This window comes from Eublepharis macularius, chromosome 1 (assembly GCF_028583425.1).
Source record: "Eublepharis macularius isolate TG4126 chromosome 1, MPM_Emac_v1.0, whole genome shotgun sequence".
Classification (NCBI taxonomy): domain Eukaryota; kingdom Metazoa; phylum Chordata; class Lepidosauria; order Squamata; family Eublepharidae; genus Eublepharis; species Eublepharis macularius.
Genome location: NC_072790.1, coordinates 34,039,403 through 34,111,491, shown reverse-complemented (window position 1 = coordinate 34,111,491; position 72,089 = coordinate 34,039,403). Strand labels below are relative to the sequence as shown.

Below are 72,089 nucleotides of genomic sequence, written 5' to 3'. Positions count from 1 at the left end.
GAAGTGTGTCATTAGCATAACTGATTTGCATATGCCACACCCCCTGACATCACTTATCCTGGCTGTTATGGACTCAATCCTGGCCATTCAGGGCCTAAATTGGACCCAAAATGGCAAAAAAGGGCTGAAAATGGTTGAAAAGAGGCCCCAAATGGTCAGGATCGGGCCGCTGCTGAGTGTGGAAGAGTGATCCACCACCCATCAGAGGCCTGATCTGGGCTGCTCCGGCCCCAACCCAGGCCGAAATGGGCCCAAAATGGCCGAGAGTCAGGTGGGCAGGGCCACCTGATATGTGACCTCTTTGGGGAACTGCCGGAACTGCATTCCTGCACGTTCCCCCTCAAAATGTGCCCTTCTTCTACATAACATTTACTGGTCCACCCCCCAAAGTATTAGCCAACCAATCATTCACAGTCTTCAGAGTCATTTTGTGGTAGCATGAAAGGCTGGGAATAAGATTGCCAGGTCCCCTTGCCCTCCTGGCAGGAGGCAGGGGCCGGGCACTCACCATGGTTGATTTTCTTGCGTGCACGCAAGGCACCCAGTGTACATTGGCCTGGGAGGTTTTTTGCCTCCCAGGTCCGTTCCCCAGACCTTTCTCCCCTACTAGCCAGGAGAGTAGTGTTGGGGGACAGAGGCTGGGAGCGGGGGATCCCCCACCCCCACTGGGGGACCAAGCTGGAAACTACCCACAATGATCTCTGCAGAGGTTAGAAGCAGGGTTGCCAGCGTCCAGGTGGTAGCTCTCCTGGAATTACAGCTGCTCTCCAGGCAACAGAGATCAGTTCCCCTGGAGAAAATGGCTGCCTTGGAAAGGTGAACTCTATGGCATTATACCACATTGAGGCCCTTCCCCTCCCCAAATCCTGCCCTCTCCTGGCTCCACCCCTAAAATCTCCAGGAATTTTTCAACCTGGACCTGGCAACCCTAGTTAGAGGAAATAAGCAAGACTTTTTTTTTTTTAAAGAGAGAGAGAAACCAGGGAAACAGGAACGTTATTTTCACTTTCCATTTAGGAGAGAAGGAACTGTTCCAAGGACTGCTCTGCCACCATAAAAGGGTAATAGGAAGGGCAAAAGGTGAGAAAAAGGTTTCTGGCGAGTCAAGGCAGGACATTTGATAGCTCACGAGGGAACAGAGTCAGGTTTAATAATGTCTCTGCTAAACACAGTTAATAATTGAGGTCAGCACTCTTGGCAAGGAGAACAAGAAGACAGTGTCCCCAAGTGTGGAGTGATGGTGCGAAGGCCACGCTGTTCAAAAAACACAGGTGGCACTTATAACGTTTGCCCAGGTATTTTGTTCTAAAGACAGCTGGGTCACAGGGCAGGCTTAGGAGGAGCGCATCGCTGTTAGGCCATTCCCTTGTCTTACTTTGGGAATGGAGAGATGATAAAGAGACAAAATTGCATTTAAACCTGAGCCTGAATGGGCTTGCAGTCTAATTTGTATCTTTATTAGAGGCAAATCTTTGAATCAAACAAAGTAACTTAGATCCTGGGAGATCTGGAGGTAAAGACTGGGGAGGGGAGGGAGCTCAGTAGAGACATGATACCAGTGCAGCCATTTTCATCCAGAGGAACTGATCTTTGTCATCTGGAGATCAGGAGTAATTCCAGGAGCTCTCCAGTCCCTGTCTGGAGGTTGGCAACGCTACCTAGACCCCTTCCAGCCATTACAACTTGCCAGGGCTACTCGACGGGCAAGAGAATCAGGGTTTGGGATGTCTCACAGTTTCATGTTCAGTCTGAAAAGTTGCGAGTTTCTGTTATGGTTTTTCCACACTCCAACAAAACTGTAGTCTTCCTCCACCCCCTCCCTCCCGAACAAGTTAATGAAATTCAACAGAAATAAAAATGGAAGAGTTGCAAAACAAGATATGTCGGATAAAAAATGGTCCCTGCAACCATGCGTTGAAATTCTGTTATGTGCACTGGGTTGGATGGATCCTGCCAGCTTTTTCATCCAATCTCACTTAATTCTTTTCCTTGCCACAGCCCCAATCTTAAATGTCTTCTATCCATGTAGATATCACAATCCCCAGTATAACCTTTGGGGGGAGTCAAAAGGGAACTCCCTTCTTCCTGTTTTGCCGGCAAGAAAGGTGGTTGGATCCAGCCCTTTGATTTCACAACTTTAGATACCAGAAGTTGAAAAAAATTTCCACTAGAATAGTTAAGGGCAGTTCTTTTTAAACAGGCAAGCAAGACCTCCAAGCAAACAGTCTAAGAAGTTTTCCAGCTGTAGTACGGCATGATCATATTTCAGGCATCATTTCATTTGTTACAAGGAGTTTAATTTCAGCCAAAATTAATCAAGGTCAAGATCTCAGAGTATTTTCCTTTCCAGCTTCTGTCTGGCCCAGAGAGATCCACTGGATAACTCGTTGGACCTGGAAGTGGGTTCCATCAGCCTTCTGCAGAAATACACGAATACACAAGATTGTTTATAAAGTCCTTGCTGCACTGTGTTGAAAAATGAAATACTTGAAGAATTATTGTACCAACTATGCTAAATGCCTGTGTCAATATGTTTTGGCTAATAAAAATATTTAATTGTGAAGTTCTTGTCTTGAAGGAGGGTTTAAACTAGATTACTCCTCAAGTTTATTAATGTATCACTAGTTCAAAACAATATCTGTAGGAGACCCTATCACTCATAAACTCTAAATTACATCAGTGGTAGCTACATTGATCACACTGGATAAACATTAAAAAGGCCAACCCCTACTGATCTGAAACAAACTACAGAGTTTATACTTGCTGCGTCCCTCTTTTATCTGCATAACTGAATGGCAAGTAAATAACTGCCCCTATTATTGTTTCTTTTATGCTAGCTCCTTACACTACATGGCTTAATAAATACCAATATTCATTGCCCACATAGCCAGAAGCCCAATATTGCCAGTGTTAATACCATTTCAGGTGGGTGGCCATGTTGGTCTGCAGAAGAGCAAGTTTTGAATCCACTAGTACCCTAAATAGCAACAAGATTTCCAGGGCATAGGCTTTCAAGACTCAAGCTCCCTTTCCAACTGATAAAGGGACTGTGACTCTCGAAACCTTGGCCATTTTCACACTACTAACCTGTTTCCGTAATGTTGCGAAACGTTACGCAAAAACTGCGGAAGATAGCGTCTTCTCGCGAGAGTTTTGCATGACATCGGGAGAGTTTTGCGCGACATCGCACAAAACTCTCACGAGAAGACGCTATCTTCTGCGTTTTTTGCACGATGTTTCGCAACATTACGGAAGCAGGTTAGTAGTGTGAAAACAGCCCTTATACCATGGAAATTTTATTGGTCTTTAAGGTGTTACTAGACTCAAAACTTACAGTGTCAGTACAGGAATCCCAAATGGATGATTGACCCAAATTGCCCCCGTTTGTTGTCTACTTTATCACAGCAAAGGCTTAAGAGCAAAGTGTTTAAATTGTGGAGCCATTCCAAAGTGTGTCTCACAGAAAGATCAGATTCAGGTTCGAACTACGCATAACTGCAGAATTCCAAGTACTTTCCCCCTCTTTTCACTAGTTGTGAAAAAGTGATTTGGGGAGTATAATTGGAACCAGAAAAGAACCAAGCAGCCCCATCACTCACTCTTCTCCCAGAGATTCTTCAGATTTTATAAAATTGAGGATGAAAGAATCAGAGAACCAACTGACGGGGTAGCTTGAGCCTCTGATTTTCATTTCTGGAAATGGTCAGGTACCCAGAGGGGAAGGGTAGCTGAAGGAAAGTAACAGTGGGCTGAGGGGGAGCAGCCGGGATGGGTGGAGTCAGCAAGGAAACACAAAACGGGATCTAAAGAAACACAAGTGGAAGGAAAATAGCCACTGTTTCCCCACAAAATCTTGCACAGCAACTTGCAGGCTTTTCCAATGTTCTTTTGCTTATTAGATTCCACTTTTCCTGGCCAGATAACACATTTCCTATACGGCACTGCACTTTAAAATTTATATCTAATGATTAAGAAGGGAGTGACCAAGGAGAAAGAAAACAGAGACAGAAGCAATAGATGTTACTCTAGTTATACAGCACTGAAGTCAATGTTTGCTGGCTTTCTATGAGCCATTCATATTATTTGCATAAACTGTGACAAGAAAAGTTATTCAGTTTCTAGTTTTCAGCTTGCAGATTCCATCTGTAATGGAGCAGGCTGCAGTCCTAAGCACACCTATCAGGAAGTAAGCCCCATTGAACATAGTAGGATTTACTTCTGAGTAGACATGCATACACCACCTGCGCCAGGGTTTCTGGTGCCTGCGGCCACCCCCAGGTGCGAGCGTGCACAGCGTGCGAGCCCCCCCCGGACCGTGTGATGATGTCACCATGTGATGATGTCATCACGCAGCGAAGCCGGGCTCATTGGCCGGCGGGTGGCTGGGGCGGCGCACGGAGGCTGCCCACACTCCGCACGCTGCCCCAGCCACCTGCCGTGCCTGGCCCGTGGCTGCTGCACCCGGCCAGGGGCGTGTGGTGGTGGCGGAGTGGGGCTGGCTGGCTGCAGCAGCTGCGGGCCAGGCACGCCAGCTCCATGGCACGTGCCTCTGCCCCAGCACCCCCTCTGGCGCCCCCTCTGGGGCCCCAGCACCCATGGCGGCCACTTCACTGTCTCAATGGTGGCGCCAGCCCTGCATGCATAGGATTGCTGAACCAAGGGATCAGGACTGAAGATGCTGGTAATGGTTCTTCCAACCTACAAAAGAAGTACTGGATGATGCTCACTCATAGCTGCATAAATGCCAGTCCAGAAAAAGGAAGTCATAAGAAAAAAAATTAGCAACTTCTCCAGGAAGTTGTAACCAACTTTTTTGGAGAGTTGCCATGCCATAATATAGAGACAAATATATATTGGCTGCATTGTTTCCAATATGATGAAGCTTGCAAATATTTAGGTTTGTCAAACCTTCAACAAAAGTGATTGTTCTGAACAGAACCATAATTTCCTGTTTAAAGTCTAGAAATGGCAGCACACTAGGGCATCTTATCTGATATTCAGTTGATTTTAAAACTGTGGCACATTTGGAAAATATTTTTATATCTTTGGAGCAAGCAGCTCTAATAACATCTCAAATCCTGTCTTTAGAGAGCATCCTCTTGTAACCTACTGAAGCTATTAGCATCATATCTCTCCGTGGGGAAACATGGGAGAATTGTACCAAGAACCTGGCCTGACAATGTAGAATGGGATCCAAAAGGATTTCCATTTTGGATTTCAAGAAACAGAATGGATAGATTATTCTAGTGAGATGCATGGCGCTAATTGGAACAGTGTCTTTTTTTTGCTGTTTAAAAAAACGTGTTATAAAGGAAACATAGAAGGGATATCTTACTATTTTATTTTATTATTTTATATTGTTTATTTTATTTTATAGGCAAGCTCTGTTATTTTATAGGCAAGTTCTGCTAGCCTATTTTATTTTATAGGCAAGTTCTGCTAGCACCTCAGGATACAGATGCTTTGAGACTACAAAAACCTTAACCATCAGGTGAAGATTTACAGTTGCCAACTGTGGCCTGGGGAGGGGAGAATTTGGGGAGAGATTTCACCTAGAATCTATGGTAAAGCATAGAGATTGCCCTCTGAAGCTGCCATTTTCGCCAGGAGAACTGGTCTCGGTAGTCTGGAGATCAGCTGTAACTCCAGGAGAACTCTAGATCCCATGTACAGGCTGGCAACCCTATGAAAATTTGTACAGGTGAAAATCTTCACATGACATAGAGTTGTCAGCTCCAGGTTGGAAAATTCCTAGAGATTTGAGGGATGGAGTCTGGAGAGGGTGGGATTTGGGGAGGAGAGAGACCTCAGTAGGGCATAATTCCAGAGAGTCCAACTGCTTAGGCTGCTAGGGGAACTGATTTCTGTGGCCCAGAGATCAGTTGTAATTCCAGGAGATCTCCAGCCATCATCTAAAGTCTGGCAACCCTATGATTGTGACTCAAAATAAGGTGGTATAAATAACAAGAGCTGCCTGCACTCCGCACGCACAGTGGTTGAGTGGCTGGGCTGTAAATCAGCATTCTGCTAGTTTGACTCCATCTACTTCCATGAACTCTGCAGGTGGTCTTTTTCAGCTCCAGCTGTATTGTGGAGATAATAACAACACTGACTTTCTTCACCGCTCTGAGTGTGGCACTAACCTGTCCAGAAGGGCGTTATATAGGCATCTTGTTGTTATTATTGAGCTTGCCCTTTCCCACTTTAGATTAAACATGTGTGTGGGTGGAGATTTTTTAAACTATGTAAAAAGTTTACAGCACATAAAAACTCGTCCATCAGGGAGGCTGCTACATAAATATCACGGTGTAAATCTTTCAAAAGATAAATTTCAATAATGCACAACTGTCCTAGATAAACAATATGAGCCTACCTAGGAGATTTGGGATTTTTTCCTCCTGGAGCATACTCACCCATCGTTGGATATCAGCGGAAATCCTGCCTAAAAACAGAAAAACATATCAAAGAGACGATTATTGAAATCAACAGATGATTGATACTTACCTGAAAGGGGTATTGTGACAATTGACTAGTAATGTGATTTCTCCTAAGGCTCTGGTTGTGATATGAACAAACCATTGCTCAATTGTAGTAGGAGGATATTACATTATTATGTATGTTTGGACCAAAATATTGCTATACTTGGTTTGACCTATAAATTGTATTTATTTATACTGAGACAATCTTCATCATTGTATTAGTGATCTCTTAGGAATTTCCTCCTTTGTTTAGTGTGTATTGGGGACCACTTGCCCTCATTGTTATTATACTAAGAAAAGAAGAAAGCCAATACAAAACTCCCAATGCCATTACTCCTGCAAAATGCAGTCGTCCTAAATGTTCAAAATGAAACAAAGAAACAAAGTGCCGACAAGCTCAGCTGCCTTAACAATACTGACTACGGTGCAAAGGCTAAGCTAACCTCTCAGAAGCACATTTGATCCTCTTGCTCAAGCCTTGTTTCGGTAACACACCTCAGGCAGGACGTGCTGTTAAATGATTCAGGCCAGGAGAGATTTGAAGCACTGGAAAAGTAAAGCTCATGTGTGCGCGCATGAGAAAACACCACGGGGGGAGGGATGGGGGGTGGAATTTGTCGTGAAAAACAAAATCATCAGCGTGAACTACGCCCTTCACCAGCGAATGGAAATTGCAGCAGTAGCAGGACAAGCAGCTGATCTCAGGAGCTCTATCTGTAATTTGTCCCACTCCTAAATTATGTATCACAATATATATGGAAATGAAACCCTCAAGTATGACATGCAATCAATAATTTAGAACGCTGCTTTCATCAAGTGCGAGCTGGCTTCGAAGACATGGAGGCTGCATTTTAGTCCCAACATACAAAACGTTCACAGCCTGCTGCCATGCGGAATGCCCCGTTTAATGACACCAGGGCATCCATTGGAACGGCTACAATACCCCTTAACTACTTTCCAGTTGTTTGAAGCAGAATGGGATTGTTTCCAAAGAGAGAGGCTCGCTTAAAGCCACAGTTCCCAGACACCCCAGGATTAGCACTACCTTGCTAACTTCCTAGTTAAGGACAGTTGTTCCAAGCCAAGGAAAATGTGCAAACATCACCAATTTTTTTCTTGGCAAAGGGTGGAACTGCAGTTCTCTAGCTGCCCTGATCAGTGCGGGTGGGGGAGTTCTAAGGGCCAAGCTAGAAGTGACGAGTTACACTTGAATGGCAAGTGAACAGACTCACATGTATTCCTCCCTGTTTACTTGCACTCCACTCGATTACATAGTGAGAGCAGCTGCATTAGCCATCAAGCAATAAATGCCTTCAGACATCACATGAGAGGAAGAACATGTCAGAGTACTTAGCAAGAGAAGGTGGCTTGCAGAGTTTAGAAGCAGGGGAAGGATGTTTCATATCCGTGCACTAAATGAAGTTGTAACCCCAGGTATTTTTGTGCCCTTCATGAATACTCCCAATAAATAAAAGGCAAGCCCCTTTATTAAGAACTTGCTTAAAGGCCAGAATCAAGTCCTCTAGCAATAAGGTGTGACACCCCTCCCCACCAACCGGGAGAGAAAGAGAAAGCAAAACCTGCTCCATTTACACAATTATGGTTTTTTGTATCTCTTTAACTGAATCCATTAATACCATGTGCAGCAGAGAAGAGCTTCAAAGCCACAGAATGCTGGTAGAGCCTAGGCTTTGCAAAATGATCTTTAGAATATAGATGTGAGAAGACCTGGCCCCTCTTCTTTTGCAAAATGTTAGGAAGGTATGAGCACACATGCAGTCAAGATCCAGATATTAAAGCCTTAAACGGACTCAATGAAAATTGTTCCTGTTTCCAAGTCCCATTCATCGTAAACCAATGAATCAATCAATTAAAAACCTGTACCCTGAATTGCATTTAAAGCTGTGGGGAGGGGGGGGACAGCTTTCAGAGAAAGTGTAACCATTATTCAAATAAGGGCTACATTGGGCATGTTACCCAGATGTGGGTAACTGGTGTGATCAGTCACCCCTGACTCTTATCTCCTTAAGGAAAACAGCACTCATGCCCAAGGTAAAGAGGCAGGACATGATAACCAAGGGTCGCACTACAAGTGATGAATGACATTTGCCTGGCAAGTGAACAGATTCACGTGTATTCCTCCCTGTTCACTTGCCATTCACTTACTCTCCACTTGATCAAATGGAGTGCAAGTGAATGGCAAGTGAACAGGGAGGAATACATGTGAGTCTGTTCACTTGCCAGGCAAATGTCATTTGTCACTTGTAGTGCGACCCCAAGACCATAACTTTAACTTCTGCAGTTTAATGATTGCAAGATACCAAGGCATGGTTTAATGTAGGGCAGTTAATGGAAGCAACAGTCTGGTGATGCAAATGGGCAGGTTCTTTGTAAATGTGAGTTAACTTAAATCAAGCTTACCACATGGGCCATTTTCATACGTCTTACTGGCCATGCAAAATCACGCAAAACTCCTGGAATGACGGCGTCTTCCTGGCACGATTTCCCATCATGACTCTGAAACTGCACCAGGAAGATGCCGTCATTCTGGGAGTTTTGCGCTATTTTGTGCAGCCAGTAAGACATGTGAAAACGGCCATGGTTAGGAGAAAAAGCTATCGTGACAATTCTCTCTTCATCACGAGATATGGGGAGCCATATTATACTATGTCAATATAAAGGTTAAAATGCCTTATAATAAAAACCAAATAAGTTTATATTCCATCACTATCATGGAAGATGCCCACATTAGTTTCGACAGAGATTCTTACTGCCATAAAGGAAGCCATGAGATAACAAAGAAAACCAGTGTGGAATATAGCGCTACCCAAATACAGACAAATAGAAAATAGTGTATACTGAAAATATTCTTTATAGTATATTAGTTACTCTTAATAAACTATGTGTGTCAGTTAGTACAAAGATACAAAAGTCTCAATACAATATTAAAAGAATCCTCGGGTGGCGGGGAGCCCACAACATCAAATCTGAGGGTCTCTCTACAAGAGACATCTGATACGTGAAGAACACGTGTCAAGAGATGCAGTGTTAGCTGGGAAGGGTAGTTTAAATAGACAGAGCTGGCAGCAGGGCAAAGGTTTTGCTGTACATTGGAGCTGTGTGAAGGGGCTGTGAATTGCAGGAAGGGAAACTTCAGCCCATTATAACCTCTCCAGGTCCAAGCCTGGCTCTGGAAGGCAGCTCCAGCTGCCCTCTGGTTGCGATCCCACACAGTTTTAGACTGGAGAAGAGAAATTGACAGAGCCTTCAGAGAGGCACAGATGAAATTAACAAACCCTTTGAGGAGCCTATATTGTTGAAGACTTTCACGGCCAGAGAACGTCAGTTGTTGTAGATTTTCTGGGCTGTATGGCCGTGGTCTTGGCATTGTAGTTCCTGACATTTCACTGTGCTGTGACTGGCATCTTCAGAGGTGTAGCACCGAAAGACAGAGATTTCTCAGTGTCAATGTGTGGAGATGTTAGCAGGTAATTTATATCTACTCAGGAAGGTTGGTTTGGGCTGAGTCATCCTGTAAGAGTTTCCCAGGGTGTGGAATGCTAATGGGGGGAAGCTTCACTGTATCCTGACGAGGTTCTTTTGCATATGGATTGGTGGTTGATATGCTAATCTTATCTGCAGGGCTATTGTAAGATGTAGAATATTTTGTTAGTCTGGTGTTTTTCAGGACTGGAAACCATGTCCTATTAATTCTTAAACTCTCTTCTTTTCTATTGAAATTGTGCCTATGGTTATGAATTTCAATGGCTTCCCTGTGCAATCTGACAAAATAGTTGGATGTGTTGTCCAGTATTTTAGTGTCCTGGAATAATATACTGTGTCCTGCTTGAGTTAGGCTATGTTCAGCCACTGCTGATTTTTCAGGTTGTCCAAGTCTGCAGTGTCTTTCATGTTCTTTTATTCTTGTCTGGATGCTACGCTGTGTAGCCCTGATGTAAACTTGTCCACAGCTGCAGGGTATGCGGTATACTCCTGCAGAGGTGAGGGGATCTCTACTGTCTTTTGCTGATTGTAGCATCAATGATAAAGATGCCTGCCTTTAACTGATAGAGTACCTGGAAACATAACAAAAGGATGCTAAGATCTGGAACTCTTATACAATCTCTAGAAACGGCTTCTAATAGAACTGCAGGGAGGATTAATTCTAGGAAAAAATGTTTAGTATGGATAGGAAACTCTCCCCTCACTGGTTATGTCACGTCTCGAATAAGATGTCCAACACTGGTTATCTATATTCAAGGAAGATCTTTTTTATATATATAATTGAGAAAAGGCCTCCAGTCTCAGGACCGAGTCCAGTGCAAGGCTTGTCACATCCATGCTGGGTCTTTGAAATGAGCCTGTAAGTCCACACATGTGGAAGCCAACATTATAACTATCAATGTATCCTTTCCAGAGCCATTCCTAGGCTCTTACCCACAGGATTATCCATCGGGAGAAAAAGACTTATCTGAATAACTTTAAACACTTCATAAGGTCATGTGGTCACCCACCATTTGAAGAACCAGTCCTGAAACTTCAGATGCCTACGGTTTATTTCTTTAGTTGGCTTTGAGATCTGAATATCCTCATGCAAGTTCCAAACTTCCTTATTGCCGCTGCTTCTCAGATGTTCAAAATCCTCAGCCGTAGACCTCAGACTGAGATACAAAATGTGACACCCTCTGGAAATCCAATTACTACTTAATCATGGAGACAGCAAGACAAGCTTGACTGTGTTTCTCAGTGAGAAGCCAGTGAGTTAAAGACCTACTTGAGATTTCAAGTGGGGTGCAAATTATGTAACTGAACCCTCCTCTGTAGGAAGAAAAAATCCAGAAGTTGAAGTTGACAGATCCTTCAGAGAGGCGAAGATGAAATTAATAAACCCACTGAAGAGCGATTGGCTCCGTCTTTTTAAACTATGCTTCCCAACACTGTTTTAGACTGGAGAGGTGAAACTGACAGAGCCTTCAGGGAGGTGAAGATGAAATTAACAAACCCTCTGAGGTGCGATCTCTTCAGCTCAGTCTTTTTAAACTATGCTTCCCGGCTAACATTGCATCTCCCTGCACTTGTCCTCATGTAAGAGGTCTTGTGTAGAGAGACTCTGTACAGACAGCTAGTACATTAGGGATCCTTTCCTAGCTCAAACTTCTTCCCAATGTGCAACTTTTCTATATGGAGAAATGTTGTGCAGGGGAGTGTTCAACCACATGAACACATTTCACTCAACCTCAACCTGTATGAGAACTAGGTCTTTAAAGGAATGGGAACTTCAACAAAGAAATGAAAGGTTAACTCAGCCCGGAGTCCTTGGCAATTCTGCATGCCTTGCAGCTTGCTACTGAGACACCCAGCTTCCTATGAAAACAAGATTCCAATGAGCCTATATTGACAGTGGACTCCTCACAGTGGTATTCAGCCCCTCTGCAGCCAAAAAGATTTTCCTGTAGTGGAAGCTCCCCTCACCCCTAAAATCCCACTTCCCTCTTCATCACACTGTGATCCAGGCCCATACTGGGTGGCAATAGAACATCACCTTGCAAGTGAGTTTGGGACAACCAGGGGAAGACTGGCCATTTTACTTATAGGGAAGTTTCCCTGTGGGCCGCTGCCCTAGAGGGCCACTGGTCAGTAGGAGCCAGCACAGCCAAGCCCCAGCAGCTTTGCTTGGGCCTCAGGGGCCAGTTGGCTCAGGACTCCTCAGGAATAGCAGCTCACAAATTGCCTCCTCATGCACTGCTTCCATTTGAGGGAGATGATGCCATGGGTGAGCTAATGCCCATAGTTGGGCATACTGCACTGAGTGCCTGTGCAGTGCTGGCTTATAGCATAGCAGGAGCTGCTCAGCTTGGCTTGCTCCAGGCCTGCTTTCATTCCCCAGTCTGGCTCCTGGGGCCAGCCAATGTCCTTGTTAAGGATCACCTTTATCCTGTAGGACCCAATCCTGTAGCTGGTGTTATTCCTGCCTTGGTCTACTATTACTACATGAACTTTACAGGCAATCTCCAAACCATGGCAGCTAAAAGCACATCCAGAGCTTGCAAGCATTCAGAGTCACATATAGGAATGCAACAGGACAAAAGGATTACTTAGAACAAAATGGATTACTCCAAAGTTTGGATAATGGTCCCTGAGCAGATCCGTCTTAAATGGTACACACAAGGCTTACTATTCCTCTAGTTGGGTGGAGGATCCCTCACTGCCAGCAGGCAATTACAACCATCACTCAGTTGGCCAGCAGGGAGGAAATGGCAGGAAATGGGAGGGGGGACATCAGCAGCGTCCCAATGCACTGATGTCACTTCCTGTAGGCCCAGAAGTTACATCAGTGCATCATCAGATGATGCTGGGAACACACTGGTATTTGGGCAAATATCTGTGGTTTAATCAAATACCAGAGAGTTTCCAGCATCCCCCAGTGGTGTGCTGACATCACTTCCAGGCACACAGAAGTGACATCAGTATGCTTCTGGCGACATGATGATGTCACCACCAAGCTCTCTCCATGACCCAGTCAGTCCTCACCTCACACCCCCTGCCGGTTGCCTAATAGACACATACTCACACACAACCATGCAAAGGAACAAGCAAATCTGGGCGCTGTTCCTTGTAGCCTTTGTCTTGAGTGCACAGCTTAATTGTGGGAAGAACCCAATCCATTTGCATGAAGTCACAGAAGCTAAGCTAAATTGTGAAACAAAACAGAACAGTACGTTAATATTTGTTGCTATCTCTTACTGCAATTAACTCTAGCACAAAACGGCATGGCCGCACAGAAACACAAAGGAATATGTGTCTTTACCTTGTGCATTCAGTACATAAATTGAATGAACTTTACAATAGTCAGCATTCAGAAGTACTGAGGAGACTACAGATACAGGGTGCTTCTTATAAATAGCCACATAGGGACTGAAATAGAGCCAGGCTCAATGGACTTCTTCCTTCCATATCATCCTTTTATGCAGGGCTTTTTTTTCAGCGGGAACGTGGTGGAATGGAGTTCCGGAACCTCTTGAAAATGGTCACATGGCTGGTGGCCCTGCCCCCTGATCTCCAGACAGAGGGGAGTTTAGATTGCCCTCCGTGCCGCCAAGTGGCATGGAGGGCAATCTAAACTCCCCTCTGCCTGGAGATCAGGGGGTGGGGCCACCAGCCATGTGACCATTTTCTCCAAGGGCAACCCACTGAGTTCCACCACCTCTTTTCCCGGAAAAAAGCCCTGCTTTTATGGAACCCAAGAGCAGCCATTTCTTTAAAAAATTACCTCAGAACTGGAGCGCTCGCTGTCGTATCTTGACTGCTCTGATTCTGGCAGGCATCGCATGTGAAATTTGAAGCTGTTTAACTGTCAAATGTTGATTAAAACATATCAAATACGGCCTCTCACCAAATACTGAAGTCAAATATCATTGCATATCAAATATCACAACACAAGAGATATCTGGTGAGGTGGCAGCAGTGCTGAAAAGGGCTTACAGAGGCCCTTGTGAACAGAAAGCTGGATTTGAGCTTGTAGTGTGATATTTTGGCCAAAAAATGGCCAACATTGTGTTACTTCAAGAGAAACAGTGTTTCAGGCTCAGGATGCAAGGAACATGGACCACGCTCAAAGCACTGTGCTAAGATCTGAGACTTAGACATTTGAGAATGATTCAGTCCAACTGGAAAGGGTACAAAAAGGACTATGGACCAAGCTACACATGACGAATGACACTTGAACGGCAAGTGTATTTCTCCCTGTTCACTTGCCCTCCACTCAATCCACTTGCCGTTCAAGTGCCATTCGTCATGTGTAGCTTGGCCCTATGTCAGCCTCTTTCAGGCTAATTTAACACATGGGGTTCTTCTGTGGATAACATGGAGGAAGGCTGAACAATATTGTTGTCCTAAGCTCCTTGGAGAAAGAGAGAGAGACAAAGATGTACTTAATACATTTATAACACTTGGTCAATAAGTAAAAAGTCCAGTAGTACCTTTAAGATTAACCAACTTTATTGTAGCATAAGCTTTCGAGAGCCACAGCTCTTTTCATCAGATGAAAGCTGTGGCTCGTTACTATTTTGCTACTTCAGACTAACACAGCTAACTCTTCTGGATCTATGACTTGGTCAATATTTGGCTTCCAAACAAATGAGTAAGGATCTAGCTATATTCGTCCTGAAACAGCAAGTGGATAGCCAAATCCAGATTTCACCAAAATAGGCACTCCCAAGCAAATTTTTACCTCAGAATTCGAGTGCTTGTAGCATCTCTTGACTGCTTTGATAAATGTAATTTAGTGTCGACAAACACCAAGTCTTCAGTGAATATTCAGCAAGCAATCAAGTATTCAAAGCATACTAACAGTGCAATCCTATGCAGAGTTACACCGGTCTAAGCCCATTGAAATCAATGGCCTTAGACTGGAGTAACTCTCCATAGGATTGCACTGTAAATATCAGAAGTTTGCCAAGAAGAATTCCAAGGAGTGTTTTAGGGAGCAACTCCACTTCAGCTCTAGGGAAAACATGTGTCCTGTCGACCGAAAGGAGAGATGGCTGCAAGCAGTTCACGCTCATTCAAGGAAGCAGCATGTTAAGCTTAAGTGGCTTGTGAATTGCAGTGCATAATATCTACATTTCCAGCTGTTTCCATGTGAACAAACTAACGGTTTCACAGCTTGGAGGCACTCACTAAACACTTTTAGCACACGCCAGTATTTGCCCATTGGCTTTGAGTGACAGCAAATTACCTGACCCCTAACCCCGCACTCCATAAAGCTGCCTTACTAACATGTTACTTACTCCTTTCTGCTATTACCTCATTGTATATGCTCTAACAAAAACAGACCGCTATTGTAAATTGCTTTGCCACTAAGAGAACTAATTAAAAGTTAGAGCCTGCCAGCTCTAAAAGACACCAACAAGTACACCCATAACCCAACAGGAATATTATCCTTACTAATCCGATATCAAACAACAGCTTTACACTTGACTGGCTGCAACCGCTTTTCAATTGCTGCCGTACAAGAGTCTTTTTTGAAAATTGAGAGGTCCTCGTGAACGTGAATGCTGGAAATTGTTGGGGAAGCCCTAAAGAATGTTTACATCTTTGGCTCATGCAGTTAGAGTACGTTTGAGGGTTACATATCCTGCTAACGAGGTCTGCCCCATTTAGAGTTTGACCCATCTCTGAACCTCAAATAATGTTTGAATATTTACCTTCCTCGCCTTCCTCTGCCCAGAAGCTAATGGTTACACTCAGACTACATTGGCAGTTTCCAGTGATTTCCCCCTTTTCAGCTGCAGAATCCACCCTTGCCTTTTCTTGGGACCCCTTTCACAAAGGTCAATGGGAAGAGGGAGGGAGGAAAGTTCTGTTCTGCTGACAGAAAGTTTAGTTGGGCTCCAACCTGATGTTTTAAGGCACTGCATCCAAGTCAGTAAGGCATAAAGGGCAGCCATGACATGGATTTGTTAAATTTAATCCTGGGAGAATTATACAGGTCAAGTAAAAAAGCTGTGGCTTTGGGAGTGAAAGCACAGGATCTTCTGACATGTTTCTTCTCTGAAGAATCTGACTACTGGCTTTATATTTTTAAAAAGGGAGCAATTTTTAAAAAGAAAGTTCTCTATCACATGAGATTCTGATGCTGGGTATCTTGAAGTCTATGTAGAACCAAGACTAACCAACTTTATTGTAGCATAAGCTTTTGAGAACCACAGCTCTCTTTCTCAGATGCATGAAGGGTATCTGCATCTGTATCTTCGTCCATGCATCTGATGAAGAGAGCTGTGGTTCTCGAAAGCTTATGCTACAATAAAGCTGGTTAATCTTAAAGGTGCTACTGGACTCTTTACTGTTTTGCAACTACAGACTAACATGGCTAACTCCTCTGGGTCTCTTGAAGTCTATGTGGTACTCAGCACCATCGGGTTGCCAACCTCCAGAGGGTGACTGGAGACCTCCCAGAATTACAACTGATCTCCAGACTACAGAAATTGGTTTCCCTGGAAAAAATAGCTTCTTTGGTGGCAGACTCAATGGCATTATGATTCACTGAGGTGCTTCCTCTCTCCAAACCCTGCTGTTCACAGGCTCCATCCCCAAATCTCCAGGAATTTTGCAAGTCTGTGTTGGCAAGTCTAATCTGCTTAAGCCTGCAACAGTTCACTCTGTCTAGCCAATAATAATAACAACAGCAACAACATTTGATTTATATATCTCCCTTCAGGACAATTTAACTCCCACTCAGAGCAGTTTACAAAAAATGTCATTATTATCCCCACAACAATCACCCTGTGAGGTGGATGGGGCTGAGAGAGCTCTGAGAGAGCTCTGAGATAGCTGCAGGAATCAAACCCAGTTCTCCAGATTAGAGTGCTGCCACTCTTAACCACTACACCAAACGAGGCACTTACCTGGCAAGTGAACAGACTCATGTGTATTCCTCCCTGTTCACTTGCGCTCCACTTGATCAACTGTATACTATGGGCTTTTCCATCAAACCTTAAAATACCTGCCCCCTCCACCTTAGAGAATATCTAGCCTAATATAAACAATAGAAAGGAGTGAAGGAAGGAAGGAAGGAAGGAAGGAAGGAAGGAAGGAAGGAAGGAAGGAAGGAAGGAAGAAAGAAAGAAAGAAAGAAAGAAAGAAAGAAAGAAAGAAAGAAAGAAAGAAAGAAAGAAAAAGAAAAGTTCTGAGGAATGCAAAAGATTGCATGAACACATGAAGCTGCCTTATATTGAATCAGACAATGGGTCAATCAAGGTCAGCAACCAAGGATGTTCTAATTCATCTGCAGGGAATTTTTTATATAGAGCAGTATTTAAAATGTGGCTCCATTCTATAATCTGAAGCAGTGGAGCCCATTTTGCCACTCATCTTGTTGACCAGGACTCAGCCAGGGGTGGTGGAGTGGCATAATACAGCCATGTGCCTGATCATGACACCAACGTAGATCTCATAAGGAATGCCTGACCTTTTAGGACCAGTCACAATGGATCTATTAAATCTGGGACTCTAATGCTCCAGACATTTAAAGTCTACATGTGAAGAGATGTGACCTCACAGAAGTAACGTCAAATGTGACGTCAGTATTCATCAAGATGTGGCCTGTATTGGCACTTTAACTCTTATGGGTCACTTACATAAAAAGAATAGATTCAGGTCTGATTCTAGCAAATCCCGGGCATCGGGCCAGTAATCCCTGTTTTACCCGATTCGTGTTCTTTCTTGACGTCTTTGTGAGAGGAAAGACACAACGGAAAATATTTGGGACTGTTATCCTCTAAAAGCAAATGTTTGCTGGAAATCTCCTGCAGAATATTGAGGCTAGGTTTCAGATGGGTGAGGAAAAGAGGTGAAAAGTTTGGGGTTTTTTAAAATCAGAAATTCCCGATATTTTACAGTTACTTTAACTGGTAAGGTATATCCAAAGCCAGTTATAATTGTAATTAAAAAAATCTTTTAACATACATTCGTTATTTCAATCACTGGCAACGCTTTATCTTGTAATCTTCACAATAACCTTGCAAAGTAGGTCAGAATTAGCACCATATTGCGTGGAGGGGGGAGCTGATTTGCCTTATTTCATGGCAGAGATTAAATTTAAAACACAAGAAACAGGATCCCCCCTGCACCAGAGGAGGATACAAGCAATCACAAAGTTAAAAATCTCTTCACAATCTATTAAAGTGCTCAGTGCAAACAGTGAATAAATATACACACTACAAAGGCTCATACACTCTTCATAGTACACTAAATCAATATCAATAAACTACATTGCGATAAACATCTCAATAGTCTTTCCAATAATTTCAATCACAGTCCAATGAGAATAGTCTGTCTTCTTAACTATATCTCTTGCAAAGCCGTTGGGATAAGGTTTTTAAGTGACATGTGCAGATGAATTATGGACCAGACAGGTAAATATATTGGATAAAATATATCGGATATTGGATTCAAAATCCTTGTTCCCTTCCTCTTTTTCTATTTATCTCCTGACAGGTTGGACACTGCAATGAGATTAAATTTAAATGAGATTTAAATGAGAGATTAATTTAAAGCAAGGAGTTCCTTTAAACCACTATTCTACACCAGTTTTCATCTTGTAAAGTATATTTCAATGCATTTGTATCAAGTTTGTATTTAAATATTGTATTCAAATATATTCTAATATTTGAATATATCGACACATTTCTAAGCATTTACAGTAAGAGAAGGGAGGGGAACTATGGAAGAGGAATGAAACTTTCTCTCTAATCCTTATGCATATTTACTCAAAAGAATCATAAATTGCAAATTTTGTTAGACTGTATCATACAAGATCACAGCGAGGGAATCACAGACTGACATACTCTATTTTAAAAAAAATCTCTGTACATAGAAATCTAGCATATCAGGGACATGGATTCTAGCGCCGTCTCCTTGCTACTGTGGAGGACCAGCTTGTCTTCAGGACTAATTCACACATTGAAAAGACCTAATGTCTCCCATGAGGTTAGCAGAGGTCCTGTCAGACATATTTATTACAATGAGAAACAATCCTTAGGAGTGACTATTTTCCCCACTGGGGAAATATACTTGTAGTTCATTGGTATTTTGGGGAGGGAAAATTATACAGGGGAGAAGACTTAAGTCCCAATGCCCTGAGCATCTCAGTTGAGACTGGGCCCTCACACAGTTAAGAATCAAAGTTTCAACACGGAACTCCCAGACTATTTCTGTTGATCGGCCACATGGGGGACATGAGAACTTGATAATGTATGAACTAGCACTCAGAGAGAAGATGTAGGGTGCAACTGGATGAGAAATGGGAGATTTGTGATCAGATATGTCTAACTTTTCTTGAAAACAGTTGTGTGTGTGTGTGTGTGTGTGTGTGTGTGTGTTAGGGCTGCCAACTTTGGTTTGGAAAATTCCTAGAGATTCTGAAGGTGGAGCCTGAAGAGGGCAGGTTTTGGGGGAGAAGAGAGACCTCAGTTGACTATATTTCCATAGACTCTACCCTCCAACTCATTCGTTTTTCCAGGGGAACTGATCTCTGTAGTCTGGAAATCGGTTGTAATTCTGGGAGATCTCCAGGCCCTACCTGGAAGCTGACACTCCTAATGGGTGTGAGACAATTTGGACAGAGGAATTAACCGCCCCCCCCCTCTCCATTTCCCATACAGAAGTTATGTCTCCCAAAGCCAAGATTAGTCTTTGTGGGGAAACAAACGGTCAAGTTAAACCCTCCTTGCCCTAGTACTACAGCAACAGTTCAGATCTGGGGGATTCACAACCACTTTTAAATACAAATGAAACACGTCAGGCCATCCAGCCGCTGGTCTCTCTTTCATCTAACGTCTCCATTAGATAGGGGGAGAGTCTGGTTCAGTCTCTGCTCAGCAGTGCAGTTTATTTGACGGCTCGGGGCCAGTCAGGGCCGAGCTGCAAATGACGAAGGACACTTGAACGGCAAGTGAACAGCCTCATGGTATACACGTGAGTCTGTTCACTTGCCGTTCAACTGTCATTTGTCACTTGTAGCTTGGCTCTCATTCCAGATAATCGAGTTTACCAGATTGTTCTGAGAATAAAAAGAGGGGGTGCTTTGAGTATTGCACAGGAACAGTAGAAAAAAATAAATAGATACTGCTTCTTTGAACAAACAGCGATAAACCGTAAGCAAGAACGTGGTCAAAGAGCCCCCCCTCCATCCATGTGCATTGTGATCCGAGGCCTCTGACCTCCACCAAAGTCACACCCATCTTCAACAGTGGAGAAAGTTGCAAGATTTGCTAAATGCAGGTAAATAAATTTTTTAAGCAAAATGGCAAAAAGGAGGAAGCAGGAAAAATAATTCCATAAGATCAAGGTGAGCGTAGCAATTGCCTGCAAAGCAGAGATCATTTAAAAGGAACTGCTTTCAGCCTCAAAACAAGAGGCATATTGTTATTGTCCAATAAGAAGCCTAAGAGATGCTTGAGAGCTATCTTCAATGAAAAAACAACAACAAAGCTCTGCAATTGAATGAGAGAGATCAGGAAAAGTTCTCTTAAAATCCAGATATGAGTAGAAGCAAGATCCTGTAAATCAAAGCCTGAAAGGCAGGAGTGGAATGTAGAGGGAGGGTCTGGGTGCACCCCACCCACCTATTTGACCTTTTTTAATTAAGATTTTTATTCAACTTTCTACTGGTAAAGAACACAATAAGAAATGGAACACAAGAATCTTGAATAAGGAGAATCGCAAGGTTTGGGGGGGGAGTGCCGAACATTTGTTTTCAGGGTGTTTAAAAATGTTGATCACAGGAATGTGTGTGTGTGTGAGTACCCCCATTAAATAGATTATTAGAGTCACGTAAATTGACAATGGTGGCTTTATATCCTTTGCGGAAGGCTACCTTAATACCCCTGCAAAGAGAAGCATTAATACTGGAACAAGTTCTTCATGGTATAAGATCTACAAGCAGCTTGCTCACACTAAAGTGTTTTCTGCAATTAGGGTTGCCAACAGGCCAGGAGAAAAAAACGCCTTGACCTTTAATAAAAACTTAATGTGGAGAAATGAGAAGCTATTCTCAGCAAGAAACTAAACAAAATCTCCTGGTAAATAACATCAGTTAAAGAGGCAGGACTTTTTTCTCCAGGTAGCTGTCAACATTATACATCACAATCCTAACTACAGACTTGTACGTTTGCAGGTGCTCATTACAAACAGGAAGTTGGCAACAAGGCCTTCAAGAACACAAATGCCCGGTGATGCAATATCCTTCATCCTGAAACGGAGCACAGAAAACCTTTTCATAGGCTCTAAATCTGCAGTTACAATAAAGCCTTCATACGGACAATCTGCTTAAGCGCAACGTCATGCTTGCCTTTATTTTATTTTAATTGCAAAAGGATATTGCATTTCACTGCTAAAATATGCAGGTCTTAAGACAATGTGCGTAGCTTCAGCAGCCTCCTTTTTTCTTCTTGATAGCAACATCTCGACAACAGTGAAATGCAAGTGATCTATGATGTGGGGCCAACACCCATGACTATCGTTTTCCAATCAATATAGAATTTTACAGATCCCTTAAAGACCAACTAGATTTCCACAGTATGAGCTTTTGAAAGAGTCAAAGCTCCCTTTGTCAGATCTGACAAAGGGAGTTTTGACTCTCGAAAGCCTAGACCTTGGAAATCCAGTTGGTCTTTAAGGTCTTGCTCTCCCATTTCTGCAGTCTCACGCACAACTTTATGGAATATAGTGAAGAGTCCAGGAGCACCTTGAAGACTAACCAACTTTATTGTAGCATAAGCTTTCGAGAACCACAGCTCTCTTCAGCAGATGCATGAAAGGATCTACCACAATAAAGATGCATGCAAGGAACTAACCACAATAAAGTTGGTTAATCTTAAAGGTGTTGCTGGACTCTTTACTGTTTTGCAACTACAGACTAACATGGCTAACTTCTCTGGAACTTTATGGAAGGCAATAAAAAATTGGCCTGGCCATGGATTGCATACTGTTAAAATAATGTCTTTTGGTTTGGGTTGTAAGATCTAGCAAAAAAGAAGAAGAAGATTGTCTATCCTAGATACTTTTATTTACAGTGGCTCTGGCACCACAGAAGGCAAGAAACTAGGGCCTGGTTATCACAATTCCTTGTGCGAGACTTGCAGTTCATGGTACCAAATGCTGCTCTAGTGGGATAGGCTGCTATAGCAAAACACACAGACACACGCAAGAAGAGCCTCAGCTTAATAGCCAACAATGAAGTGGTGATCCAGTGTGGCCTCTAACCCCCAAAGGCTTATGCCACACAAAGCTGCTAGTCTTTAAATGGCCACAAGGGTCCCATTTGCTTGTGGTTCGTGGTAATCTGTTCTTTTCCACATTCAGAGGCAGTACATTTTGGCTGGACCACTACAAGCCTTGGGAGCGGTAAGGGAGGGGAAGTCTGTTATGCGCATGCATGCAGGGAGCTTCCTAGGGACACCTGGCTGGCTACTGCTGGAAATGTGATTCTGAAGAACTTCTGGCCAAGCCCAGTCTTCATCCTACTGGTCAGAACCTCCTCTCGGATTGCCGAACCCCTCCACCTGCCAAATCACAAGGCCCTACAGAGCCACCATATTTCCCCTACTTTTTAGAAGGAAATGCTCCTTATGCGCATGCATAAAAAGCAAGGTTGTCAGGGCTCGCCACGGACTCCGCTGGGCGGGGCGCTGGCACACCTGGCTCCGACTTCGAGGGGGTGCCAGGGATACTGCAGGCCCCTGCTCTGTGGAAGAAGGGGTGGTATACCTCACCCTGGCTCCCTCTCAGTCCACTCACTGGCCTGCTCAACCTGACCCCGTCACCACTCTTACTCTCCTCCATCTCCTCCTTCGCCAACTTTCCTCCTCACACTCTCTCGCTTCTCTCCACTCCATCACTCCTACACAACCCACCACAAACACTCCCCTGAGCCAGCTTTTATAGGATTTTCTCCACCTTCCCATGCCCTTCTTTCCAGGCTCCTTCTCTCCCCTGATGCTGCCCAGCTGTGTCTGCCCTCAGGTGTTCCTTCCCATTCTCTAGTTTCTCCTGGCCTTCCTGGCCTCTCCTGCAGGGTGGGGCGGAATGTGAATGTCTCCCAGCTGGGGCTTCCCCCAGGTGCGCCTTCCTGCCCTCTTCCCTTCTCCCTCAGCCTTTCCTGTAGGACAGGGCTGGCCAGGCCCTTCCAGGTGATGCGGCGCTGCCTCCTCTGCCTTTGCTCACGAGGAGCTGGGCTGATCTCCTGGAGTGCAGCCAGCTCCCTTTGTTGGCTGGGGTTGCTGGTTCCCTCCGGGGCCTGGGCAGGGGCTTCCCATACCTCTACCCCCTCATTGGCACCGTGGACAGGTGTGTGTGCCTCTTGCCCTTTGGGGTGGGGTTGGGCGGCATGCCCCTGGCTGGTCTCTCCCTCTGGCTCCCTTTTCCCTTCCCTTTCTGCTGCCTGGAGCTGCACCCCCTCCCAGGGGCTTCCTGCGCCTGCAGCTGGCGTCCCATCAGCTTTCAGGTAGGGGGGCTGGGGCGAGTCTGGGGTGCCGGGACTGCTCAACCCTGGACAAAGGTGACATACAATCTATGTAGAAACACTGAGAAGAGCAGCAGGACCACAAAGTAACGCTATTCAGTGGTGGAGGAGGGTTCCTTTTCAGTCTGGGTAGGTTGACAGCACCATCCTACACAGAATTACACCCTTTAAAGCCCAAATTCTGGCTTTTCTTTTTTTTCCTGTCACCTGACTGCAGGGCTGGATCAAAGGAGGACAGGGGGTAGCCTGCCTCTGGTGCCGCTCCACGGCGCACCAGGCACTTAGGCGGCCAGCGTGCTGTGCGTGCGGCACGCCTCCCACCCTGCATAATAATGTCACAGAAGTGATGTCATCATGCAGCATTGGGAGTGCGTGCACACTGCATGCTTGCATGCGGAGGGCCAAGCAAGGGTTGCACCGGACGCCAGCAACCCTAGATCTGGCCCTGCCTGACTGTGATGTTATGTAACTTCCTCCTATATGCGTGTAATTCAGTGGGTCACATGCTACCAACCTGGGGCTAAATAATGGTTTTATTTGTGGAAAAGTTGAACAGCACTGCAATAGGAGCTTTCTTATGCTCTTTGTTTGGTACTGACTAGTAGAGATGGGCATGAACCACAAAAAAACCAAACCATGTGGTTCATGGTTCGTGGATTTCCACAAACTCCCACGAACTGGGGCAAGTTCCTGAACCAGTTCGTGGTTCGTGGTTCGTAGGGTTTAAATGCCCCTTTTCGGCTGCTTAGCAGCAGGGAAAGTGCTGGTTCAGGACCAGGGGGATCCCCCCTACTGCCTGCCAGCGGATAGTTTAAAGGGACCTGCCGCTTGCAAGTGGCAGGAGAAGTTTAAATGGCCAATTCCACAGGGAAATAGCCATTTAAACTGCCCTTTAAAACGAACCAAACGTACCAGTAGACCAGTTTGTGGAAACGAGCTTCCACGAACCACAGGTTCGCGAACCATGAACCGGGCTGGTTCGTGGTTTTTTTTGGTTAGTATTCAGGTTCATGCAGTATAATTTTATGTGACTTAAGGTGCAGTAGGAGGAGAGAGTTGCCTGATACTATTGGCAAGTAGAAATGATGATAAAGGTGTTAAGTTACTACCACTGGTGCTTAAAAAACAGGCTAGCCAAATCCAGCCAGACTACAGAATCTACTTAGGACAGCCATGTGCATTAAGATACAGTACTTATCTAGAAGGAGAAGCACAATGTCCTTTAATAAAGCAGGCTTACTATTTGCCTGCTTATGGTGGACAATCTCTAGGTAATTTTCTTTGTTGCCCACTCCTGCTCTGGCCTAGTCACTGGCATGTCACTTCTGGGGTACAACCCAGAAGTGAAAATGGTAGCTCTAGGAATTGCCAGAAACTCTATGGTAAAACCATAGATTTTTTTTTTACTATAGAACTCTGCAGTTCCTAGAACTACCAATTGTCACAGCCTGCAAGAACAGCCAGCTCTCATAACAAAAACTCATCTAATTACACTTCTTCTATTCATAACCTTAAGTAAACATCTCAGAAATTCTTCAAAGCTCATTGATGCAAATTTGGGAAGTAGTGGCCTAGGGGAAAAAAAGGGCAAGGTCTTCAGCGTGCCAATACCTGAAGTCCAAAAACCATTCAGAGCACCACTCAAATGTTAAGAAGATCCTGTAGTCACAACAAATAAACTTCACAAGGACACAGAAGAACCAAAAGCAGAGAGGAAGACAAAAAACACACAAAATAGCAAGTGCTACCTAAATCTCTCCTATGCAGGAGAGGATGGGAGGGAAATAGGAAACTATTCTTATCAGCCAATAAGAGGCTAGAATTCATAACTAGTCAAACTCCAGAAGCTTCACACAACCTAGGTACTTCATCATAAACAATCAGAGAGTCATGCTGACCAATTCCTATTTTACTTTTCTGGAAACTAAACATGTCCTATTTGGGTTACCATAATTTAACTTGCTTGATCAGAATTTAATTCTCCTGCCAGCTGCTAAACCTGAAGGTCTACAGCCAGGGGACAAAAATGTCTTATCTATATTTATTATTTCCTCATGTTTCTCCTGGAAAAGATGGTGCCCTTCAGAGAGAGAAAGCACGCTAAAAAATATTTAAATGTGGTCTCCTTACATAGATTTTTTTAAAAAAACCTTCTAATCAGAAGAGAAATGTGCTATGCATGTATTTAGAAATATTTCCCCCTTTAGGTTTTTGTTTTAAAGCCTTTGTTCTGCTTAGGGAAAGATACATTTGAACCTGCTCTGTGTCATCAGAATTTTGGACAACAAAGGTGGAAATTCTAAGGTTCATTAAAATCAATGGTGCAAATATAGCAGTTTCCCCAAATTTTCAGTATACAGAATCCTGAGATCACAGCTGGTTAGGTTCTACTGGACTGAAATCTTGCTCTAATAAGCAAGAGAATGATCTTGTCAGCCTGCAGAAATTATTTCCATTTCTACAAACTGGCAGATATATTTACTATAAATAGCTAAGAACTGGGAGAGCCTCTGTGATTGTTTTGCCCATTATAGAATGTTCTTTGCAAATGGGTGGGGAGGGGAGAGAAGAAAGTAGTAGAACTGAGCAGGTAAAGCACAGCTTTTCACCTGCATGTATATAAGACTGATCCTGAAGCTGTCTGGACCAGGGATCTCTCAGTCAAAGGGGAAATGCACATATATGTGCCGTCAGGTCACGACCAACTTATGGTGACCCCAGTAAGGGGCTTTCAAGGCAGGTGAGGAGCAGAGGTGGTTTTTCATTGCCTTGCTCTGCATAGCAAACCCAGCCTTCTTTGGTGGTCTCCCATCCAAGTACTGACTCTGATTATCTTCTGAGATCTGATGAGATCGGGCTATACCATGCTATTCTACTACCCTTAAAGAGGAAATACTTGTACCTTAACTGCATCAGATACTATACTCACTGTGTAATCTTAAGCCACGTTACATATTTCTAAGGTCAGTGGAAACTTCTTGGGTGACCTGGGGCCAGACACACACTCTCAGCAGTTCGATGCAGGAAGTGACATCATGGTGTCGGTGGAATGCCTATTTGTATGTCCCTGCCCCTCTAAAGCTCCCGCTGGATGTCAAAACGGGGCTGACAACTCTGGGTGTAGCTCTGCTTGGGACTGCACTGTTAAACAGTGACACCTGGACTTCTTTTTAAAGTCAGAAAAGAAACCACTTGACACATTAAATAAGAGTTTCCCCCCATGCTTAACAATGGCTGCATTTTTCTTTCATAAGGCTTATCATCCTAATATAGCAACCTAGCCTTGTGCAGATAAGAGCAACTAGATATATTGCCTATGCACCCGGCATGGGTATCGGGTGTTAAGACAAGAATGATCTTTTTTCCTGGCATAGGCCATAGGCAAATGAGCTCCCGTGGCAGACGCTGAAGTGTTCATTTAAGGCCACTATGCCAGTGATGTGTAAACTCGACGGTCGTTGTTATTTTTGGTCATCATTTACATCATTGCCATGCCCGCTGCAAGCACCTGAAATCTACAGCAGATGAATAGAGGTAATGAACAACAGGTCACAAAAATAAACCTTATCCATAACAAAACACTAAAGGGGAAAGCTGCAAGAAAAAGAAAAAAGCCACAACTCACAAACCACATATCCATCAAAATCCATGGCCCTTTTTCAAGACTAATCAGGAACAAAATGTAATTTGTGGTTTGGAAATACACCGTGAATGCAGTCAGGGTTTGGTGACCTGGATTCTAGATCATCTAACCTGTGCATGCTTCTCAGGCAACAAGAGAAGGGTGGGGGGGGGATCAGGGCCAGTGAGACGCAAGGGATTTCCCCCCCCTTTCCTGAAAGCCCCTCTAGACTCTCCCCCTTTGTGGCCTTCTTCTCTCCTTCTCACTCACTAGCCAGACTACCTTTATCTTTCCCTTTGCCTTCAGTTTCTCTCCTGCCCTCCCCTGTCAGTCTTTCCCTGGGAAAAGTCGGCCCCGTTGTGTGGCGCCAGCTGCTGGGCTGAGGTGAGTGGTGCCAGCCAGGCTGGGTCCAGTTGCATGTTGGGAGCACGGGGAACCTGTAAGGACTTGCGAGGACTTTCCACTGTATTCCCTTTCTCACACTATTTCCCTCCTCCTGGTGATCCCCATAACCTCAGGCTTCCCTGTAGTCTTCTCTCTTTCCCACCCACCCACCTTCCTTTTATCTGCCCCCCAGTTCTGCTACATTTATTGTACATTTACTTCATGTACACCCTACCTTTCCCCTCAGGGGGGCACCAAAGCAGCCTATATCACTCTCATCTCCTCCATTTTATCCTCACAGCAACCCTATGAGGTAGGTTAGGCTGTGTGTGTGTGTGACTGGCCCGAGGTCACCCAGAGAGTTTCCATGACAGAGTGGTAACTTGAACCTAGGTCTCTCAGGTCCTATTCTAAAACTCTAAACCCTGCACCATACTGGCTTTCATGGGGTGGCTGCTCGTGAACTGTAGCAAGCAGCCAGGCTTACTAGTGCTTGCTGTTGGGCCTGGCCACTATAAATCCTCCCTCAAAGGGCAAAATACTTTAGAAAGAGTCCTTTCCCTTCTGTTTCTCTTTTATTGACAGAATCCAAGGCTTGAAGGTCAGCTATATTGTTGTGGTTGCCTAGCTATGGCTACATTTGTTTCTTAAAGCTACTAGTGCGGCTTCTATCATTTGAGGGGGAGGTAAACCGCCCAATGTATTTTTCTTTTAAGATTTCAGATTTTTCTGCAAATCTGGTGCATTTCATATGTCGTGTCTGTCCATGGCCCCAATCCCTGGATTGAAGTATCCACAGATTTGGCCATGTTGAGAATTAGATATATTCATCTCATCTCATGTCATATCATAGACAGCGTACATAGCGGTTACAGTGCTAGGCTAGGATCTGGGAGACTCAGGTTCAAATCCTGATTCTGTTGTGGAAGCTCACTGGGTAGTTTTGATCCAATCACACATTCTCAGCCTGATTTACCTCAGAAAGTTTCTGTGAGGATAAAATGGATGCGTAGGGTTGCCAGCCTATGGAATTATACCATGGCAAGGTCCTTTCCCTCCCTGAACCCCACCTTCTCCAGGTTTCTCCAGGTTTCAACACCCCCCCCCCTCAGATCCCCAGGAATTTCCCAACTCGGAGCTGGCAACCCTAGATGTGTAGGATGAAATAATGTAAGCCATTGGGGGGAAAGGCAGAGTATAAATGAAACAAATTTAAATGAAGTAAATAAATAATATAATAAGAGTTCCTGCGTTTATTTTATGGAAAAAGGCACAGAAATATTGGAGTATTCTCCCAAGATTGTACAGGATGCAACTGCAAGCGTTTAGAGTGATTTCCCATGCTTTCACCATGCAACTTTGCAGAGGGTAACCACGAATATGGCACTTTAGAAAGAGGTGGGTTTGCCAAGATTCTCAAGACCTGGAGCTTGTTGTGCAGGGCCTGGTAGATCTTGGGGAGAGCCCAACGGGGAGAAGCTGGGGCCCGCTGGAACATGATGAGAGTGACAGACGGTATCTGGTGGGCGGAGCCTGGATCTGCTTTGTGCCATAATTTATGGACACGAGAGGTGAGAAGGTAGCCTGCCCCCTGTTGCTCCATTCTCATTCCTCATACTATGATTTCTTTCTTTCTCTGGCGAGCCAATGAAAGGCCCATAAAACCTGTATGATGTAATGGTTAGAGAGTTGGAGTAAGTTATGGAAGAACCAGGTTAGAATCTTCAGTCTGATGTCCAAGCTTGCTGGGAGACCTTGCTTGGGCCAATCACACACACACACACTCTCTCTCAGCCTAACCTACACTTAAAAGGCTGTTGTGAGGATAAAACGGAGGGGAAACAATGTACACAGCCCTGAGCTCCTTTAGATAAAAATGTAATAAATGAATAATAAACCCTAAATGGAGATATCAATTTGCTTCTGGAAGCCAGTGACGAGCCAGAAAGTGGGAACTTGGGCTGTTTCCATACGGCTTACCTCTCTTCGTAATGTCCCAGTAGATCGCGCAAAAAACCGCGGAAGATCGCGTTTCCTTGTGCGAGATTTGCACGTCACGTGACATCGCACAAATCTCGCGCAAGGAAACACGATCTTCCGCGTTTTTTGCATGATCTACCAGGACATTACGAAGAGAGGTAAGCCATGTGGAAACAGCCCATGTTTTGTCTTGAGTTTCCCATGAAGTTTGTGGCAATTGATTAAATGCAACATTTTGACTCTTGCTTCCTCATAGTTTCTGCTCCGTCAGAAAACTGGACAGAATTATTTATACTATTTAACAACACCAGGCCTTAAATCGGGAGTGCATTCTATTGAATCCAGCAGGTCTGATATCCCAATTCTTTGTTTAGAATGCAATGAAAAATCTCAAATTGAGCCAACATAATTGGATTGTTACAATAAAGAAAGGCTCATGTCCTCTAGGGAACCTATATAACTTAACAAAAAAAGAGACCCCAAACAATAAATATTAAAAGGTTGTATTCTCGCCAGGGCTTTTTTTTTGCTGGAATGTGGTGGAACAGAGTTCCAGAACCTCTTGAAAATGGTCACGTGGCTGATGGCCCCATCCCCTGATCTCCCGACAGAGAGGAGTTTGGCAATCTAAACTCCCCTCTGTCTGGAGATCAGTGGGCGGGGCCACCAGCCACGTGACCATTTTCAAGAGGTTCCGGAACTCTGTTCTGCCACCTTCCAGCTGAAAAAAAGCCCTGATTCTAATCATCTTCATACAATAACATACATCAATGACATATACAATGTGTTACCATTATTCCGTAAATAACTGTCTTCTTCATTTGTGAGTTAATGAGATTGTCATCTGATAATAAGGTATCAAGTCTGATGATGGATTTGAAACAAATTTAAGCATGCAGAACTCATAATATAAACTCATAATAATATAACTCATAATATAAACTTATTATAATATAAACTTATAATATAAACTCCTAATACTGGTTTTAAATAGTTCTTTACATGGATTTGTGGTTTTTGTACTTTGTTATATATTTGTTGCTTATTATTATGTTTGTTCATTTACACTATTATATGAAGATGTTTAGATGCGGCTGTGACATGTCCTCAATGTACAACACATGGAAGAAGCGCAACAGTTCACATGAACAGCTTATACTTTGGAGCTTTAAAATATTGACTGTTTTACTATTTCATGTGCAGAAACGTGAGATGAAAACGAGTGGAAAGTGTTCAAGTGCTGAAAGTGAACTATTGTCCGGAACTGACTCCGAATTGCTACTAATTGGGATTTTCATTCCCACTGATGTGTTCTGACATATTTCCACCACAGGAGGGCAGCCATTTCTAAAAGAAAAAAGAATCCTGTATGCCCAGAAAAGCAGACTTGAGCAACTGGAAGCCAGGGGTCAATCCCACAAAAAGAAGCAAACTTTTCAGAATCCTGGCATTTAAAAAAAAATGGGTGACACACATGTGCACAACTTTCCCATCCATAACTGGAAGCTTGGTAGATAACAATACAATTTGGATTCTTTTCTGCACCCATCTCCTCTATAGATCCAGAGGAGTTAGCCATGTTAGTCTGCAGTCGCAAAACAGTAGAGTCCAGTAGCACCTTTAAAACTAACCAACTTTATTGTAGCATAAGCTTTCGAGCACCACAGCTCTCTTTGTCAGAGCTGTGGATCTCGAAAGCTTATGCTACAATAAAGTTGGATAATCTTGAAGGTGCTACTGGACTCTTTACTATAATCCCCTCTATGTAATGATGAGCCTGCTCTAACAGAAGCAAGCGTGTTCCCAAGCTAGGCGTGGAGAAGAGAGGATTTCTCTCTTGACTTTAGTCCAGTGTTAACCAAACAAAATCCAGCCAATACAGGTGAAAACTCGCTTCTGTATGGAGCGTCTTCTGTTGTGTGCTGCCACATGGCTTCTTCAGCCATGTGTGCTTTAAAAGTGCATCGACTCCTTCACTGACGCACATACCAGGTGGATTATACGGGAAGATAAATTTTAATAAATCAACAAGGAAGCAGAACGGTCACAGGAATCCAGTCTGAAACGTGCACCTATTTTTTTCCAATTGGCAGCCACCCCGTGTCAGTTTTAGGCATCTAACTTTGTATTGATTCCTTGCAAACCTAAATAACCTCTTTTGCGTGTTGGAGTGCTATCCTGCCCGGTAGATCGCCAATGTAGGGTGCAAGCCCCATCAATGAGAAAGCTCCTATTGCTTTGCCATCTTTGCAAGTGTCGGGGAAGTTCCTAGCAGGAGGTAGTTGTTTAGAGGCCTACGTATGAAATCCAACTGCAAGAGACGATTATGACTTTTGCACATGGCAGAAAGGTGGTACAGCAGCATCGTTCAGCTGTGTAAAGCCAGGTTGAAATTTAATCCAGGTCCTCTATCGGCTGGATATCTTTGATGGAGACAAACTTGCTGAGTTATGCCCATCTGAAAATATGGGACTAATGCTGGTCATTTGCCAGATGGACAGAAATGGTCAATGGCTTCGCATATTAAAATGCAGCATATTGAGGATTATTAACCCACGCAGGGCTTATTCTGCATATCAGATACAGAAGCTTTATTTTGGATCAATGCTCCAGTCACTGGCTTGGCAAGATGCCACGTCTTCCACAACAGAATTATGTCACCTTAACAGTGTTTTGCAAACAGTGCAGTGTCTTAGATGACAACCACGGCTACAAAGACAATGGGAGGGGGGGTCATTTTCCCTTTGCTATTTACCATCAAGGAGTCCAGCGGGTTGTCTAAATACACTGTGCTCTGTGCAGCTGTGATGTTTTGGAGAAACTGAATTTCTGCACTGTGTCCAATGAAAGCTGGCTACGGAAATCACTGGATTCCTTTGGACAACCAAGTTCCGCTTGGTTCCCTCCACCTGGTGACTACAAAAGGCCCCAGTACTCCTAGAGTTAAAATTCCCCGCTTAGACATGATGCTTGCGGGAGGACCTTCGGCAACTCACCGATATTTATTCTTATATATTTCAGTTTTTATACCCTGCTTTTCTCCCCGAAGCAGCTCATAACAGTGTTCTCTCGTTTATCTTAACAACAACCCTGCGAGGTAGGCTAGGCTAAGAGAAGTGAGAATGTACGGCCCCAGGTCACCCAGCAAGCTTCCTTGGCAGTGTAGGAGAGTTCACAATTGGGCCTCCTTGAGTCTAGTCTGACACTATAACCACTACACCACGCTGCTACCCTCCCCCAGCTTATTAAATTATTAAGACGATATAGTGGGATAACCCCAGGTGAGCTCCTTAGAGGAAGTGAGGGATTTGATAAACAAAAAAAGGGAAATACACGGGGGGGGGTGTCTGAAGCTGGAAATGGAGGAAGGTGGGTGGGTGGATCCCTTATCCCAAATTCTGGAGTCTTTTGAGTAAGAAGTCTGGGAGCCAGTGTACAGCATCCTTCTAACTGTGCTTCGCGCACAGGTGAATTTCGTCGCTTTCCTGCGTTGGGATTCCTTCCAAACGCCCCGACAGCTCTACCTCCTCTTCTGACCTTCACACCTCCAAAGTCAGCAAACAATCCAATCCCACCGCACGGAGCTAATCCGATTTGCGAAGGCAGAACCAGCGAATTACTTTCCCTTCCAGACAAAAGTCTCTATAATGGGTCATTGTTCGAGACTCCACTCGTCTGAATTTCTTCTTCGCCTCTCCAACGTCTGGCGGACCTCGGACGGTGCGGTGATCCGAGGGAAAACTCTTGTACTCCTCCCGCTGGATCGGAGGAGGATGGAGGAACAGCCTTCCTCGGCCACCCCCCCCCCTTGCGAGCAGAACCCTAAGTAACCCCTCACTGGACATGCCCAACTTGGATGGGACGGATTGCCCAGTGGTGGGATGGAAAGCAAGACGCGGGGGGGGGGGGGGCTGCGCAACGCCGAAGGGTTCTCGGAACCGCTCGCTCCAGTTCCCGTTTGCAGCTCCCAAAGGCAGTCGAAGCTTCCCCCTTCCAAATGCAAGAATTTCAAACCATCCCCTGGAAATCTAATTGCTCTTCCAAGGTGCTACGGGACCCAGAAGAACACCTAAACAAACTTCCCTCTGACATTCTTATGGGGGGGGCGTGCAGAACAGCGCGATCCTCTGTAGAGTTGATCCAGTCTAACCTTACTGGTTTCAACGGGCTTCGACTGGAGTAACTCTTCCTAGGATCGCGCCGCTCCTCCGCCGCCGCCTTTCCCTCCCGACCGCTTTCCTCCCCACCCTTGAAAGATCTGCTGCGCGGCCACCGCAAATTAAATTAGGAATCGCATCGGGACTCGACTAAGACGCCGCCGCCTCTCTCCGCCCGGCGAGAGCGAGCTGGATTTTAACCGGGGGAGAGAGAAGTCGTCGAGGGCCGCGCTTGGCAAGCGCCGCGGCTCCTCCTCCTCCTCCTGCTCGCTCCCTCCCCGCCCGCGTTACTGAGCCTAATCCGGAAAGTCGACGGGCGAGAGCGAGAGGCGCGCGCGCGAACCCCCCCTCGGAAGGCCGGCGCGCGGGCCGGGGGGGCGGGCGGCGGCGCCAGGGGGCGGCGTTGCCTTTAAAAGCCGCCCCGCCGAGCCTCTCCGCAGCAGCCGCCTCCTGCTTGGCTCCCGGGTCCCAGCCAGGCCGCCCTGCGATTGGCGAGCCCGCCGCAAGCCCCCGGGGTCGTGACATCAGCAGGCAGCGGAGCAACAAAAAGGCCGCCGGGGAGGCTCGCCCGCTCGCTCGCCGAGGAGGAGCAGCAGCAGCACCGGCAGCGGGGGCGGTGTATGTGCGGGCGCGCCTCGGCCACGCAAGGAGCGGCGGGGGGCTGTCGCCGCGCGGAGCCGGGAGCGAGAGTGCGCGGCCGGGGCACGGGGCAGCCGGGCCGGGCGTGCGGCTGCTGCTGCTGTTGCTGCTGCTGGGCGCGCCCGCCGATGCCCAGGGCACTGCCCCCCCGGAGGATCTGCCGCGTCCGGCTCTTGGCCAGGGGGCATCGCCCGGGCGCGGAGGAGAAGGCGGCGGCGGCAGCGGCGGCTCCGGCCGCGCCCGGGCCACTTTCCTGCGGCGCGCCGGGCATGTCGGCGAGGCGGAGAAGGACGCCGGCCGCGCGTGGGATCTCCCCCGGTCGTGGCTCCGGGCAGCGCCCCGCCAGCCGGCAGTGAGATGCGGCAGGCAGCCAGGGCCGCCGGGCGACCTCCTCTCGGTTGCGCGCAGGTCGAGCCCTGGAGAGGGAGCTCCGCCGGGATGTTTCCTGCGCCGAGAAGCCCTGCGCTGCGGCGAAGGCGCTAGGAGGCGGAGGCACCGCGATTGCCGAAGACCCACCGACCCACCGAGGACTGCTGGCCGTTGGCGGCCGCCCCTTCGCCTCGATCCCCCCCACCCCGTCCCCTGCCCGGCTTCTTCCGACGGGCTGGACGCTCCAGCGGAAAAGAGGACCCGCTTGGCACCTCCTGGATCGGCCTGGCGAGTTCCATGTGGAGCTGGACTCGATGGACGTGCCCGAGTGTGCTTCTTAGGCGATCGGCGGGACCCTAAAGGTAGCTGGGGGGCCGGGCGGGAAGCGTCGGGTCTTGAGTTGGGGGTGGGATGAAGGACTCGTGTAAGGCTGGGCAGAAAGCAGTGCCTGCCCGGAAGCTCCGCGCTGGGGGAATCTCCAGGTGCCTTCCACCAGCAGGCACCTTCCTTCCCACTCCCATTGCAAGGCAGAGTTTCAGGTGCATAGCCGTGTTGGGCTGCTGTAGAAGAGCAAGATTCGGGTCCAGTCGCCCGGGAAAGGCCAACTGGATCTCCAGGGGATGAGCTCTTGAGAGTCAAAGCTCCCTTCTTCAGATACATTTAGAAGTGCCGCGGTGACTTTTCTCCCTCTTCCCCTCTGGTTTTCCAGAGAGCCACTTGTTAAGGTTGGAGGCCGGTGGCACATTAGAGACCAACAAGATTTTCCGGGTGTCAGCTTTTGAGAGTGGGAGCTGAGAAGGGAGCCATCTAAAACTCCCTCGCTATGGTACATAAAAAGAGCAGTTCTTAATGGGGTGGGCAGCATCCCCATCTGGGTGGCATGGTGCCCTCTTAGGAGCCAGGCACATGAACCCGAGCCCTTTTTCTCTGCCCCCTGACGACATACAGAGCAGCTGTGCTTTTTTATTCTGTCTGATTCTTTTGGGCTCCTGAAAAGAATTAGCATTTCGAGATCCAGGAGGAATGGCCTGGGACCCTCCGGCCACATCTCCGGCTGTGCTGGGAAGCACCGCAGAGGCGTGGGCTCCGTACAAACTGCCTTATGCTCCAACATCCTCTGTGGTGTCATTATGGGGCGGGAGAGCACACTTGGCGAGTTGTTTCCTTGCTGAATGTGAAAAATACTGCCGCTTCCAGTAGAGTAGCATGCTCCGTGAGGCTGGCCCTACCTGCCAGACTGAAGTTGCTTTAGCCGGATTTTCCACTTCATATTACAAGCTGTAGGATCCTCCTCCCCTTTTAAGTATGCTGCTGTTGGAATACTACCGTTCGTAGTGTGGGAGCACTTCACTCTTTCTCCCTTCCCCCTTCTATGTATCTTCACATTCGGTGTGTGTTTTTCTTCCTTGTTTCCTCTCTCATGCTTCTGAGCTCAGAGGCCCTTTTTCAGCACGTGAGTTTTGTGCATTTGGGACGAAGAACCCCCTTCTTCGTCCCACCAAGCAGGATATAAACAGTTCTACCGGATCGCTGACGGACTAAAAAGAAACAAAGAAGCGAGAAAAAGCTTTGGGCTTTCGCTTAGTGGAGAAACGTTGCCATTGAAAAATGTGCTCCGAAGTTAATGTTTTTAGGGTGAAGTTAAAAATGGGGCACTCGGAAAGCTGGGTCAGGCTAACTAAAGGAATGCATTCCAGTGGGGTAACCCCCCTGCTGGGGGCTCTCCGTGCTTCTGTAAACAAGATCTGGGACTAGAGTAGAACAGCCCATAGCAATAAAGTTCTAGCCGGGTTAGCAGTCTCTTTACTGGTGACCCACGTGATGCTCCTGTTTATACTGGAACAAAAACAAATTATTGAAATGAGAAGCAGGCAGACAGAGAAGGGATAAACCTGGACTCTCCTTAATCTAGATCAAGTTAAGGTTAACTATATGTATGTTAAAGGGCTGGAGGACTAAGGGGAAGGATTCTGCCCACTTCATACTCGGAAGTCTAAAAGTCGTTCTGGGCTCCAGTCCAGCCTGCAGTTACTTTAAGCATGTCTGATATCGTGCTGGGTTGTAGCCTTTGACTGTAATTGTCTGTTTCTGAATTGGCAATTGCTCACTAGATCCACTTGAAGAAAAGCAGGCTGTGAAGGAAGTAAATAAAAATGTAGTTTTTTTAAAAAAGAGTATTTCAGAGCCGTAGGGGGCTACAAAACTCAGCCTGTTGCTTCACAGCTGAGTGAAAGATGCTTCTGGGTTCTTCAAAAAAAAGGTGCAAACTCCTTCCCCAGAAGCCACCTCCTATAACTGCTTGCCGTACATTCCCCTCCCACTCTGTCTGTTTTCCCCTCCCATTAACCCCTCCCTCCCCATTTCCACAGGTAATCCGTCTCGCTCCTCCCATTCTACCAAGCCCACAAACCATCTTTAGGATGCAGCCCATGGCCCTGTTCCCAGAATGCAGTGCTGCTCCCAGCAGGCATGTGGCGGAATTGAACAGCCGCACTGTTCCAGGAGCTACCCGGCACATAAGCTGTTCCCTCTACCCATCCGTGCAGATTGCTCTCCTCCTCCTTGTACATCATGGAACAAATTGTGATACCGTTTTTGTTACAAGGGGCTGCTCAAAGGAGGCAGAAGCCACTGCTGAGTTAAGCGTCTGTGACATTTGTGACCGCCGCCTTTTCTTTTAAGGGGTTCGGGGCGGTGTTTTTAGGTGAGCCACCAAATCTGGCTTGCCAACGGCAGGGCAGCTGCAGAATATTTTGGGCATTTGTTTCCTCTGGACATCTCATTGACACTGGGATATTACTTTGCCAGTGATCACAAAAAACATCATGCGATAGAGGGAGCAGGTTGTATGTGGTTGGGGCCATCTTCCTGAACATATTACTAAAAGGATAGGTCGATAGAATTGTTCTTGCTCGGCTTACGCCTGTGTTCTCAACTGCAGAAGCAAAGTTTCCTTTGCAAGGCCTTTTTGGGGGCCATTAACTTTAGCAACCATTACCTACTTGGGCAGCTTTTTATAACACATTGCTGTCTACCCCAGATACGACAGCCACGTGAAAAATGAGTGTTCCCACTGAGGTCAGGATCCCCTTTCATAATCACGACTTTTGAGAGAAGGATGAGTAGGAAAATAACCACTTTGCGGTCTTGATCCTGCATGCACTTATGTATTGGGTTTTATTCTAGGATATGTCTTCCCTCTTCCATTTTGCCCTAATCCCCCTCTTTTAATTTTGCCCATGTACACGCAGGTTGCTGACCATGGTTGCTGGGACCCATTCTCTACTAGCACTGCTGCTTTATCAGGTGTTGCTGGGTGGTTCGGCCAGCCTCATCCCAGAGGTGGGTGACCGGAGAAGGTTCAGTGGCGATTTGATCCGGGCTGCTCCATTGCAGCTCTCGGAAGGGATCCTGCATGAATTTGAGCTGCGCCTGCTCAATATGTTCGGTCTTAAGCGGCGGCCCACACCGAGCAAGAACGCTGTAATCCCTCCCTATATGTTGGAGCTGTACCACATGCACACCAGCCAGAAACCAAGCCCCATGGACTACAACCTGGAGAGAGCTACTAGCAGGGCCAATACCGTCCGAAGCTTCCACCATGAAGGTAAGGAGGAACGACGTCTGCTCGGGCTTTCCCCCACCCAAACTGGAATGGAAATCACGCTGCATGTTTCCAAGATACAAATATGAATCCAAGGGTTTTGAATGCCAAGATGTTTCGCAGTTGTGGATTTACTCGTTTTGGTATTCATGATACAGCACTTGCTATTTAAATACTTGTGCATTTCTCGTTATGCAATTTATTTTGCTCCTGGTTGCTTGGCTGATATGTAATACGTGTGTCCCACTGCAGGGGAAATCATATCTGTTTTGTCAACAAAATCAAAAGTTCTTACGTCACTCAAAAACTCATACCCCAAACCACCCACGTTGACTTGGAACTGTTTGGCTGAGTCTTTTTTTCCAATCTGTAAGGTTTTGGAAATTTGTGAAACAGTATTTTGCATGGGAAGCTTTCAAGCAAATAACCCAAGATAATATCGGAGATGGTAGAGTCGTGGGTGAAGATGGATGTTGGCTCTTAGAACCTAAAATGAAATGGAAACTCTGTTGGCTCAGAGCGACAAAATCTTATGATTAGAAATCATGAGAAATCTTGGGAAAATGTAATATTTAAAGAACCTTGATGAAACCCTGCTACCAAGCTACAGGTCTTCATGTGAAAAGTGAGAGGGTCAAAAGTACGATTAAAATTTGTGACTTTGATAGCTAACAAACCCCAAACATCACTTAGTTTCAGTCAGTTTAAAAACCTGATTTTCAATACAATCACATTCTCAAGAAATAACAGCTTTATGAAATTTGAGCCAGGGATTTATATTCCATCTGATGGGGGGAAAAAAAGTTCTGTGCCTCTACATTATTGTGTGTTTGACTGCACTGCATTGTGGGTGGTCAGTTTACCTCCAAAGGTGTATGTGATCATATTTTGCTCAAGGTGTTAAGTGTACCACTTTTTATGAAATGCTTTTGGAGCAAATATGAGAAGAGAGACAAGAGAAATCACTTCAACCCCCTCTCAATTGCTAGTAATCTTAGTTTTAATATAGTTAATCTTCTTTTAAAAAACAGTATATTTCTAAAACCCCTGAATGTGCACTGTATATATATTTTATTTTGAAATCACACGTATTGCTCCACAGCAAGAGAAGGCAGGTTTTTTTTTTAATTCACGTGTACAGATTCTGTCCCATTTATGAGTTCCCACCAATAAGTTCCATTTTTTAAAAAAGGCTGAATTCCAAGAAACGTCTTTCTAATTTACAGTTGGCTATAGGGTCGCTTGGAAGGTTTTCTAATCCCTATCTAATCCCCGTGAGAGATCGATTTAACAATCAATTGCATTGTCTCCACTGTGACTCCGTCTTCTGTTTAAATCTAGATTTAGCATAGTGCTAAGGTAAGCCCTTCAGAAAGCAAGGCTGATAAGTTTTGGGAGCAGCTGTCCCTTGGATTTCATGTGCACCTGGGGTTTTAGGTCACCCAGATAAAAAGCCACAGGCAAATATGTACTTAACCAATACTGAGCAGCGCACACTCTCTTCAGATTCACGCTGTTACCACTTATCCTTGTCGTTTGGAACGGAGCCGCTTTCCTAAATTCAAGGCATTCCGCCTGAAATTTTATGCAAAACACCCCTGTGAAAGCTCCTTAAACTTGAACAAACTTGTCCACGTTGCAAAGAGCTTGATCTTTACATTGCAAATGCTTTCGGTTGCCTGGCACCTCAGTCGAACATACAATCAAAAGTTTCTCCGTTTTCACGACACCATTCCCCTCCCCTCTGTCAGGACTACTAAGCACAGGTTTGTGACACTGAAGTTGCCCTGAAACCGCAGGGCCTTCCAGATAACAGGAGCAGGGTCTGGGTAACACTGTTAACCGTTTGTAGCTTACACATATCTAGCCATTCCTTGATCTGTTTCTATCCTGTCTTTAATGAAAGACAAGGGAGCATGCAGAAGGCATCCACTGGTGGGGGTTCCCTCCCCTGCAAAATATTCTCAAGGATTGCAGATTTCCAGCCATGATGTTTTTTCATTATTGGCACATTTGCAGGTTTATTGTAAGGGGTGGTGCTGGTGATGATGTGCATACTATAGAATAAAGCTAGGAACAACAAGAAAAAAAATATGTTTTCTTTCTTGGGTTTGATTATGTTACTCTAGAAGTGACAGTGATAATACAGTCTTAATGAGGCAAGAGATGAATAGATTAATCTTCTATTGTGGATTATGCTGCTTTGTATATAAATATAAAGCAGGAGGAAACACTGTGCATAGAACGCTTCTTAACATACACCTGTGGGGTTGAGGGGTGCTAAGTATTTGGGGCGGCCTAACTATGGCACTCACAATGCAATCCTATGCAGAGTTAATGTGGTCCATGCCCCCTTGAAATCAGTGGGGCTTCGCCTGGAGTAGCTCTGCGTAGGATTGCGCTGTCAGTCAACCTAACGCCAACAAAAGAGCTCCTTTACATTCTATTATGGTGGATTTTATTTGTCTAAAGTCCTCATGATCATTCGAATCAAACCCTTTTAGGAATGCCTTCAGCATCTTGTTTTGCCAGTGCGGAACTAAAATCCTTCAGTGCCCGAAGATCTTTTCAGCTGTGGCTTTATAACCAGTCTTTAGCCACCCCGCCTTAAGCTGAGCCAATGTTGTAAGTGCTCTTAAAAAAACCCCAGTGTAGGTTGGCTCTGACATTTTGTCACGATGCAGATCTAAACTATTGGTAACCTGCCTTTCCTACAGGGAGCAATGAGTGATACACGTTTAGGGCTATCCTCTCAACTGGTCTGTGGGAGAGGCCAGATGGAAAAGGCTCAGAAGGCATTTGAATCCTGGTTGCCAGCGTCTGGCTCCAGTGGCGTCCGACCCATAGTTTGTTCCTCAGGATGAACTTTAAAACACAAGGCTCAGCTATTCTGAAAGACGCAGGAGGGCTGTGTTAATTTATTAAGCAATTTCTACTTCCACTTTCCCCCTCATGGAGATTCAAAGCGGCTAACAACCCTCTCCCCTCCTCCATTTTATCCTTGCAACCACCACTTTGTGAGGTAGGCTAGGATGACTTGACTGACTGGCCCAAGGTCCCCAGGTGACTTTCCATGGCAGAGAGGGGATTAAATCCAGGGTCTCCCAGACACTGTGCCATGCTGGCTCGCAAATGATAACTTAATGGCTGTTGAGGGCAGAAATGGCAACAGAGTTTGTTGTCATTGTTGTAACATGTTCATCTGAGCCTTTATGTAACTTTGTATTTAAGCATGTTTCTCCTTTAATACGGCATAAAATGACCACACACACACACACACACACCAGATTGTATACCTGGATTTGGACTCTCAACTGACTGTAGGTGTGAACGGGTGCAAAAGGAAGCTAGTATTTGTAGAACAAGGCTCAACAAATCTACCCGTGAGCCCCTGGATTTCATGTAGCCACAGCAATGGAGACTAGCAATGTGGCATTAGCAGAAGCCTAAAATAAATGGAATAGCAGCAGGTGTTGTGAAATTGCCTTGCCTAGTGCCACAGTGGTGGGGAGGGTGTGAGGTGGAATAAAGCAGAATAGGAACTCTGAGGGAACATACAGAACAATAGGGGGAAACACCTCTCTGTTTCCATGCTGTGTAAGAACAGGGGAACAATCTCTTTCACTTTTTTTTACAGTGTTAAAAACCTGTTTGGCAAAACAATTTTTAAAAATCCCCTTGCTGAGATTAGAATGACTACTGCTACCACACTGCCATCTATATCACTGTACTATGTCCAGAGTTTCTAAGTGCACTTGTGTTTGAGGGCACTTTAACAAGGCCACTGAGAGATGTATAAATATCAAAGCACAGTCCCTGAAGATAGCCTTGGAACAATACAAACCAAAGGTGATGCTGCTGAGCTGTTGCTTATCATCCTGGTGAATCCTCCCTCACCATTGGCTGGGCTGCTGTGATGTCACAGGCACCTCAAGGAGGGGCGAGATGGGAAAACAGAGGGAGGCTAGGAATGGAGAAGGCCTTGAGGGAGGGGCAGACAGCACACCTAGGAAAGGAAGGGGCTGTACACAGGATGGGAGGGGGACTGGGTGTAGGCCAGCAGCTTAAAGAGGTGTAGGGGCTAGAGGTTGCTGGAAATCATGGGAAAGGATGCAGACATACGATGATTTAAAAAAATATAACTTTGAACCTGCTGTCTTCTGGATGGGATTTTTAAGAATTCTTGCAGAATTGTTTAGAGGAGTAACTTGGTGTGTGCAGATACACAGGTAGTTTGGAGGCAAACGGGAAGTGAAGCCCACTGAATTTTGAACTAAGCCGATTACAAGCAGGCACTCCTGCCAAAGTTTGTGCGCTGCTACTGGTCCTTCCTTTAATGCTACTTAATTATACACTTAAATGCAAGTTCCTCTTTAGGGTGACATGATAGAAAGATCGGGAGGCTAAAAAATCGGGCATCCTTCAGACGTAGAAGGGCTAGGCGAACTGTGAATTAGGGCCTGCTTCACAAAGAAACACTAGCAGTAATTGTTACGGCTGTAATCCGGAAGTCATTCTCTTGGAAGTTTCAATAAAATCCGTGAGATTTCCAAATAAATACACTAGCTAATCTGTGTAGTAGTTCATTCATTTACAATTGCCAGGTACCCCTCCCTTCCCATTGGGAGGGTGGAGTCCCTTGTACTTACCTGGTGCACTGCATGAGGTCCTCTTTCTCATGTGTGCGCCCTGGAGCTGGCATGCTGATGTCACTTCCAGAAGTGACGTCACCATGCTGGCCGCACAAGCACAGCTGCACAAGTGCTCCCATGCTTTGCATGGGGCCGATTTGGCCTGTTTGGGGTCCAAATTGGTCCTGAACAAAGTGCAGGAATGCTCCCATGGGTTGCTGTGCCGGTTGGGAGCATGTGCGCGTGCATGGTGCACACTCCTGAGGTGCCTGCCGGTGATGAGCAACCTCTGGGAGCTTGCCCCCTCCCGCCGATCGCTGGGCGATCAGCAGACAAGGGGGAAATACCTGGGAGTTTCCGAGCCCTATTTACAGTATGCCTAAATTTAGCTAGAGTTCTTATATTTTATGCATGCCTTCTTAAACATACAGTGTAGTAGTTTGGGGTTATAGCTCTCATTTCAGTCTAACTGACAAGGCAGTCCTATCCATAGTTATTCCAGTCTTAAACCGTTGAAATCAGTGGACTCAGAGCTGAGTGGCTCTACATAGAATTGCACTGTTAGAGATTTTGTTGAGATATTGTTTCTCATTGGCAGCCCTATGAAATAAACTCTCGGGGGAATCCCTTATTTTCTTACTGTTGTGGTTGGCGGTTTTTTTTTTTTTTTTTGGTTCTTGCCTATAGCTTTATCCCAAAGAACAGCATTATGTTTGTCGGTAGTTAAACATGGGCTGTCGATATTACGTATGGGCTGTCAATATTATGTAGCATTACGGCTGTCAACAAATCATTTCCATTTCATTTTCAAAATTCACACACATACATACATGCTGCCTTACAATTAATGGCAAACAGCTGATGGGAGCTGAATTAACTCCCATTTCAAATCTCACATTGGCCACAAGATCAAGCCATCACCCCTCCCTCTCCTGCCAGTGAGTAATCTGAGCCAAACTTTCAATGGCAGTTTTATTGCGAGGAGGCTGTGGTTAGTATAGGAGATGTGCATGGAACACTCAAAACTGCTATATAAATTAGTAGGTGAAATTTTACATTTCTAGAAGACCAAAGGATTAGGCGCAGCGCAGAAAGCATCCTAAAGTCTACTGACAGCCAATATGGATAATGGCTTTGCCCGATGCCGCTCTAGTTCTGGATTTCCAAGACAGCCTGTCGGCTTTTATTTTTCATCATGTCTGCAAGATTGGGCTGTCAGTCCTGAATTCCACCCATGGGTTCCAAACAAATACCTAAACCTGCTCAGAACGGCATTGTGCTTAGGGTCCTCTTGAGTAAAACGAGAGTAGTATGCTTTGAGCAAAGGGGAATGTAGTTAAGATACATGGGCTTGGGTCTGTGGCAAATCTTTACTGATGAAATGGGTCCACTTCACCTGCCCGCTGGTGCTAGAGCCCGGAATGATAGCAGAAGTGGTGCTTCTGAGGGGACCCCGAGGAATAGCATGATGGAACTGGAGACCTAAAGAGGAAAGGGGACGTGGTACAAATTACCCCTTTCCTGTAGCAGAAGCTTTCTGCAGGGTCCAAGCCATTATTTTGGATAAAATATTGCCATTGAGCCGCCATTATTTTGCCATTGAGTCGCAACCAACTTATGGCAACCCCATTCCCAGGGCTGTCGGGCAAGACATGAGCAGAGGGGGTTTGCCATTGCTGCCTTCTTTGTAACACCCCTTCTCTTCCTTGGTGGTCTCCCATCCAAGTACTAACCGTGGTCAACCCTGCTTAGCTGGGCTATCCCGGCTGTTAGGGAGCTTGACTATTGAGAAACTTGTCAGTCATGAAGCTTCTAAAAGAGATTTTAAGTAACTAACATAGAAGTAGCCTGGACGAGCCTGAGCTTGTCAGAGCTTGGAAGCTCAGGTAGGGCTGGCCATGGGTAGGAGACCACCAATGAAGAGGAAGGTTGCTATGCAGAGGAAGGCAAAGTAAACCACCTCTGCTCCTCTCTTTCCACGAAAACCCATTGAGGGGGTCATCATAAGTCTGTTGCGACTCGAGGGCCCTTATTACTTAACATAAATGCAAAAGCAGAGAGCTTTTTTTAAAAAAATGCAATCCCTTTGCTTGATCCTCAGTCACTTTTTAATTACTTTCAATGGGCCCCTGCTAACCACTTATTTTCTTTAATGCCCTTGAATTCCACAGCGATGCCTCGCATTTCATTACGGCCACCTGGAATTCTCTACGCACTCTGATCAGATACAAAGGCATGGCAGTAAATGAACCGCTATAACATAATGTTTCATAAATACCTAAAAAGACAAGATAATCCCCCTCTTTTTTGTTGTGGTTGAAATCTTCAAATCCCTAAAGTAAGCTCGTGTTGACTTATGATAGTGTTGATTTGAAAGTTGCCGGTAATGCAGTTGTTCGTTTTTTTAAAAATTGCTTATCTAAGGTACTGATTGGGCTTTTTGCTCTTTCCCCTCCTAAATCAGAGACCCTGGAAGATCTTCCAGAAAGAAGAGGGAGGACGTCCAGACGTTTCTTCTTTAACTTGACTTCTATCCCAAGTGGGGAGTTTATCACTTCAGCTGAGCTTCAAGTTTTTCGGGAGCACCTCGAAGATGCCTTGGAAACCAATAGCAGTTCTTACCACCGTATTAATATTTATGAAATAATCAAGCCAGAGAGTGACGCTTCCAAAGACCCCGTCACAAGACTTTTGGACACCCGCTTGGTGCACCACAGTGCCAGCAAATGGGAAACTTTTGATGTCACGCCCGCTATCGTGAGATGGATTGCACACGGACAACCTAATCATGGGTTTGTGATAGAAGTGGTCCATTTGGAAAATGAAAGTGGCACCTCCAAGAGACATGTCCGGATCAGCAGGTCTTTGCATCAGGATGACGCTAGCTGGTCTCTGTTTCGGCCACTACTAGTCACCTTCGGCCATGACGGAAAGGGGCATTCTCTCCATAAGCGAGAGAAGCGCCAAGCCAAACACAAACAACGCAAGCGGCTTAAATCCAATTGTAAAAGGCATCCGTTATACGTGGACTTTAATGATGTTGGGTGGAATGACTGGATAGTGGCCCCGCCTGGTTACAGTGCCTTCTACTGCCACGGAGAATGCCCTTTTCCCCTGGCAGATCATCTGAACTCCACCAATCATGCCATTGTTCAGACTTTGGTCAATTCAGTGAATTCCAAGATCCCCAAAGCCTGCTGTGTGCCGACGGAACTGAGCGCCATTTCCATGCTGTACCTGGATGAGAACGAAAAAGTGGTACTAAAGAACTATCAAGATATGGTTGTGGAGGGCTGTGGGTGCCGCTGATGTGGTCGCAGTGGTGGCAGCAGCAAAAGACATATACAAATCAAATAACTTGACACTTTAATATTTTCCCAATGAAGACTTTATTTATGTTATGAAATGGAGAATTAAACACAACTATTTTGGAAAAAAAAATCTATTTATGTCTACAGAAAAAAGTGAGGAAAAATATTTTAATCAGAGAATTATTCCTTTTAAAGATTTTTAAACATATTTTAGTTGTACATTTTATATGGGTTTAACCCTCTTCCCCCCCCTTTCCCCCCCTCAGCACATGAAGTATAATGGTCAGATTCTTATTTTGTATTTATTTACTATTATAACCACTTTTTAGAAGAATAGCTAATTTGTATTTATATGTATAATCAACAAAAAAGCAGAAGAAAAAAAAATATAGGGTTTGTACATAATTTTAAAAAAAACCAACAAAAAACAAATGGTAGCTGTTTCAATTGTGTGTATTTAAGCTGAAATGTGTACATGGAAGGGTTACTGTGGCAAAGGTGCGTGATGCATTTTGCTTTCTGCAGTTCTACTGTTTTAAGGTCACAAGTGCAAACCCCATGAAAAGTGGCTAATCCACCCTGCTGACTCGAGATTATATTGTACAATTCTCAGGAATGCTGCAGGGTGGGCTGCCCAGTCCATGAGAAACTGGCATTCCCCCCCGCCCCCCCCCCCCCCCGCCCCGATTGGGAGCATTTGGATAAGAACCAGACATTGCTGAGCAAGGAGAAACAACTGCTATTCCTCATGAAGGTGTGATGTGACCACCAACTGGGTTGCTAGAAACTTCTCTCTTCTCCCCTCCCCTTTTCTTTCTCTCTTTCTCTCTCTCACACACACACCTACAGAAAAGCAAAATGTTTATGCTGTACCTCCCATTTTAAGTAGTTCATCCATTGGAAACCTTGTCCTGGCCAAATACTAAATAAAATACCAGATTTCTTCAGTTTTTTTAAAAAGCTTATTTCTGTTCGCTGTTCCTAGCGGGTGAGAACAGTCCCCCCCCCCCTCGTCCCTTGGCCGCTTTGCAACAGTAAAAGCATATCAGGCTTTGTACAGAAATCACAGATGACATGATCCTTGTGTAAAAGTCTTACAAGGCAGGCTAACTCAGATTTGAGAGGGGGAAGGGGCTTGCGGGAGACGGCCGTGCCTATAAACCTACCCATTGCTTCCCTGGCAACGCCACCCAGATGTGAGGGCGGGGGAGGAATTATCAGAGCACCGTCCTCAAAATAACTTCTCTCCTGCATCTGTAAAACCTTTACAGAGATAAAAGGTTGCACAGGTTGCAAAATCAGTCAACTTGTTGGCGTTACACTAGAGGAGGGGTTTTAATAGATGCTGATGTCACTCAGATCTTACTGAGTTTTGAAAAACAGCTTAAATTTTTTACCTCCGCTGGGAAGTTGCAGGGCTTATTAAAATGAAAATAAAATGGATCGTGATGAGTCCAGTTCGGCATCCTGTGTCCCAGAAACAGCCTGAATGGAGGAAACATTTGACCCTATTTTCCCCACAGCTGGCGCTGAGAAATAAAGCCTTTGAACATGGACAATAGAGACAGCTAAAGAGTTTTGAATGTAGCACCAGTTGTACTTGTACATGAATAATGTGCAGGACCAGCATAGGATAACTATGTGGTTCACATAAACTGTTTCCTGGGGCAGCATCTCATTTGTGCAGTACGAAACTCATAAGCTGTCCTTCTCCCACAAAGGCGAGTCTGTCCTGCAGTTTCATACCACCTTGCTTTACCCGGATGCCGTCTCAGACCCCATTGCACAAATGTGCTCATATGTATACTGTTAACGGGTATCAATGTGGATGGCAGAGGATGGGCTGTGTTCCCTGGTTTTGCTGCACATGGGCGTACAGAAATCGCTATTACAATATTTGGATAAGTAATACGCAAAATGCCAAATGGTATTTGCCAAGTGTAAACTTCAGTCCGAATCCAGTGACACAAGCGGCTACACAGACTCACTGCAGTTCCATGCCTGTGAAATCATGTGCAACACCTAGTGTTTTCCTCCCGATACATTAATAGTGTCCAGTCATCAGTTACATAAGTTCTTGTGAAAGCAGAAACGCAAGTGGAGATGCAGTAAGCTTGACATAATATCCACTGTGGTCTTTTTTTTACATTTCTGCTTGTGTAAGAACTCTAGTGCGGGTAGAAACGTTGCGCTGGATCCTACTTTATGTGTACAAAGTATAACAAACTAATAGCACATTAGTGTATGATAGGAGACAAGGGCACACAAGCACAGTTGATGGCCGAGTTGAGGACCCTAGCAGGTATTGAAGGAAAAGGATTATCGGCTCAGTTGAAGGTGCTGAGATTAAAGACTTTTTAAAAAGGGAAATATTGCCCCACCCCCAAGCCATTAATACCTGCTAATTTGGATTTTGGTATCAAGATACATAGTTTATATTAACTGATTGATGGCTCGATTTTTGGAGAAGCCAAACTGAAATGGCAGGTAGGGGCGTTTCTGTAAATAAAATATGGATCTGGTCCACTGGACACCTAAGAGTCAATGAACCAAGTGAAACCGTTCCAACACCAGGATTGTGGGGCATGTCCTGATCACGAGCAGAGTAAGTTGGCATCACCTTTGAATTTCAGTGTGGGTTGCTGGCATTTCTATTCATATCCTGTGTGTAGGGTATGTTCTTGTTTGAACTGGTTTGGACATATATCTTCTGACGAATTTTAAATGTTCACCTCCAAATATTTTAGATTAGCTAAGGTACCACTAACCTAGAATATAAAGAGAGAATCTTCTACGCAGTAATGTATCTGAAACTGTTATGTTTTCTGCTTCAATACAGTAAAGGGGTTTCTTTTAAAACATTTACCTATGGGGGGTGATACCATCCCCCCCTTCATGTCCAACGAGGTTAATCTATGGTCGGCTTTTCTTTGTTCCTTGCCAGCAAACATTCCCCAATCCCAGCAAATAGTACTTCAAACGTGACCAGCTTTCATGTAACCACTTTTAGGGCTTTATTTTCCACTCCTGGCAGTGTTTTTACCTGCTTGGATTGACCATTAACATGGTGAACACGTTCTCTGATACCTCTTCTGTGAACCCAGTTTCCAAGTTACCACATCACTGCAAAGTGGCTGTTAGAAAAGTTTGTGAAGGGGTGTTAAAAATCACCATATGGGTTCGGCCTGCAGTAGGAACACTCAGCCAGCTATGCCACTGTCCACTGCTTCATTGTTGAGTCTTGTCTGTCTGTCTGTCTATCAGTCATCACCATGAGTAGAAAATAAGCCCATGCAGCAGTTAATTCCATCTGCCCACAGAATATTCTTCAGAATATTCTGTATTCTGTACTGCTAGGCAGATGCATTACGATATAAGGAAGAAAAGAGAAAACAGTACAGAGCCTTGTGTGGGGAAAAGCCTCCAGGGGTTTGTTTCTAAGGCTGAAGAGAGATCCACAAATCCCTACCTTGGACCAAAGGAATGAGAGGAAGATAATGGAAAGTGTGAGGTAAAAACTGTTGAAGACAAACTGAATTCTTTCAGGCAGCTTTTGAAGTGGACTTTAAGTTTTTTTTTATGTCTTCACACTCAAAATTTCCAGTCTACTTAACAGAACTCATCTATGTAAAGTTTCTGTCAAACACAATAACGGAAAGACACTGCTAGCTATCCCATCTAGCTAGTCCATCACTGAAAGCCAGTGTGGTGTAGGGGTTAGACAGTCGGTATTATTCCAATGGGGACACTCAACAGTTCTCTCTTCTGTTTGATTAGTACAACAACCTTGTGAGGTAGGTTAGACTGAGAGTATGTGTCTAGGAAAAGGTCACCCAACAAGCCTGTATGGCAGAGTGGAGATTTGAACCTGGGTCTCCCAAATCCTAGTCTAGCATTTGAACTCTGCCTGTTCAAATCCCACTACTTCCATGAGCTCAGCAGGTGGCCTTGGGTAAGCCATTCCTCTTAGCCACAGCTCCCCAGCTGTATTGTGAGGACAATAACAATACTGACTTTGTCCACCGCTCTGAGTGTGGCACTAATCTGTCCAGAAGGGTGGTATATAAGCACAGTGTTGTTGTTGTTATTATTACCACTACACCATAGCAGCTTAACTTTGATGAGGGCCTCTTCTCACGATTCTATCAGGTCCAGACAGGCAAGACGCTTGGAATATCCATGACTGGATCCTCCTATCATATTTAAAATGTATTTATTTATAAAGTTTATTTATTTATTTAGATTATTGATACCCCACTTTTCTCCACAAGCAGCCTATGTCACTCTGCCCTCCCCAAATTCATCCTCACAACAATCCTGTGAGATAGGCACGAGAGGCTTGAGGGAATAAATGCTGTACATCCATTGGTGTTGCTCTGTCAACAGCCAAACGTACACAATATATACAATGGCTCAATGGCCATAATTTCCCTTCTTTATAAACCGAGGCCTTCCTACCTGGCATTTGTGAGGTGTGGATACACTAACCAGCATTTACTTCAAGGCATCCTGCTCTACCACCCAATTTTGCTGAATGCCTTTCATTTATAAAGTCATTATTGCTGAGGCCTGGAGATAAAATCTGCTTGGTTATTGCCTGCGTTTTTTAAAAAACCAGATGATCTGGACTCCTTATTCTCAAAACGCACTTGGGGAAAAAAATTAATTACAGATCCGGCGTTTTCGATAAAAACAAACAAGCAAACCCCAAACTCTGAACTTGTTACGAAGCACCTAATTGCTAGTTCTGTTGTTCGGCATTTGAACCTAACTGAAGGATCTTTCTGTCGGAAGTCAAAAACTTTGTTCTCTCATTTCCATTATGGAAAAAAAGGGTCTGTATGTAGTTACTGCAGAGTTTCAAGGACTGTTTTATACTTCCTGACAGTGTAGGTCTGGCTTAATGGTTTGTTTTTATTGCTTAAGAGTGTAAACCTTTCTTCAGCCAATGTATGGAAAGTGTTCTCCCATCCTACGTTACACACATTTCTCATTAGTCACTCACTGCTTTTCCCTTTCCTGCTACCTCTGCCTCAGCAATGTGCAAAAACTCCTTTTCTTGAGCTGCTGGATAAAATGAGTGCAAGAAAAGCCCTGCTGGATAAGGGAGAGGGCCGTGGCTTAGTGCCCGGGCATCTGCTTAGCTTGCATAGGGTTGCCAGGCCCCCTCAACCTCCCGGCGGGGGATTGAGGCCTGGCACTTACCTGCGGGGTGGGGGTACACACATGCACGAAGCACGATAATGTCACTTCCGGGAAGTGACATCATCATGTGGCCCCTGGGATGTCACTTCCAGGAAGTGACATCACCATGTGGCTCTGCAGGGGCCTGGATTGGGGATGTTCCAGAGCATAGAAGTGCTCCTGCCCTCCACAGCGGCCCTAAATGCATCCATTTTGGCCCAGATTAGGCTCGTTTGGGGCCCATTTTGGTGTGGATCAGGCCTGTTTTGAGCCACTGTGGAGTGCAGGGGCGGGGGGTGGGTGGGGGTGGGCAGGGAATCCGCCGCCCCCGGCAGGGGTCTGGAATCCCTAAGCGTGCTTAAGGTCCTAGGGTCAGTCTGTGGCATCTCCAGTTAAAAGGACCAGATAGCCACTAATGTGGCAGAGCTTCTGCCAGTCAGGGCAGACAACACCGACTTTGCTAGACTAATGATCTGTATGAATGGTCTGACTTGGTATAAGGCAGCTTCATATATTAAAGAGATCCATTTTAAGAGCTTGCCAGAAGGGCTGTAATGGATCGTGTTCTTGAGAGTCAGGGGACTGCTACAACACTCTGGGGTGAAGAACAACAGAGCTGCCTTATATCAAGCTGCCTTATAACAGAGTTTTCACCATCAATGGGCAGAGGCCTGAATCCCTGGGAGTTTACCTGCCACTGGTGACCACCTGGCAGCCATAGGTTTATGTGAGGCCTAAAGAGACTGCAGACACATACCGGATATTTTCTATTTCTTCTTTATTTTTTATTTATTAGATATTTATACCCTGCTTTCCCTCCCACTATCGAAGCAACTTACTGTAGTATCATTCTCCCCTCCACTTCATCCTCACAACAACCTTGTGAGGTGGAGAGTGGCTGGTGCAGTGAACTTCCGTAGCAGAGTGGGATTTTGAACCTGGAACTCCTAGAGCTGGACACTCCAGCTACTTCACCATGCTGGCTTTTGCTTTATCAGTCCTTTGCTGCCTTTCTGCTACAGTGTGAATGGAGCCAAACGCCATGATTTCTACGTGGAAGCTGCATCTGAGAGTTACCTCAGAAATGTCCACTTTGAGAACCTAACTTCATAATTTATAGAATCATAGAGTTGGACGGGATCTCCAGGGGTCATCTAGTCCAACCCCCTGCACGATGCAGGAAATTCACAACTCCCTCCTAGAACCTAAGACTCCAGGGTCAGGACCTGGGCATTCAAGATTTGAACCTTGACAGATCAGGGAGTGAAGTCTATTGAAGCAAGAGTTTGGTATTTGGTAGATGAGGCTTTGCCTACTGCAGGCATGGATCCTGAGGGATGTGTAACTGTTAGATTATCATATTCAGACTGTGGCGATCTGGGTGTGGCTCGCCACTCAGCCATAAAGCTCACTGGGTGACCAGGGCCAAGTGCTCACTCTTAGTCTAACTTACCTCACAGGGTTGTTGTAAGGATAAAATGGAAGAAACATTTGGAAGATAACGAGGCCTTTAAGGAGGCAGGATATTTTCCATTTCTCTTGATTGTGTTTGTTGTTTCCTTTAATTCTTCTATGGGACGTCCTTAGACGTGGGCTTAAAACCCGAAAGCTGCATCCCTGGCAATTTTATTAGTAGTCACTTGAGGGAATAATAGCTGGGAAATTAGTTCTAGTTCCATAGCATCTCTTAAGGGCTCTGATTGTGCAACACTCCATGAGACTGAGGGCCAAACTACAAGTGACGAATGACACAGGTTGGACACTTGTCAGCTTCCCTCAAGTTTTGATGGGAAATGTAGGCAGCTTGGCGGAATGTTGGACAAGTGACAGTTGAAAAGTCCACTGGACAGCAGTCGGAGGGCCAAGCTGCAAGACCAGGATGCCTACATTTCCCATCAAAACTTGAGGGAAGCTGACAAGTGTCCAACCTGTGTCAGGCGTCACTTGTAGCTTGGCCCTCAGACCCCCTCCTCACCCTTGCTGCCAGAAGGTTGGTCTTTCGCCTATATCTTCAGAGCTACTACCAATTGCCACACGTTGGCTGGGAAACGATGTCCATATTTATGGCTCCAGCACTTAATTTCTTTATTACCTTTAAAAGCCGTTCAACTGTCCATATTTTCAGCTCTAGCTTTGAATGTGGTGGGGCTAGCGCAAGGCTCTCTCCAGCTTCCCTGGCTAGATGTGGTTGTTGTCACATCTCCAGGTGGGGCTTCAGTGAAATGAATGGAAAAATATCCACCATTTTCTGACAAGACTAACCTCCATAACCCCGTGGCCAAGCCCAAAGGTCTATAGCATCAGCAAATTGTTAATGTCCGACTCACTGAAGTTTAGTAAGAAATGTTATTATTTTATTTACTTTGTTCACTCGACTTGGGTCGTTTTAAAATTCACAACCTTTTACGTACATAGGAGCACCTCTGTAATGTCTTCAGATACTCTTGACCAATGCTTTTTTTCTGGGAAAAGAGGTGGTGGAACTCAGGACTGTACAATGATGTTACTTTGGGCGCAGAGGACGATCTAAACTCCCCTCTGTCTGGAGATCAGGGGGCGGGGCCACCAGCCGTGTGACCATTTTCAAGAGGTGCCGGAACTCTGTTCCACCATGTTCCCGCTGAAAAAAAGCCCTGCTCTTGACCCCCCTTAGATGCTCTTCCCCGCTCGTAAGCACAGTAGATAAAGGGGATATTTTGTGTGATGCTTTAGTGTGGTGTAGTGGTGAGAGTGCTGGACTAGGACCTGAGACACTTGAGGTTTGATTCCCCACTCTGCCATGGAAGCTGGCTGGGGGACCTTGCACCAATCACACCCTCTTGGCCTAATCTACCTTGTAGGGTTGTTGTGAGGATAAAATGGAGGAGAGGAGAATGATGTACGCTGTTTGGGGTCCCGGCTGGGGGGAAAAGAGGGATATAAATTAAGCAAATAAATAAAAAAAATAAATTTAAGCATGATGAGAGTGATAGTGCTCTTGAAAATCCATCCCGGATCGATTTTGGAGGAATCTAGGCTGTGCATAGCTGGGCAAGTCAAGGGGGTGTAGCTTCAAGTTCTACTACTTTTGGGTGCGGGGAGGGGGGGAGAGCATACCTGTCACTACAGTTTTTTTAAACTAGAATCTTTTTTTTTCTATTCTAAAGCAAGCTTCTATTTTATGACCATTTGTAACATCACCTATTCTAAAATGCAGTTCTTAAAAAAAATCCCGTGGTTGCACTGCAGTTAAGGTCCTCCCCTGCGGATTTCCCACTGAGCAATGCTCCTTGACATGATATAATTAATAATCCTTGTATTCCTGCTGGTAACATTTGCAAACTGGCATGTTTTGGATGGCAGCAACAAAGAGGCGGCTGAAAGCTATTTTCAGGCATAATTGTCAAAGCGGCAGAAAATGCTCAGATCCAGAAAGTTCAGTTTCCCACAACAGCTGGAATATGGAAGATTTACAATTTAATGAAGCTGTTAATCCCATTAGAGATTAAATATTTTTAAAAGGACTTTCTGGGAGATCACCCGAAGACCTTGAATAGCACACTGCAGCCATTCCAAGCGGACGTGTGGGGGCCGAAGTGGAGCTTGACGTGTGTGTCTTTTTAAAATGCACAATGGCAATTCCTTTGGTGGGTCTCTCTTGTTCAAGTAGAAAGCATTCGGCGCTGAAGCAGACCAGAAAAGAAAATGAAAGACGGCTTTGATTCTGCAAGCCGTGACACGGGCTTTAAAACACAAAGTGTAACATTCAGCTGGCAAATACTGGCCTAGATCACATCAACAAAGCATCCAAACCTGTTCTGATGAACCCCAAACCTAGGAAGACAAGAGGGTGCTCCTGTTGATGGAGGGATATTATCTGGATGTATCCTACCCAGGGCTTTTTTTCTGGAAAAAGAGGTGGTGGAACTCAGAACCACACAATGATGTCACTTTGGGTTAGCTGGAACAAGGGGGGAGTTTTTTAAAGTTTAAACCACCATTGGCAAAAATGGTCACATGGCTGGTGGCCCCGCCCCCTGATCTCCAGACAGAGGGGAGTTTAGCTTGCCCTCTGTGCCGCTCCAGCAGCGTGGAGGGCAATCTAAACTCCCCTCTGTTTGGAAATCAGGGGGCGGGGCCACCAGCCATGTGACCATTTTCAAGAGGAGCTGGAACTCCGTTCCACTGCGTTCCAGCTGAAAAAAAGCTTCTATCATTCCACAGATTGTGTATGAAAATTGTTCAGGAGGGTATTTGAATAAAGTGAGTAGGGTTGTAGCGGCACGAAGGGCAATCTAAACTCCCCTCTGTCTGGAGATCAGGGGGCGGGGCTACCGGCCATGTGACCATTTTCAAGAGGTGCCGGAACTCCGTTCCACCACGTTCCCGCTGGGAAAAAGCCCTGATCCTACCTCTAGTTTTTGATATTCTTTGGTACATAGAACATATCTATATTCTCACATCAAAGACCACTGCCAGAACCCTCCCCTCCCACACTTTTCAGAAAGCTACTTGATAAAGACCGAATGCATTTACTGTAGAACCCCGTGGGATGCAGTGGTTAGAATGACAGACTAGGGTCTGGGAGACCCACGTTCGAATCTCCGCTCTGCCTTGGAAGCTCCATGGGTGACCTTGAGCCAGTCACACACGCTTAAGTCCAACTTACTCCACAGCAGTGTAGCAAGGATAAAATGGAGGTGAGTGATGTAAGTCGTTCTGGGTCTCCACTGGGGTCAAAACCACCATAAATGAAGTAAATAAATGAACTGTACTGGATTAGCTTCCGAAGCAAGATGTAATAATAATATACTGACCATACATATCTGGGTTTGGGTTTTTTTTTTTTTTTAAAGATTGCAGTCCTGTGTGCAGGTGACCTGGGATTAAGCCCCATCCAATAAATCGGAACTAAGTGCTCACTAAACATGCTCAGGATTGTGGTGTTGCACATTTTAGTAACGTTTAATATCACAGTGGTTCTGATACTATGGGACAGCTGCAATGCTCAAATTTGGCTACATTTGCAATCTGGAAGGCAGTTACGGGAAGGCAGAAGAGAACATGTACACTTGTTAACTATCTTTTTGTTTAAAAAAGCACGCCCAGAATTTCTCCAAAAGGCAAAATAGGGACTTGATAAAGATCAATAATAGAAAATAAGGTTTTACTGACTTAATTTATAGCCCATTGACTTAATTTATAGCCCATTATTTACTTAATTTATACCCCATCTTTCTACCGGATGGGGACCCAAAGCAGTTTACATAGTTCTCCTCTTCTTCATTTTATCCTTACAACAACCATGTGAGGTAGGGTTGCCAAATCACCCAGGATCCAAACTAGGGGGCAGAGGGATGGTAGGGGGGCAGCATGGTACTCATCTTTGCATTCTCTGGTGGCAATGGAACATGATGTCATTTTCTAATATGACAAGGAAGCTATGGGTCGCCCTGCAGGCAATTCATTAACAATCACCCTCTAATGCCTAAATTCGAGGACAATTTTTAATGAATCACCCCCCCACCCCGTGCAACCCATAACTTCATTTTCCAGCACCACAGGGAGTGTGCACATGCTCTGCACATGTGCCCCCCTCCAGATGCATTCCCTCTCAGCTGGCAGGTGAGCGGAGGCAGGGGCTGGGGGCAGGGGATCCCCCGCCGCCAGTGGGGGGATGGCCCTGCTAGTGTGAGATATGTTAGGCTCAGAGTGTGTGATTAGCCAAAGGACATCCGGCAAGCTCCCAGGACAGAGTGGGGATTTGAACCTAGGTCTCCCAGATCCTAGCCTGACACTCTAACCACTGTACCACACTGCACATACTGTATTTTTCCCTGCCATGTGAGAATAAAGGTTTGCGAGCCTTCTCAGCAATGCACACATACAGTTTCACTTGCTGGGCGAGGAGGCTTAGTACGGACACTGGGGCAAGCCAAGGCGAGTTCAAAGTATTCTGTCACCCCAAGCAAGGTACACTCATTCCTTCCTGGACTGCACTGCCACCAGCAGAGTCTAAGCCCCAAAGTGGTGGCACAGACTCTGGAGGGGATATCTGTCCCCTCCTATACTGCTGATGGCAGTGAGGAAGCAGAGTCCCTGCGGAGCACCGACACCCTCCAAGTCAGGGTTCTGCATCTGGCTCCAGAACCAAAGGTGGCCCAGCACGGACTTAAAGGTGGCTCTTTAAAAAAAGCAAAAGAAATCTTTATGTTCAAGAGTATTGGATAGGTGGGAAGCTAGAAGATCCGGCATGTGAACGGAAGGGCAGGCAAAGATTTTTTTTTTAAAATGGGACAAAAAGGCTTCTTGGAGATGCTTTTCAGAAAAGGGAAATGAGAGAGGTGTTCAGTTGCCAATAATCCAAGTATGAACCAGGCGCAGCCTCATAGCCAGGGCATTCAAACAATTGCTCAGAATTCTCTTGTGTGTATTTATTACTTATTGTGAGATCTGATGTGTACCTGCACCCTCTTCCTAATAAAGTCTCACAAAGGGCTTTTTTCTGGGAAAAGAGGTGGTGGAACTCAGTGGGTTGCCAGCACAAGGGGGCAACTCTTGGCGGGAGGTGGTGCCCCTGGTACCACACGTGTGCCCGCAAAGTGTGTGCATGCTTCCAGGGCCAATAATGTCATTTTGGGTCAGCTGGAACAAGGGGGGAGTTTTTTAAAGTTTAAATCACCCTCGATGAAAATGGTCATATGGCTGGTGGCCCCGCCCCCTGATCTCCAGACAGAGGGGAGTTTAGATTGCCCTCTGCAACAGCAATCTCAACTCCCCTCTGTCTGGAGATCAAGGGGTGGGGCAAACAGCCATGTGACCATTTTCAAGAGGTTCCGGAACTCCATTCCACTGCATTCCAGCTGAAAAAAAGCCCTGGCCTCACAACAACCAGTGTCTGAGCTGCAGAAACACTAGGAATTTATTAATAAATGTCAATGATCAGTAATGTGAAGATGTATAAAAGAAAGAATCCAGTAGCACTTAGAGACTAATAAGATTTCCAGGGTATAAGCTTTCAAGAGTCAAAGCGCCTCTAATTTATACCCTGGAAATCTAGCTGGCCTTTAAGGTACTACCGGACTCGAATCTTGCTCTTCCATTGCAGATCCACGTGCCTAGTGCTACCCATGTGAAGCTGTGCAGTTTCAGTTATGCAAATGGAATCTTTTATATTGGCTCTGGATTTGGACACCGTTTGGCTCTTTAATTATAAAAGTCTGCTGCACCCCCTCCGCCCCCTCCCGCCCAAGGAATTGCTTGGGTGGCTTGGCCCAAGAAGCAGCCCTGGGGCAAGCGACACAGCGCAAGGGTAGGCATTCCAAAGCAAAGCGGTGCCGGCAGAAGGCTGAGAGTGGGCAGCTCCGAGGTTCTCACGACAGGCGCTTCCAAGAGTTCAGGCACCAGGAGAGAAAAAGCAGTGTACATTTGTGTAACCCCAGGCAAGCACTCTCCCTGAGTTTCCCGTCAGTGAGAAGGGAGTAACAGGTGCCAATATTTCAGGGAAGCGAATGAGGGCAAAACTCAATCAAGATCTGGAGGGAGCAGCATTTCTTTTGAAGGCTTGGGTGTTTCAGTTCCCTTTCATTTTAGGGCGGGGGAGGGGAGTGCAAGGAATTGCAAGGAAGGGCTTGGGTTTGCAGAGGGATATAAACAGGTGTGAGTGGTGGAGCCGGATTTGCATCCGGAGGGCCAGGAATTGGCCCCATTCTACCATAAAATCATGGGTTTCAGTGACTGGCCTCCCAGCAGCCCGCAAGCAACCGTGTCCCGGTAAAGAGTTTTCACCCTCCAACCAATCCATTCAATGCACACTTGTGGGCAATACGGGAATCGGAATCTGCATTAAAGGTTGTGCCTATGGAAGTAGAACCCTGTTAGTCATTCTAAGTTAATTGACTTAGAAGCAAATGAGGTAGGCTGGGAGATGGATCCTTTTGTGAACCCAGTCTACTGACCACATCCCTGGGAAACAAATCGGTTGGTAATTAGAGTGTTGGACTGGGAGACCCAGGTTCGAATCTCCACTCTGCCATAGAAGCTCACTGGGTGACCTTGGGCCAATCACTCACTCTGAGCCTAACCGACCTCACAGGGTTGTTGTGAGGATAAACTGGAGGAGAGGACAATGATGTAAGCCACCTTGGGTCCCCACTGGAGAGAAAGGTGGGGTATGAAGTAAGTAAGTGAATAAGAAAATTAATGCATTCTCTCCCTCTCCCCCTCTCTCTGTCTGTCTTTCTCTCTCTCTCTTAAAACTAGGGTTGCCTGTTGGCCTGGACTAAATGCAGCCATTTTCATCAGGGGAACTGATCTTTGGCGTCTGGAAATGAGTTGTCATTCTGGGAAATCCCCAGGTACTACTTGGAGGCTGGGAACCTTATCAGGCTTATATCCTGTTTTCGAAGCTGCAAACCTAATAACTATTGACTAGCGGACGATAGGGCACTGCGTGCCAGGCCATGCAAGTCCCAAGCTGTTTCTGGTCCCCCTTTTACGTCTAACATGGGGGTGAGGTAAGTTACTATACTAGTAATATATAGCTTGGAAGGATCTAAAGCATCTGGCCGATTTCAGATGCCTGCTGTATCCAACTGTTGCTCGTGTGTTTTCAAATGCTGCGATGTGCTTCTCCGCCCCCTGCCCCTGCCAACGCGAACCACCCTCTCCTGCTCTGTCCAAAATGACCCGACATCAGTGCAAAACAAGCTCCTGCTCGTGGGACATTCGCGAGAACCTGGAGGCAAAAGGGCTGGAACCTGATCAGCCAGACCTGAAGATCGTGCAACTCTTGAAAGACGGGAGGAAATAACACACCAGAGTATTTTCCTCCAGAAACGTCGGCCAGGGCACCCTTTCGGAGGCTGCCTACTCATCATGGCCACCACACCCATGCCTACAGTGGAGTCAGTTTTTTCTTTGCTTTCTTGTGTTTTTTTCCCTCAGCACCAGAATGGAGGACCTGCTGAGCATGTTCGTGATGCTATCTGTTGGGGAAGGAGTGAACCCAGAGCCTCTGCAGGCATCCATGGATGCTTCCGTTCAGGGGATGCTCAAAGCCCCTGGGTCAAAGCGGAAAATGCATTCATGATGTTGTGGTCCTTCCAAGCATGACTCAAGGAGTTGCTTCTCAGGGCCTTCCCCTTTCAGCTCTCCCGCCTCCCTCCAGTTCAAAGGGGGATCCTCAGAATGGCTGCTGATGCTCCTCCCATTGCGAGGGTGAGGAGAGGGGTAGAGCTAATGGTGTCCGGTAGCACAATGCCACAGGCCATCCCCCCGCCCCTTATCTCTTTACAGGGATGCAGAATGGTATAGTATTGTGGTGAAGGGGTTGCACTGTGAATCAGTACACTGAGGGTTCAAACCCCATGACTGCCATGACCTCTGCAGGTGGCCTTGGGTAAGCCCCTCCTCTCAGGCCCAGTTCCCCAGCTGTATTGTGGGGATAATAATAACACTGCCCTTGATCACTGCTCTGAGTGGGGCACTAATCTGTCGAGAAAAGCATTATATAAGCACGTTGATGTTATTTTCATCATCATCATCATCATCATCATCATCATCATCATCATCATCATCATCATCATCATCTTGGAAGTTAAACAGGGTCAGGACTTGGGTGCGGACCACCAAGGAAGACTCTGCAGAGGAAGGCACTGTCAAACCACCTCCTCACTTGCCTTGAAAGCCCCCTGCTAGTGTTGCCATAAGTTAGTTGTGACTTGACAGCACATAGTACATACATATAGCTTCAGAGAGCCTTTTCCCATGTCAAGCCATACTGTAGTGTTAAAACACAACTCAGCACAAAGAGAGCAAGTGAGGGTACAAGAGTGTTTTCAGGGTCACAGAGGGTTCCAGCATGAATGCCATCTCATCTGTGCTTTTGTGCAGGCATGATGGCTGTGTCTGTGTGTGTGTGTGTGTACATGTGTGTGGAGAAGAAGTGGGTTTACCATAGGGTTGCCAGCCTCCAGGTAGTGGCTGGAGATCTCCCGGAATTACAACTGGTCTCCAGGCCATAGAGATCAGTTCACCTGGAGAAAATGGCTACTTTGGGCGGTGGACTCTATGGAATTATGCCACGCCAAGGTCCTTTCCCTCCCCAAACCCCACTTTCTCCAGGTTTCACCATCCACATCTCCAGGAATTTCCCAACTTGGAGCTGGCAACCCTAGTTTACCAACATCAAGGTGGGGCTGGAATTCTCCTGGAATTACAGTGATCCCCAAACTACAGAGATTAGTTCCTCTGGAGAAAATTTGGAAGGCCAAGTCTATGGTATACCATAGAATCTATGAGAAAACGGAAGTGGTGGAGTGACACCACACCCCCTCGGAGTTCTTTCTTCTCTCCAAACTCTCCCCTCCTTGGGCACAACCCCCAAATCACCAAGAATTTCCCAAGCCAAAGATGGCAACTTGAATGAAAAGACTATTGGAGGTGTCCCACAAGAAATCAACTTGGAGACTCCACCTGGTTCAGAACACCACGGCTTGGTTATTGTCAGGGGCTAGACGGAGCATGCATATTACTCCCGTTCTGTAGTCACTCCACCAGGCTCAATACGGGCTACCACATACACAGTCTTTCATGGCCTTGAGCCTTCATGTCTCTAGGACCACCTCTCTCCTTATACTCCATCATGACAGCGTCACTCATCTGACCAAAGCCTTTTACAAGTGCCACCCGGCAAATGGGAAAATAAACAACTGCCTGGACTCACGCATTCTCTGTCGTGGCCCCAACTTTGTGAAATGGAGGGCCCACACTTCTCCTAGCTCCCCACAAACTCAAAACTTGAGTTTCAGCAGACTATAAATAAATAAATAAAATGTAAAAACAGCAGAAATGTTCTTGCGCCAGTCAAAAAAAGATCGTCTTACATCAACGGTGCTCCTACAACTTCAGGGTTTGGTTATAACTTTTCCTCTGATCTGTATTAAACTCCGATCAGTCTGGAGTGTTTTGTGTTTTGATAGCTCTTCCCCGCAGATTCTCCCCAAAATAATGGGAACGGTTTTCTTACTGACATTTTTTGTCAGCGGCTCAAATACCCATGCAACAGAAACCGGAGAATCACTTGCATTGCTGCTCATAAGCAGCTGTAAGAGCACGGCAGACGGAACCAAAGTGGAGAACGTTGGAAGAACTCGGTGGGTAAAAGCGAAGCAGATGGCCTTGGCTTCTATAGTTTATGTAGGGGGGAAACTTTGTTCACTGCTACTCTGGCAGAAGTTCATCAGGCATGGCTGGTATTTAAAATGAGTTTGCTGACCTCGTGCTGGCAGATAAATATCTATAACATAGTAGCAGCTGTAGTATATTTATTGCATACTTACTGACTTCATTCATACCCTGACTTTCTCTCCAATAGGAAGCAAAATGGCTTACATTATTGTCCTCGCCTCCATTTTTATCTACACAACAACCCTATAAGGTTGGTTAGGTTGAAAGGTGCCCTAAGGTCACTCAGCAGACGGCTGTGGCTCATCAGGAATTAGAACCTGGATCTCCTAGTTCTTACTCCAACAGTATAACCATTACGCAACACTGGAACAGTCTGCTTCCCCCGATATTTGTGTGAGATGGTTCAGCCTCGTTGGGGAGAGTCCCTGCTTAGTTAGTTCTGTTGGTTAGCTAGAAACGGAAGCTGCTTGCACTCCCTTGTTCTGAAACCAGTTGTTTGAGTCCCTCTCTGTCCTTTCTTAATAAACAGGTGTTAATAAACAGGTGTTTGAGTGCACCTTTCTGCAGTGTTGTGCAGTGGTTAGTGTCAGATGACAATCTGGGAGACCCAGGTTTGATTCCCTGCTCTGCCGTTGACACTTGCTGGGTGATCTTGGGCTGGTCACACCCTCTCAGCCTAATCTACCTCACAAAGTTGTTGTGAGGAGAAAATGGAGGAAAGGAGAATTATGTAAAGACACCTTGGGTCCCCAATGGGGAGAAACATGGGTATTCTAATCATGACCTACAAGTAAAATGGAAAACAAGAGAACCAAGAAGGAATTTAAGGTTCAGAAACCAGAGAGAGGGACAAAGGGTCTCCTGCAAGTGTCACGCTCCATATGGGTGAAATCAACAGCAGCCCATACATGGGCTTTCTCTGTGGTGGCCCCTGCCCTGTGGAACAACCTGCCTGAGGAGGTCTGGAGAGCCCCCACTCTCCTGGCTTTCCACAAACGATGCAAAACTGAATTATTCAAAAAGGCTTTTTACTCAAATTGGAGGGCTGTATTGTAGGGAGGGGGGTCTCAGATGCTTCGCTAATGAGTTAGGGACCGTAGACTTCACCACTGTGTTGCCTTACATATTAAATATGTACTCCTTTGTACCACCTGTGCTCCATGTTGTCTAATGTCAGTCCTAGAATTGATTTATGTTCTGTTTCAGTATTTTTTTTCTACTCTGTATTGGATTCTTGCTAATGCTATGTCTTTTAAAACTTGTATCTATTTACCCTATGGTATTGTTTATGAAATGCCCTTGATACTGTATTGAAATGTACTTGATACTGATTGTACTAATCTCGTACTGTGTAATCCTCCTTGAGTCTCAGTGAGAAAGAAGGACTATAAACGACATACATACATACATACATACATACATACATACATACAGACAGACAGACAGACAGACAGACAGACAGACAGACAGGAAAGAAAGAAAGAAAGAAAGAAAGAAAGAAAGAAAGAAAGAAAGAAAGAAAGAAAGAAAGAAAGAAAGAAAGAAAGAAAGAAAGAAAGAAAGATTCTGAGCGGCAACCCGCACTTTTTAAGTTTGGGGGACTTGTCCTGGCAAAGGCCCCAAAGGCAGGCTCTGAAGGCTTCAGCCACGTTTTAGTGCGGGAATGAGAACGGACACAGCGTACAGCCAAAGGCAGAGGTGGCCTAAGGTATTCCTAATTACTGGAAATGTTAATGTAGACAACACTTTTTATGAGGACCGCACACCAATGTTAGGTCAGCACACTTCAAAGAAAGGTTTCCAATCAAACCTTGCAGGATCGCTCCGGTGCCTACCGCCAACGCTTTTCCAAGGTAGTGATCAGATTAAAAAGCAATACAGGCAGCCTCTTGGGAGAGTCAATGCCAGAACTTGCATAATCTCTCGCTAACAGAAGTCAGTCCAAAGCTAGGCATTGCTTTACCCATTTCCCCTACAAAGAGGTCTATAAAACACGGTTGCTCTCTGTCAGGCCACTAAATTACCATTCTCATGGGCCAAAACAGGTATCTCCTGCCACCTGCAATTTAAAGAATCCCCTGGAAGAGACTAACTCCCTCTGAAATCCAGTCTTTTCCTCTTGCACCAGGCCGACGTGCATTGTATTTTTTTTCTTTTGTACATACCTTACAAGAAGCTACATCAGCTGCTGGTATTCACAGGTGTATCATGCTAAGGTGAACCCAATCTTCTTGTTAATTGCAGTTCCAGCTAATTAGGGGGGACTATAAAGGGAGAAGAATGAATGTAACTGTGCATTACATGGTCGGTGGTTTCAGAGAGGGAAAGACTCAGGTGCATTGCCCTAGGCGGCAATTTTCCTTAAATTAACATATTTAGAGAAAAGAGGCGAGGTGGGACAGTTTAGGCAGTTCAGCCGCCCACATTCTTGCTGCACTGGAAACTAAGCCAAGTGTTGAGAGTCTAGTTATGGAGTTTGTGCATGACAGAGCACTCCGGGTCATGGGCTGGTTTAGGTTAACTTACAGCTATTATGCACAGTTCTGGTGTCGCAAGCTTAGATACATCAAAAAGGTTTTAATCCTGAACAGGTTTCCAAATGATCAAAACCCAGCCCCAGAATCATCTTTCTATAATATCCACATCGCTGTTGAAAACGAGTCTTTTATGTGGAGACTCTCCGCTCGGTTGACTGCTAAATAGAGCCAGTATGGTGGAGTGGTTTAAGTGTCAGCCTCGAATCTAGGAGGCCCAGGTTCAAATCCTGCTCTGCCATGGAAGCTCACTGAGTGACCTTGGGCCATTCAGCCTAACCTACCTCACAGCGTTGTTGTGAGAATAAAATGGAGTTTAATATAAGCTGCTTTGGGCCTCCATTGGGGAGAAAGGCGGGGGGTAAATGTAACAAGCAAGCAAGAAAACCAACAGTGAGCTTTCCCGCACACGTCGGATAATGTACTTCCACTTGCAGAGGTGCTACACCTCTGAAGATGCCAGCCACAGCTGCTGGTGAAACATCAGGAACTACAATGCCAAGACCACGGCAATACAGCCTGGAAAACCCACAACAACCACACTTCCAATCCTCTTTATAGGTCATTTGGAACGGATCCACCTCAAACGATTGATAAAGTGCACTGAAAGTGCATTATCCAACGTGTGCGGAATCAGCCAGTGTTAGCCGTGGAGCAGCCAGTCCCGCTTTGAACAAGACCCCTGGCAATTGACAAGACTTTACCAGCACAGTCTTTTATTTGCCCAGCATCCCTTTTCAACTGGGCTCCAGTTGCTTTGTACGTAATTTTTATTTTTAATTATTTGTACTCCACTTTTCTCCCCTTTGGGGTCCCAAAGTAGTTTACACCACCGGTCTCCCCTCTTCCAATCTTCCCCAGACCAGTTTGGCTAGGGATCCTGACAGAGTTTTGCCATCTTCTGGGTATGGGGTAAGAGTCACTGGGGGTGTGGGAGGGGGCAGTTGTGTATTTCCAGCATTGTGCAGGGAGTTGGACAAGATGGCCCTGGAGGTCCCTTCCAAGCCTTCGATCCTATGATTCTATCTTCACAACAACCCTCTGAGGTAGGTTATGCCTCAAGCGCAACTGACATGCAAGAGCTGTATCCTGGGCTGGTGTGCTATGTTGCTTTTGCAGCAGCATTGCGCACATAGCAGTGCTACTTAAATTAGATGCTGGCTGCATGCAAGACCGCACAAGTAAATATTCCACTAGCTTCATGTTCAAATCAGGCCTTCGTTACAGGAAGTAGACGGACACATAGCAGAAAGTGCCAGAGTCCCTTATGTACGAGAAATCTGGAGCACAAGCAATAAATATTTATCTACGATGCTGAGTTACCGTCAAGATTACAAAAATACCTTATAATGTAGGTTTACAAAAGCCGTGATATAGTCCACATATATTGTACTGTTTAGTTTAAGATCTCAGGTCAAAGGAATTTATTGTTAATAAAAGAAAGGATATATTCCACACACACTTTGGACAGCAAAAAGCAACCTTTCTAGGTGATCTACAGTGAAATTCCTCCTTACATCCTATTCGCATCTTCTGGGTGCAGGGACTGAATATTTTTTTGGAGTTGGGGAATGGGTTAAGAAAAAAGAGAGCTTATTTTTAAATTACTTCAATATCATTTACTTATTAAGGTATTTATACCCAACTGTGCTCTCCAATGGGAACCCTAGATGGTTTATACTATCATCCTCCTCTTCTTCTTTTTATCCTCACAACAGCCCTGCGAGGTCAGTTGGACTGAGAGTATATGACTGGTCCAAGATCACCCAGCGGGCTTCCAGTGGGGATTTGAACCTGGGTCTCCCAGATCCTAGTCCGGCACTCTACAATGCTGGGTCTCCTGTAGACAAGCCTTCCATTCACTCGTGGGGCATGTGGATGTCACAGCAGTTCAAATGCATGCCATTAACAGGGATGAATAAAGAAGAGAGGGTGGGAGCGCCAGCCTGAAAAAACTCCATTGTAAAAACTAAATCTGAGCCAAAGCGAACAGAGTGGTCAACCCAGGCCTGATTTTGAATGCTGGGGGCTCAACTCTGACCCACTGGCAAGTAATTATAAAGAAAACAGTGGCTCTAAAGAAGTGCAGATTGTGAGGTGCTTAAATGGAATTGTGCCTCCATGGGTCTGCCATGCAAATGCAAAGCCCGGAATATTCATCCAGTATCTCTTCTGCATTCTAAACCACACCAATAACATTTCCCAGTAGCACCAACAGGAAAGGGACCAAATAAAGTGCCTTTTAGGGTCCTTCGACTCAATTCTGCCTTGAGCTCTCTAGAGAAGAGTAGAGAAAAACAGCCTGAACCGTTGGCACCGGGCCTTTCTTGTCAGAGGGACTGGATACCAGGCAGGTAGCACTTGGCATTGGCAACTTCCTTTTTCAAAGTCTAGCACTGCTCAATGGGCAATGACAGCAAAGCGTACACAACACTGGTGTTGTTGTAGTGTGCCACTTCACATCCTACAAGTTTGAAATGGGCCCTAGGAAAGTATAAATGCCATAAAATGTCCATGTACCAAACAGGCACAAGGGAGTTAAATTGGCTACAGCTCCCTGCAGGGTATACATTGAACAACAAACTCAGGTTTGTCTCCGAATCGTGAGTGAAATGATCTAAGAAGTCCAAATGGAAATGCTTATTATATTTTTAACAAAAATATTAATGAAAGTCGTCCCCCCGCCCCAAACGTGATATTTTGTGGAATTAAATTATAATTAGAACTGGGAAGTTAAACCATACTTTGAGAGGCCTATCCCTTTAATTTAGGATAAAGTATGTTTATGAGATTGGGGGAGGGGGTGTTTAGGTGAAATGTTTTGCCTTCAGTCTCAACACAAACTGCACAAATCCATTTGTCAACTGTTAATGGGGCGGGAGGAGTGATTCCGATTTCATTTTCTAATGTCATCAATAACCAAATCCAATTGAGGGTATTTTATTCATTTGTGTTATTGTAAATATTTATACCCTTTCTTAAAAACTGTAAGCAGTAGGATGTGTGGTGTCATCAGGAATCCTCTGCAAACCAAGAACCCTGATTCTTTCTCAGCTTTATGACATCAGCATGAGGTGAAATTTGACGGCCTGCATGATGATATGACATCATCACGTTCCATAATTAGCTGAGATTACCTCAGGAAGAAATCCTTAAAAACAAAGAGCCACAAAACAACCGCCCAGGGAAAGCAGCAGCTACAAACATGCACGAAAATATAAGGAAAGGAAACAAACACACACACATCGTGTGAAGTCTTCCTTTCGCCCCCAAAGTTGCATAGGCAAAAATTTGGCCGAGCCTTTGGATTTTCCTTCCTCCTTCCTTCTCGCTCGTACTTCTGAGTGTGTGCTTAAAGAATGCTTTTCTTCACACACATTCCACAATCCACAAAATTTATAGCTGGGCAAAGATTGTTTCAAACGGGCTGCTTCATTAAAGGGGAAAAAAAAAGATCACTCCACTTTGCTCTTTCATTTATAGCTTTTCTAGAGGCTTCCAAGCATACTTCTATAAACTCTATCAACTCAAGCTCCTGCATGCCAAATGTATAATCTCTATGATCTTTGAGATCAGACATCTGTTATCTTTTGCCTTAGGTTTACTTTGAGGTAAACATGAACCCAAAACACGAATGTGCAGCCTTTACAAAAACACTCTTATGTTCACAGCATGACCTTTCGTTTCTAATTTTTACCAGACAACATTGCTTGGGGTATATAAATGTTTATCAACTCAAGAGTAATGTCTAATCTGCGAAGGAAGGTTTCTGTAGAGCAACTTTACAACCGGGGGGCCGGGGGGGAAAAGCTCTTAGGGAGAACTTCATTTTTTATAGCATAAAGAATTGATTTTGCAGATTCTCTGCAAAATTTATCAGCTCAGCATATTTAGGAGGCATTTGTTATTTGCATTACAATTTTAATGCTCAATTTAACACACCTCCTTATTTTTAAAAAACTGAACAACCCCTTGCTATTTAAACATTGGGTCACCAGCAGATGGCAACAGTCAGCTCAGATAAATGGGAATGGCTGGGGCCAGATTATCTCTTTAGATCATATTTATTAAGAGTAGTTTGGGCCTTGAAAGTTAGTTGATTTTCAAAGGTATTGGACAAAGGTACCACTCAATAGTTTCAGGAGAACAAGTACAGCTTGGAGTACTTCAAGGCAGTGAACAGATGTGAAAAATGAGCTTGATTATCTGCAATATTTCTTCTGTGGTCCGGTCTGGTGGAGAAGAGTATAGTGCCTTATAGATGAAAGTTGGATGGTAAAGAAAGCTGACAGAAAGAAAATTGATTCATTTGAAATGTGGTGCTGAAGGAGAGTTTTGCAGATACCACGGACAGCCAAAAAGACAAATAAGCGGGTTCTAGATCCAATCAAGCCTGGATTCTCCCTGGAAGCTAAAATGACAAAACTGAGGCTATCGTACTTTGGTCGCATCACGAGAAGACAAGATTCTCTGGAAAAATCAATAATGCTAGGAAAAGTGGAAGGCAGTCAGAAAAGAGGAAGACCCCAAATGAGATGGCTTGACTCAATAAAAGAAACCACGTCCTCCAGTTTGCAGGATCTGAGCAAGTCTGTGAATGACAGAACATTTTGGAGGTCTCTCATTCATAGAATCGCCAAAGGTCGGAGGCAACTTGACGGTGCATAACACATATACAGGTAAAGTTCAACACGTTGGTCGGCTGATTCTCCCTTCTGTGTTGGCAACATCCCCACCCAATCCTCCCAAATTCTCCTCTTAAAACCGGGAGAGCTTTCAGAGGGGCATCAACATGAAACCTGAGGAAACGCTGCTTTCTTATTATCACTTATATAGAAGAGCTTTCTACGTATAGAAACATACTTATGCATATGTGGCCAGTGACCTGAAGTTAATATTGGAAAAAAGGTGCAGAAAACGGTCATCTCAACTGTCGGTACACAAAACACGCACACTGTGAATTAACAGAATTACATTTAAGCATGTGCACACAAAGATTCAAATTATTTTTTCACATTTACTTACTACACTCATTAGGGTGATCTAACCATCTTCCAAGACCCCCATCTCCTCCAACACCTTCTGAAGTGAGTCTTTCTCCAACAGAAGAGCCACTTAAGCTATTGGAAGTCTCCTTAAATTGAAACTTGAAACAAAAGGAAAGATGGGGTATAAATATTTCAATCAATCAATAAACTTTGTTTTAGTGGAGTGGTAGGATAGCAGCAGGATCCACACCATTGGATCTACAAGGAAAATGGCTGCAACAAGTTTGGATGGTGGTGTCTTCCCCCGGAAGATTTGGACAAGCATTAATAAAAATGAATCATGAAAGAGAACGATTTGTTCCCATCTGCATCAAGACGCTTGATTCATCTGTGCCCATCTAACCTAACTTCGAACTCTAGAGGATGCTTGTTGCAAAATGTTTCGTAAACTTCCCCCCCCCCCCCTCTTTTGGGCCTTAGGTAGAAAAATTAAGAGGTTCCAAAAAGGCTGAACAATCTCATCCCAGCCCAAACATAAGAATCAGGATCTGTTCACAGTGCTCATGTACATCTGGTAATTTCAAACCGCACCCACAAATTTGGCACATTTGTTGTGATGAAGCCAAGATTTGAAGAAATACACTTTTATTACCAGAGCAACATCTTTATATGCTTTACATATTAAGAATGTTTAACTTTACCTCCGTGCACAGAAGCGTGAAACAGTCATAGTGGAAAAAAAAGGAAAGAAAGAAAGGGAGGGGGAGTGAAACAAGCATTGGAGGGCTGCAAATACCAGAGCTGCTAACATCTTTGTAGTACAGTCCTTAGCAGAATTAGGGCATAATTCTACTCTGGACTGCCCTGTCGCTTGCTTATTTAGTTTCTGATTCTCAGTACAGAAGGCGTTATTTCCTTCTTTCATCTACAGATCCTGCGTGGCTTTCGGCTTATTCGGCTTCTGATTCGGCATTATTTCCTTCTTTCATCTACGGATCCTGCATGGCTTTTAAAAAATACATATCTTTTCCAAATGAATTAATTTTTTTCTCCTCTTGGTCTTTCGGAGGCATACTACACACTACAAATAACTGGCCCCAGGAGATTCGCCTTACATCCACAAGGGCCAGAGCTTTTGGGGCTTTTTTTTGCACTCACACCTGGTGGAACTCTCAGCCAGAACAATTGTCATTCCATCAGGCTTGTAAGACAAGAGATGTTCCGCCAGGCCTATGTGGGTTGAGGCGAGCAGTTTCTCCACCCGCCAGTGGGTAGGGGGGAACACATGTCCTCCCGATTTAGGCTCTCAACAGGTGAATGGCCATCGTGCCCCAAGGGCCCTGATACTTAGAGAACGGGGATGTACAGTGTGCACTGCATTGATGTTTTGATACAATTGTAACTGCTACCGTTGTTTTTATCCTTATGTATGCTATTATGTTGTGCTCTGCTCTGAGCCCACTCATGAGGAGAGCAGACTGACAGTATAACAACAACAACAACAACAACAACAACAACAACAACAACAATAATAACAATAACAACTCTGTCTGATGCAGCTCTCTTTTCCTGAAAAAAATACAAGGGCAAGAACCCATCTCGAGCTGCTGCGTTTGCGGTGAAGTGTTTACAAGCATATTTGGGGGATGGTCCATGGGTCCGTGATGTACCATCTGATTGGCATGCAGAAGGGGACCCAGATTCAACTGTCAACATCTCCAGTTAAAAGGACCTGGCAGTATGGTGATATGAAGGACCTTGACCTGAGACACTGAAGCGCCATTGCCAGCCACAGTAGACTATTAATAGTCTTTCAGTGGCTCGGGAGACACATGTGGCTCTTTGACACGCCATCTGTGGCTCCTCAAAGCCCTGTTCCCCCATACGACACCCACCCCATGTTTCAGGAAAGTGGGCAAGGCTATTTCCCGGTGAAGCCGGTGGTTGTCAGGAGGTTCCCAAATTAGAACAGCCACTGCTTAGGGCTGCCTTTTCTCCCTGGCCATCTTCCTCTC

General features: G+C 45.3%; 1 protein-coding gene across 1 annotated transcript; it reads left to right on the top strand.

The window, feature by feature from the left end:
• Nucleotides 1-34,220: 34,220 nt before the first annotated feature.
• Nucleotides 34,221-47,146, top strand: BMP2 (bone morphogenetic protein 2). Its single transcript, XM_054995955.1, has 3 exons — nt 34,221-35,015; nt 37,905-38,260; nt 45,353-47,146. The coding sequence occupies exons 2-3, from the start codon at nt 37,915-37,917 to the stop codon at nt 46,195-46,197; spliced, it is 1,191 nt and encodes a 396-aa protein (XP_054851930.1). The 5' UTR covers nt 34,221-35,015; nt 37,905-37,914; the 3' UTR covers nt 46,198-47,146.
• The last annotated feature ends 24,943 nt before the right edge of the window (nt 47,147-72,089 follow it).

What these genes read in the sequence shown, in the direction of transcription:
- BMP2 (XM_054995955.1), top strand. Translation starts at nt 37,915, where the DNA reads ATGGTTGCTGGGACCCATTCTCTACTAGCACTGCTGCTTTATCAGGTG. An exon ending in CCGAAGCTTCCACCATGAAG is followed by an intron (nt 38,261 to 45,352) that starts GTAAGGAGGAAC and finishes CTCCTAAATCAG; the next exon opens with AGACCCTGGAAGATCTTCCA.